We start from the raw sequence: 60,948 nt of genomic DNA on the forward strand, positions 1-60,948 counted from the left end.
CATAATTTAAAGCCATAAATCATCATCATTTTTTATTTTTATCCTTTCTGTTTGGTAATATGGCTATTTGGCTTGCTTGTAGCCATAAATCCACATATAGACTGTGTCAAAGAAGATCAAGCTCTCTGTGCTAAAGCATAAAGTCAGAGTAAAAGCTCCACAACAGATGGCCTTTTCTTTCCATTTCATGGACACCAGTTCTCACTGGGCAATTCATTATTTTCTACAGTTGAAGCAGCTGTGGATTACTGTAATTATAGATTTAATATATCTCTGACAATCCAGTGTGAATACTAATTTGAACTTTATACATCTCCTTGGGATCAGGTTAATTTTCTCATGATTATATAGCTTCTGATTAACTAAAGATGTTTGTGAGGCTAATATTTTTCCTGCTACGGAAATAAGCTGTGCATGGCTTGCAAAATAATAGTGGTGTTTTCAGTGTTCAGTCTTGCTGAAAGTCCTAGGAGAGGATTTCTGAGTTCCCCAAACGTTTTCAGATATCATGCTTTTGCTAATAACCTTGTTTTAAATTGTGAGTTTGGCTTTCCTAGGATACATATTGACCAATAGTAAATTATTTACTTGAATATTTATTATGGAGAAAAAAGACACTTTTTAATAGAAATAATAGGCTAAGTGTACCAAAAGTTTGTATTACAGGAAAACTCTACTAACGGGTTTCTTTTGGTATGTTTGTTCTTTAAATAGTACCTTGCTTTAGAGGGCAAAATGTTTGTCTTGGTGCCATTTGTAGATCTCGTATTATCCTCTTGAGAGCAGATTATGTTTTGCTATCATATGTTTTCCTTTTGAATAACTATTCATAGCTTCATGTCCTTATTCCAAGAGGTTTGCCTCAGCAAAATCCGACTGACTTCAGTGGAGTTATTCGTGGTCCATGCTGATGAAGGAGAGGCATCCGATCCTAAATGCTGAGTGTGAGACGCAAGAGTCAGGGCTGATGTACATATATTTCTCTGAAATCAGGTGAAGTGGCACATGTGGGCCTGGAGGCAGAATTTTTGTATCTCTTTCAATCAACACCAGCCTTTCCTGCATTGCAGTGTGAATAGGTTGAGAAGGTGGTTTGTCTGCAGTAAGTTTAGCTCTCAGGGAGGCAGGAACCCAAAGAATATTCTTTAACCATTTCCTCCCTATAGTAAGCACCCAACAAAGCATCAGGATGCCGAGAAACAACTCTTAAAGTTTTACGACTGATTTGTGAATACAGTAAAATGGGAAGAAATACTCCATACGCTGCCCCGCTTTTGAAAACAGCATGACTGGGCAGGGGGAATGTGCTCATAAAGTTGTCGTGGTTCGCCCCTGGGAGCAGGGCAATCTATACCAGAATGAAGTGGGTCAGGGGGAGATTGACTTTCAGGTCTTTTAATCTGATTTCTTTAACGTAATAGTCTGATTTTATATGTATATATGTAAATACATATATATTTGTAGTGTACTTTTTTGAAATAAATGGGAAAGCCTTATAGCATTGCTACAAAAAAATCACTAACGGACTCTCTGGAATACATTACTTGTCCAGAACCTTATTATGCCATGGTTTTTACCGTCCTGTTGGGAGGTAGCTAGTAAGTTAAGTGCACTGTTCCTAGAATAATGAATTGTGTGGGTGTTTGGGGTTTTCTTAAAAGATGTGAGTCCAGAAACCTGTATATAAAAGTATTTTTGCTAGCAGTGCTAGTCTGAAATGTGGAATGTGAAATTCTGCATGGGATCATTATATAGTTCAAATAGCACCTCTAGATGAAATCTTTTCCGTGAGCGTTGAACCGATTGAGCTGCGAATGAAGGTTGGATGGTGGCAGTGCCAGGCTCCCACACCCCGCGTCCGCTCCCCGGGAGCACCAAACACACGTGTTGGGTCCAAGGGGACTCTGCAGATGCATCTTAATCCTGGAAGATTCTCCGAAATGCTTAATCTGCATGGGATTCAGCATTCTAATTTACATGGAAAGCTATTTCTCTGGGATCCCCTAAGGCTTAAGAGAATAGCTTGAAAGATTTGTCTGTGCTGATGATGTGATCAGCGGTACTAAGAGTTTTAAGCACGGGCATGTTTGCTGGAATGAGCAAGGGAGCATTTGCTCCCTACACTGCCGTTGATGGGAACAGAATGAGCAGGTCTCCTTACACCCTGAGAGAACCGCTTTGCTCTCTGCGCCTTACAAATCTTGGTGCTTTCATGTGCATAGAAATCATTTGATCTCTTATCCCATTTTTTAGGCATCAAAGTTAAACTGACTAGTCTGTAATTCTGTTTCTCTCCCTTTATACTATTTTAAAAGTAGCCCCAACATTTGTGCTTTCCAAATAGCGTCCCGCCATCCTCTGTGAATTTTCAAAGGCAGAGGTCGTTAAAGAGATTGTTTCAGCCCACTACCTATGTATACCTGAATGAATTTCATCTGGCCCAGCCAGCTGGAAAATATCTAGCCTTTATAAGCACTTTCCAACATGTTCTTTCTCTATTCTGTCTTGAGATTTTGGTTATTTGCCTCTGATATTAGCTGCCAGTTGAATACAGCAAGGTAAAGATAGTGAGTACTGTAGCAAAAAGAGATATTAAATACTTCAGCTTTTATGGCATCATCTGTCAATAGCTTTTCTACTCTGCTGAGCAGTAGAGCAACATTTTGCCTGGTTTTTTTCTTATTACAAATGGACTTGTAGAACCTTTTCTTGCTACCTTTGCTAGCTCCAAGTCATTTTTTTCTTTAGTCTCCATTTGTTTCTCAGTGTTTGTTATTCTTTTGTACTCACATGGTACTCTGCGTATATGTGTCCTGCTTGAGTTTGAGATCACTGAGCAGCTTATGACTTAGCCAGGTTAATTCCTAGGTTTTTTCTGCATTGGGATAGTTTTCACTCACATAATTTTTCTAAGGAAATGTTTCCTCCCCATACCTTCTTTTCTCCTTTGACTTGCAGCTGTTGGTCCTTTTGTACTGTCAAGCCTCAGAGATCTTTAAGTGTCCTTCCTTTAAAGTCCTTCATCTTTATTATGTTGTTTTCTCCCTGAAGAATTAATCATAACCTTCATGCAAGTTGTCTTTTGCCTTCCTTATCTTAGGGGGCTTCTCAGTGCTGGAACATACCGCACCCACACTGTGGTCTTTGCTACTATCACCAACACACTCCAAGGCTGCTGGACAACCTGTGCTCCGAAATGTATTTCCTATAACATATCTGAGTAGTTGCAGTACTTCATTACATCTTGTGCTTTGGTTGGTTATTCCAGTTCCTGGTTAAAAAATCCCAACCTCTCTGTTTTTCATTAGGGCGTCTGGTGGACCTGTGCTGTGGTAGTGTCCTCTGCTTCTCTTTTTACGTGATGACTTTTGGCAGGTCTGTCTCCCTTTTACAGACTGGACCTAGAAGAGCAAATACTCTCTTGATGTGCAGGGCACTTCTTTATTTCCACAGCCCCCTTTCTCAGTAAATTATATCATCTATATTAACAATCTAGTCTTGTGAATTTTTTACTGAGCTTCTCTTATTGCCCAATTATATTATAGTTTTGATACTGTACTAATTCCCTTCCAGCTCCTTTTGTGTATTCTCCGTGATTCTTATAGAGATCTCTAATAGGGTCCACAGATCAGTCCCACTTTACTCTTCATTATGTTTCCTTCCCATGAGATTATCATGGCCAACACTCTCTTCCACAGGCTTTACACCCATGTTCATTTGTTGTACCCACCTCAGACTTTTATTTGTCAAACTTACTCGATCCTACTTAAAAAATTATTTCCCTGAGGTAAACCAGGAGGTGAACAAAGTTGAAATTCCTCTATTTCATAAGGTGAACTCCGTTCTTGCCCAGCAGTTCATGGTGTATCATCTCTGAAGAAGGAAACTTGTTGTAGTGACCCACGGGTCTTTGAAGGGGAGGGAAGCGTGTGAAAACGAGAGGCAGCAAGATGCGATAGAGGAATCTTAATAGTTTTTTTAATTCTTCAGTGGTGTACGTGCTACGCCAGCAATACCACGCTCTAAAATGGATCCTGTATTTTCTCATAGTCTCTGGATGTTTGCAGTAGCCGGGCAGGCAGAATGAATTGTCTCAGGAATATTAAGATCATAAATTCATAGTTTCCCTCCTCTCCCTGTAAATCATGGGAGTCGGTGTGGAGTGCGGGTCTGAGGCAATAACGTCTCAATCTTCCATTTTTTAAATTGGAAATCTGTGTTTATAAATAATGGCTGTCCCAGCTAATTAGATCCTTCAGTTGCTTGATGTGCCAGTGTGCTGATCTTGCCATAGCTCTTGTTTGCAGTCCTTGTTTTTCACAGGGTCGTGGAGCTGCTTAACACTTGCCATCTTAATTAACACATTTTGTCATAGAGTACTCGGGTCACTTCTTGCATGTTTACACGTGTGCCCATGGAGGTGTATCTTCTCTGTGGGCAAGCGTTTGCATGGAGAGCCGCGTAATTCAGGAGCTGGCCAGGATGCTCGGCCATCCCGCTCCTCCTACTGAACCCTGCTGCAGGGCAGACGGCAAGCAGGTTCCCAGGGCATCACCCCTTGGAGAGGGTTTGCCAGTGCCCGGTGTTCATCCAATGATAACACAATTTAGTGAGACCTGCTTGAGTGTTTCAAGTGCCAGAAATATGCAAGATCACTATGTTTGCTTTGGTGAAAACCTGAATTTTAAAGGTCAAGTGGGTTGGTAAAGGCAGGCTATGGGACGCGTTGAGCTGTAGCAGCCTGCAGAACATGATGAGGATGAGCAGGGACGCAACTGTCCCTTACGTGTGTGGTGGCCTTCCACACGCCCAATACTCTGTGTGTTCAAAGCCTTTCCAAAATCACCCAATATAACCCTGTAAGGAGACTGCTTTATCAAGCCGCCACTTGGCTTTTGAAGTAGCTTCATAACGAAGCCTTTAATTAACCATTTTAGACCATTACTTCCCCACGTACAAGGGAGCTCCCAGAAGGATACACTTCAGAAAAGCAGAGCAAATTTTAGCAGGCAGTTAGCATAATTTATAAAAAGGAAATTTACTTTGGATATGTGTTTCTCATCAATTAAAAGGTGTGGGCAAATTTGGTAGTTACAGAAGGGTGCTGGCTGCATTTGAGGTTCAGGTTACCACACACTTGAGGGATTTCAGCATTTCCTGATGTGATTTTTATGTAGGGTTTTTTTTAGTGAATAGAGAAAAATGTGATTTTTTGTGAATAAGCTCTGCACGTATATTTCATTGTATGTAGATATTCTAAAATTTGTTCTATATATATGAAATATTAGTTTTCCATGGTGGGATGAAATACTCTAAAGTCAATTAAGGTATTAAAGTCAATCCTTTATTTAGTTTGGAGAAGGATGCTTCAGACTGAAAGCAGATTCAGGGGGGATGCTGCAGTTTCAATTTTATAAAAGAAATGCATAAATTCCTGCCAGAAAATAGGAGGTTATTGTGACCGAGAGAGGTAACAGTTCAGCAATGGGCATTTCTGTTAGGTGGTTGCTTTGAGGCAGTGATCTGTGGGAGGGTGCCTGCACGAGCAGGACCACCCTTTCTTTGCATCTCTCACTGCTGCAGTGTGTACGGCTCCAAGTTACTTTCTCATCGGGGTGCTGGTGAGGAAGACTGACCAGCAAATGTTGTGCAGTTCGTTGTACCTATAACTCATGGCTGAGGTCAGGCATTTTCCAGGATCATAGAATCATAGAATGCTTTGGGATGGAAGGGACCTTTAGAGGCCATCTAGTCCAACCCCCCTGCAATGGGCAGGGACACCTGCAACCAGATCAGGTTGCTCAGAGCCCTGTCCAGCCTGGCCTTGAATGTTTCCAAAGATGGGGCATCTACCACCTCTCTGGGCAACCCGTTCCAGTGTTTCACCACCCTCATCGTGAAAAATTCCTTCCTTTTATCTAGTCTGAATCTACCCTCTTTTAGTTTAAAACCATTGCCCCTTATCCTATTCCAACAGACCCTGCTAAAACGTCTGTCCCCATCTTTCTTATAAGCCCCCTTTAAGTATTAAAAGGCCGCAATACGGTCTCCCCGCAGCTTTCTCTTCTCCAGGCTGAACAACCCCAGCTTTCAGCCTTTTCTCACAGCAGAGGTGCTCCATCCCTCTGATCATTTTTGTGGCCTCCTCTGAACCCTCTTCAACAGGTCCATGTCCTTCCCGTGCTGGAGCAGCTAGGTTTGTAACTCCTTCCTGCAGGAGTAAGAGGGACTGTACAGAGGAAAAGAGGATAAAGCTACTTTGAAGCCTCAAAGTAGTGAAATGGGTTTTTTCCCCCTAACTTCTGCCTGTGATGCAAATACATACATTAATGACAATAGATTTCATGAGAGCTCGGGGGGACCCCAGCACCGGCTGGAGGAAGAGCGGCCGAACTGGCAGCGGGCTGGCTGGCGTGGTGGGACGCTCTGCCAGCAGGATGCCATTGAGCGGCATCCCAGCAAACGGGTCTCTGGGCTGCAGTCTGCACCAGAATCCGTAACGGGTGCAGGGAGAGTTTCTGATTTACTCAGAAGTTGAATACTGTGGTCTGTGCAATGAGAATTGAGGTAAGATGGAAGAGCATGGAAATGGTGGAAGTCTTTCTTTTTAATTTTTTTTTTTTCATTTTTATTCACCCAGTAGCCTCTTGGTTTCTTTAATACCAAGCACGTGCATAAACACATGCACTCACACCCTCACACTTTTTCTTTTTGAATATTCCACGTACTAGAAGTGACTTACTAAAACCAAGATAAAATTACTTTTGTAGTGAATAGAATATAGTACTGTGTCTCATTGCTGCAGTGCAGCTAGGGATGTAATTACTTAGATGTGGCTGATCACTTTTCTTGCTAGAAAAGGAAAGGAGTTTGTATCAGTTCCATCATTGCTTTATGGTTTAAATCTTTAATGACATCTAGACGTAATGTGAAAGGCAGTGAACTAAGCAAGACTGTTGGGTTTTGCTTCTCACCAAGGGGAAAAAAAACCCACCTGTGAGATCGCACTTGAAATCGGTGTAATCCTCGGCCTCGATGCCTGTGGAAAAACGTGGTGACTGGGCTGCACGTGGCTCGCACCAGCTGTCCGTCACGCTGGCCGCGGCCGATGGTCCCGACGGTCTTCCCATCTGCTTGTAACCATCTGTCTCTTGACTTCTACTTGGGCTGCAAGATCTTTGGGACAGGATGGGTATTTTTCCTTATGTGTTTACAGCCGGTAGTATAGAAATATTCACTCGGCTGGCACAAGACGTATTTCAGAAAATGAATATGTATATTCTTTTGTTTTCTGCTCTTTAGAATTGCTGCGCTAGGGAGAGCACAAAAATACTCCCCCGCAGAGTAAAACTTCTTCTCAAAGGAAACATTAAGCACAAACGCCTGAATTTGAACTAAAATAATTAGTATACAGTGTATCTTTTGGCCTTCCCTTGGAAGAAAATCACTATTAAAATGTAACATTAAATATGCTGTACTCATGTGGAGAGTTCATGTAGTTTTCCTAGAATAATTTCATTCGTCTCACATGGCTTAGCTTGCAGAAAAATTTAACCCAACTTCAGTGATATTTTAAGGTTGCAATTTAATCAGCAATTGACTTTGGAAAACTAAATATAAACCCAGGAACAGCGTGTGGCTGAGTAAAGGTAACTTCTGGTCAGTTCCAGGCCTGAAATAATACAACCTTGTCATCATTTATTTTTCTCTTTTGTCTTGAGGTTGGCAGGGAAGCTGGAGCACTGAGCAGCAGCCTCTGCTACATCTTCCTTTTCCAGTTACATTTGTATCAGAGATGGAAAGCAAAAAAAAAACCCCAAACCCATGCCAGAAGGAGGGATTTTCTGTTCCCTCTTATAGTGGGAGTGTAATACTCGCTGGAGAGGGATGCTAATGCTTAAAAACCAGCAAGCTGGTTTGTGTTTGGATCTCACCAAGGTGTCTGAGCCCCAGCGCTGAGGGAGAGAGCTGTTCCAGTGGCAGCAGGGATCTTGGGGGGACCAACACCTCTCCAGAGGCAGATGCTCTCATTATTTACTACCATTTACGTTTTTGCACAAGGCTCCATAACATCGGTACAACCATGCCACCTTGTGTTAATTTCTGTTTCCTTATGGCCTCGAGCAGTCAGATAAAAAATTTAAAAGAATATTCTGTGTGTGGATGCGTGTGTGTGTATATATATATCTGTCATTTTTTAATGCTGTTAAATGTTCACTTCTGTCTCCCTGTCCAAGCCTGGTTGTGTATCAATAGCAGGTGAAATGATTCCACTCTGTCACTTTGTACTTTAGAATAAAGATGTTCTATTTCATAGTTGTAGTTTCAAAATATGTTAACGATGAAGAAGTTGAGCTATTGTGGTATGTATGTGTCTAGTCCAGCATGGGTAACGCTTTCTGGACTGCCATAAACTCCCTGCTGAAGTGTGGGTTATGCCTCAGCTCAGGGGAATTTGGTCTGTTATATCCCCGACTCCCTGGAAGTTTTGGGCAGACGGGGTCATTTTGGCAGAGAAATGACCTGTGGATTTTGCACCATGGAGCAGCATCAAGACTGTTTTATTGTGAGGAGTTACATTTGAGAATGCTTTAAATAAAAAAAAAACCCTATGGATATGTATAATGCTTTTCAAAAGAAAATGTATTAATTAAACCTTTGCCTCTTTTCTGCATAGTCGGCAGCAGAATATGTGAAGTCCCGCCTGCCTGAAGTCCTAAAACAACATCTTCAAGACTATGAGAAGGACAAGGAGAACAGTGTGCTGTCTTACCAAACCATCCTGGAACAGCAGATTTTATCAATTGATCGAGAAATGCTGGAAAAATTGACTGTATCCTATGATGAAGCAGGTATATTTGTGTTTCTTTCTAAGTTACATTTTACTAAAAAAAAAAACCTGCTCACTTTCAGTCTTTCTTCTGAACACTAGTGTGTGTGCTGGCAAATTGAACTTTGTCCTCAAAGGTATGAGGTAACCCAGTGAAACATTTCTTTCTCCTAAAATCGAGTTGAGATAGAAAATTTTCCACTTCAGTGATTGAATACTAACTAGCTGAAAGGACAGTTATTTTTTTTATCAGGGCTTTGTCCTTTGTAATGCACTGATGTTGATTGATCTAGCTGTGCCTCTTTATTGTCTCTGCAAGTGATGCGACCTGGTTTCTACTGGTTTCTCCTTCACTGCTAACTTATTTTTGGGGCTCGCTTAGCTAAGAGTGTACTGGGTAGTCACAGAATCTGATTTTAAAATGTGACATGATGCATGTGGATAGCCAAAACCAGGTAATGTGTAGAGTGTTGGAGTCATTTATAACAGTGCAGTTACAAGGGTTTTCAGTTTTGATATGTACATCTTAATAATTTGGAGGTTTTCTTAGTTACAGCTAATACTTTCTACTAGCATTTTGTTTTAAAGTAGTTAGAGATGTCTTCCAGCTTTTGGATCCTTCACAGAGTTGTCCTGATGCATGGTCTTATTTACAGTTACAGAGAAAAAAAGAGATGCTGTTGATGTTTTTTGCTGATCTTCCAAAATAGCCACCCATATATGCTATATGCCCACTCCCCTCAATCTCACCAAGTTTCTTGGTGTTTAGATACCTTGCAAAGAAAGAATCAAACAAAAAGAACAGTTCATTATTTTACTGCTGAATTAGTGTTCATGGCAGCGAGTGGACTGGCAGTGTGTACAGATGTCTTTACAGACATGTCTTTCCACCCAGGTGTGTGCACACCTGGCTCACTGCGCTCCCAATAGCGCATCTCTCGACATCCTTCATTTCTTAGCTTTACCTGAAAGACGCTGCTCTCTGTTTCTCCACTGTAACCACTCGTGGCTGAGAGCTGCAACACACCATCTCCTTTCATCCGCAGCCCTACAAACCGGCCTCGGGCAGCCCTGTAGTGCAAATAGAGAGTTTATACTTAGTACGTCCTCATTTTTGGGTTTTTCTTAATCCTTGGTGGCACTTTCTTTTTCTGTTATCCCCCTGACCGTACCTGGCACTGTGGTGCCCTTGGGGAACCATGCTGAGCTCAGCTCCAGGTTTTCCTTCCAGCTGTTTTAGGCAGAAGCCCAGACCTCATAACTGGGGTTTTCATCCCCTTTAGAGGGTGTTTGCCAGACACCATTCCGAGTGGATCACTGTTTTGGTTGGACCTGGTTAGATGGCACTCTGCTAAAATCACTGTCTTCTGAGTTTCTCGTCACTAGCCCAGCATCTCTAAAACCAAGCACTGACAGGCTTGTGTTATTTTGTCCTATTACTTTGTACTCACGCTGCAGTGCCCTGAAGTACTTAAAATGCTCAAACTACTTATCAACTTTGTTCAGACTCCTACTCAGACTCCCACTCACTAGCAGTACGATTCTCTTAAGCTACTTTGATCTCGAAGACGCTCAAGCAACTTAAAATGCCATTTGCAGACTGCACGTTTTGGGTACTTACAGGGCTGTGAGCTTTAGTAACTTCAAGTAATTACAGTGTTCTATTACTTTATCAATTATATTCATGCACTCACCCAATAAATAAGCCTGATTCTCTTAAACTGCTTTGATCTCGAATGCTCTTGAGCCCCATATGGCGCTACTTGCAGACTACACATGTCACGTACTTAAGGAGTCGCATCAGTTCTCAAAAGACAGCAGAGTTAAAATGAGGGCATGGGATATTTGTTTAATCACATATGGCCTGTTTTTAATGATGCGTAAAAAATAAGCTTCGAAAATTGTTGCTTTCTGTTGCTTCTGTTTATGTTTTTTAACGCAGAATTTACCAGTCCAATGAATCATGTAAATCTTTTTTCCTGGTTTGGTCACTTCATCTCTCCAGTTATTTTGATTGATAGAAGTTTGTTAGGAAGGAAAAAATGCAGTGGAGGAAATTACTGACTCCCGTCAGAAGAAAAAGCACACATTTTCCTTTATTGAAAACTGCATGTTTGTACAGAGAAAATAAAGATTAAAACTGTTTGAAACACACATTTGGGGATTTATATCATGCAATAAAACAATCCTGTGGAAATGAGAAGCTACATAAATAACTAGTTTAGAAAAGTCCCAGCGTATACACAGATTCAGAACGGAGAGAGAGCGCAGCTTGCTGTAAATAAAAAGCCAGAATTTCAGCCTCCCAGTCAGGTAGAGACAACTCTAGAGATTAAAACACGGAGATGGAGCCTGCTCATCAGTCTAATCATGTCACTTGTTTACTACAAAAGCAGAAATGGTGCTACCTGCTCTTGAAGTAAGTTCTGATTGTGAGCAAAGCACGGAAAATGGGCAGTTAAATATAATTGCAGCAGCTGTTTCTGATCCCGAGCGCTCCAGCTATTCAGCGCTCCAGCAGTTGTGTTGCTGACATTTTTCTTTTATTAGTGTTTGTCTATACCAAAGTCAATTTAATGAGAGGATCAAGCTGCCGGTGGTACATACAAAATGAAGAAAGAAATCTTTAAAAATCAAAATAGTGAAAATGAAAGTGATTGTGATGTAAGGGGAAAATACAACTTTGTCTGGCAGGGGCCTGCCTGAGACATGAACAAAACCCATCCCGGAGAGCACTGTCAAGGGTTTAATTTCTGTAATCATGAGCAGTTGGGAGTTCTGCTACGTGTCAGCCAGCGAAACTAGAAAGTTAAATGTTTAAGGTACGTGATACAAGGGGTCAGTAGCCGACTGTAGCAGGGTGCTGCATGTAGGGGAGCACTTCCACAGTGTCGTGGTTTAACCCCAGCCAGCAACTAAGCACCACACAGCCGCTCGCTCACTCCCCCCCGGTGGGATGGGGGAGAGAATCGGAAGAGTAAAAGTGAGAAAACTCATGGGTTGAGATAAAGACAGTTTAATAGGTAAAGCAAAAGCCACACGCACAAGCAAAGCAAAGCAAGGAATTCATTCACTACTTCCCAGCGGCAGGCAGGTGTTCAGCCATCTCCAGGAAAGCAGGGCTCCATCACGCGTAACGGTTACTTGGGAAGACAAACGCCATCACACCCAATGTCCCCCCCTTCCTTCTTCTTCCCCCAGCTTATATACTGAGCATGATGTCATATGGTATGGCATAGCCCTTTGGCCAGTCTGGGTCAGCTGTCCTAGCTATGCTCCCTCCCAGCTTCTTATGCACCTGGCAGAGCACAAGAAGCTAAAAAGTCCTTGACTAGTGTAAACTCTACTCAGCAAGAACCAAAACATCAGTGTCTTGTCAACATTATTCTCATCCTAAATCCAAAACACAGCACTCTACCAGCTACTAAGAAGAAAATTAACTCTATCCCAGCTGAAACCAGGACACACAGCAAGGCAGCAGGCCTTTTCCATCCAGGAAACCTTTCCCGTCCCGCTTGGAAGGGCCGTTTTCCGAGAGTTCACAGAGTGCTCACCCCCAGCTAACTCCCCTCGCCCCGGGAATGTCTCCCAAAGTGGGTAGAATTCAGCTGCATCCATTTGCCAGAATAAAACAGAACTGCACTAAAATGGCTTGGGCTTTTGGTACAATTTTGCATGTTAATTTGGCCTTTCTAGCAGCATGCAATATTAATAACGTGCAGCTTCAATGGACTCGACATCCTAATGCCTCTTTTTGTAAATCTTTCCCTTTAGGAAAAAGTATATCAGAGCTACCAAATAAAGTGAGTTCATCTAAAAATACTCAAATGTTGACAAGATTTTTACTTAAGTTTGACTAAGGAAGCTTTATAAAATGAAAGCAGGCCAAAAGTGACAGATGGGTACAAATCCTCACGTAATCTTTAAACGCCTTAGTTTAAAAAGTGGCATTCTTGACTAGCTAAGGCTGGGTTAATTTTGTGCCAGAATATTTTTTCCCGCTGAAGCTTTATTGGATGTTAATCCTATTCCTTTGATTTATAGCATCTCTAAACACCTAGGCTGGTCAGTGACTACTCTGTAGAAATACAAGTTTAGGATACTTAAAGGCACTTTGGCATTTAACGCTGGTGTGCCAGGTACCTAAAGCCTGCTGGGAGATTCTGGTGGTGTTTTTGTACTGTAGTCAATAGGTTTTGCTTTAATGGATGGCCCGTCTCCCCCCAGAGTCCTGTAGAAATTGAGTTTCGTTATTGTGCGACAAAAAAGATTAATTTCATTTTTCCCTGCTGTGAAGCAGTCATGAAATATATTGATATTTAGGCACTGCATCCAGAGCCAGATGTCAGTCCAAAACATGTTTTCTTAGCTAATATTTGCCAGGCTGCCCTGTGTTTCCTGGAGCCCCCTGCAAGGGAAGCGGGTGGCTGCTCCTCCACGTGTCCTTCCCGGGGGGACCAAAAGCTCATGCCTGGCTGGACCCTGCACGCCTCTCCCTATGGGTGCCGTTTGCGTTAGATTGCATTTGAAAACTTTTAGATACAGTCGATGTGCACCATTGCTTGAGATGCTTGCAGTCAGTACCATAGCGTTTCTTAAAGCGAGTTTTTATGCTAGCAGTCCATGTCCCCAGTTGCATGAATACTCAGATTTTAGCAACAAAATTTATTTTCTGCTGAGAAAAAATGTGGCCATTAGCACCACAACATATTGCACTTTGTCTCTGGATGAGATTGGGGTTTGTACTCTGCCTTCCCCAACCATGCCCAGGTGCTGTGCTCTCCCTGGGCATCCCATGGTCCTTCAAAGCTGGTGATGCATCATCCTCCGCTCCTCACTCCTGGCATGATTTAGGATATAATGAATGGGTAAGGAATTAAATCAATTCCTTGTGTTCAGCCTGTATTTCTGTGCCTTGCAGAAAACTGGGTCTGGTTTCTCTAGTAGCTGCAGCGGTGAAAATCGGCTCCAAGCGTAAATCCAAGGCTCAGACCTTCATTCTGACTGCAGGACTGCAACCCGGCGTAGATCCAGTCCCGTGAGCATTTGCTGTTTCTGGCAAAAGCACAGAAAAGCAAAAATATCCAAGATTAAACTTTAGCCCAAGAGGTTGGCAAATCCATCTGCTTCACGCAAACGTCCATGCCAGTGTGGTCATGCTGGGAAAAGGTTAACTTTAATCATCGAGGGGCCGATACTGCCCCTTTTTCAATTACAGTGCTCCCTTTCGGGCAGCGCAGACAGGTCTTTTCCCCCAGAGAAAGTGACTACAAGGAGAAAATGAGAAAATTAAAGCAGTAAAATTGCACCAGAAATATATCCTATAATTTGTGATAATAAATGCCTTGCTGGGGAAGTTCCTTTTTTCCCACTGCAAAGAGCTTTACCGGCTAAAGTCATCATTATGTTACATTGCAGTGAAGATAAAGTAAGTTATCTTTGCTGTGACGTTAATCTCAAGGTGGCTTGTGCACAGCAATAACCCATTAAAAATGCAGGAAGAGATCCGTTTGGTTTGGTATGTCCACCTTCTTTAAAATAAAAAAAAAAGTATTGTCGTATAATGCACACTCATGCTTGGACCATGCTTTTGGTATGTGTTTGACTGGTCCTTTTCACAGAGGGCTCGGTCTTTGGGGAAATACGGGAACACCCTTTCAATAGTGGTGACTTGTCAGGTGTTTAAATCCTTGTCCTGAAAAGGAGCCTCAAGAATATTTCTCTTCCAGTCTCGGCTACAGCCATTACCAGTAAGGCAGGGTATGGGCATGCTCTGCTGACAGCATTGGGAAGAGCAGACATCTGCAATCTCACAATTATACAGTGATAATGGTCCTGCAAGAACATGTAACACTGCCAAATATGAAATGACCTGAGCCTAAAAAATGGTTGGAAAGCTTTATGTAAGTTTTTAGGAGGGATTTAAAGAGCAGAAAGAAGGTCATGCACTAAACACGATAAAAACAGTTGCAAAGGCAGTGAGTTGCACAGAATATGCAAGAACAAAAACAGAAGAGCCGTAAAGAAGCTGCAAGGAAGAGAAGAGCCAGAAACAATGTCTTTTTCTGAAGAAAAAGCGTGTACAGGCAAAGGACAGTCATAGTAAACAATGTGTTTCTAGTATCTCAAGGGATGTTGCTCAGTAGACTTTCTGTGTGCTGTGGTGAGCATCCCTTGACAGGGGTGTAGCAATCCAGTAAATTTATTTTCTCTTGTGTTGCAAACACGTCGACACAGCAGATGTGTAACTAACAGCGCTCAAATGTGTCGGGGCGGCATTTATTGCTGTGCCGGAGGCTTTCTTCTGACAAGAAGAAAACCAGAGTGGCCTGCAGGCCACCGGGGGTGGTGGCTGTCTCTCCAGCTCAGGTTTGGTTTTTAAATGATTTTTAGGTACTCGATCTCAAGAACATGATCTAAAACATCTCCCTTCTTTGGGTCTTCGGTTGCTGCAGTGAGAACTTGGCACTGTGCTTTTTCCAGATAATACAGTAGGAAGTTTTACTCTTCATAGCCAGATGATTACTACTGAATTTATTTAATCTCTGCCTTCCAGCCAACACTTTCTTTGGCATATTCAATTTCTTTTATACATTAAAGCTACTTGTTAAACTTGGTCACCGCAAACCAGTGCTCTGATTTTCTGCAGAGGACCAGTACCTACAGCAGACATCACAGGGCAGTCACCAAGGATACAATTTGTCTCTTCCCTTTCAATATCTGCATTATAGGTATCCGATTCTGGACAACTTTTCTAGAGCTTTTCAATAGTCATTAGAAAGAAACGAGCATTTCTAGTGTGATTCATGGGTTTATTTTAAGCATCTGCTTTAGTATGTGAAGAGTCGTATCCTAAACGTGCCCGCTCTTTTCCGTTGGCTGTGAATTACCTTTTGCTCGCGGGTAAAATACAGATAGACAGCTCTAGTTGGGAGCTGAACGCCAGCCTAAGGGTGCCCGTAGGTGTACACATAAAACCATTTAAATTACATTTCAGGGTGTAGCTTCAGTGCAAAGCATGCGACTTTCTGATTTCCTATGTTGTGGTCTTCCAGCTTTCTAGAATATTGGCAACCTTTGTAAACAACGGACATGTATTTAAGCCAGCCCAAGCATGCTGTATTCTTTTGCTCCATTAAAATAAATTTTTATTATTCATATAATTACGACCTTTCAGCAGAAGCTCGGAGCAGAAATAGCACTTTGACAGGTGCCTACTTGGCTGTGAAATATTCTCCGTTTCCTCATCAAATTTTGAAGTAGGTATTTAGCTATTTAAATTTGTCAGCTAGCAGTCGATTTTTCAGAACCGACATAAACGCTAACAATATTTGGTTCAGGGTATTTGGTAAATTTATTTATATATTTGGTAAAACCAAAAAAATATATTTTTATATATTTGGTGAAACCTCAGTGCAGTGTAGGTGCAACGATGACTCTACAGGGCTGTGTCAGTAAGTTAGGAATTTTTTTTATTAATCACATGAAGTGTTCTGTTCGTACTCAAGCACAGGTAACTATTTTCAATCTTACTGTATAAATGCCATGTACTCTTCACTTTGGTATTTACACATTTGTAACAATTCCAAAAAATAATTTAAAAAATCTACTATTACCAAAGTCCCGCAGAAAGGGAAGAAACCAACGCAGCCCTTGCAGAGTACTGACATTCAGAAGTGTAAAAGAAAATGTTTTTTAAACCATTTAATGGTTTTAATACTAATTATTACTAGCTGACCATTTCCTTTCTGTGTACTTATCAACTAAGTCTGGAAAGCGTCTTAAATGCACAAACTTATTTTTAGGTGGTTACTTAATTCAGTCAGAAAGTGTGGTAGAGTCAGTTCAGGTTTGTGCCCAGGGGAGGGGTGGTCTGATGTCTCCTGCATTTGGGAAAGGTTGCTCCTCTGCGTTGCAGGGCTGCTTTTAAAGGGGTTTTGTAGTGATGCTGCATTATCGCCACTTGATTGCCGTCTTTCCTGGGTTTTGTATCTTTGGCCTCATGAAAGACTTAAAAAGTATGTAAGCTCTAGAGAATTAAAACCACTGTTTGAGGTTTATTTTGCATAAGTTTTTGTTAGATTTCATTTGAAAACCTTTAGATTCAGTTGATATGCACCATCACTTGAGATGGTTGCTGTCAGTACCGTAGTGTTCTTCCTCAATTTCAGATGCACGTGTTGCATGAGTACACAGACATGAGCATGGATTTATCTTATTTTTTTATTATTTATTAAAAAGATATCAGACAGAGATAGCATTTGAAGACACAGCTTGCTGGAAATTCAGTGTAGGCAGCGAGAACATCTGTTCCCAGCCTCTGGAAGAAAGCCATCCGTCTCGGCAGATGTTTGTCACCTGCTGATGGACGCAGGGATAAATGCCTGAAGGGTCTCGTGAGTAGCAGTGAAGGCAGCAAAGTTTGTTCTGCCCACAAACCTGACAGACCATTTGGAGATCCTTATTATATTTTCCTGCATCGTGACCCAGACAAGCATAAACAGCATTGCCATAGCAGGGTGGAGCGGCACAAAATCATCACCAGGTACTCCTTTGCAAAGCTGTCCATTACACCCGCAATTGCTAAATTTCAGTATTGAAATTTCAGTCTCACTGCTCCTAGCTTTGCCATATCATGTATGAAAAGCTAATATTTGGGTTCTTCTAAAAACAGTTTAAGAGGAGAATCATTGAGAAGAAAATATATTGTAATAACGTCAAGAACAGGCACATGCACAGGGATTTATGATCTAAGGGCGTTGCTGTGTTTCTGGAGATCGCTTGCGCTCTTGCACACATCTCTGTGTCATCTGTCCTTGCGCTCTCCCCATGTGCAGCAGCGTTCAGCTCGTGCTAAGCCCTGCTTTGCATGCGCAACTGCATTGCACACCACAATCAATCACTGTTAGCCTTTTCCATTATTTCCCGGTGTTTGAATTATACATGGGGAGATGTAGGAGGAAAAAGGAGCAGGAACAAAAGGAGGCTTTCTGTTCTCAAGTGAAGCTTTCTTAAAAACCCTATCCATAATGTGTAACAACCCATTAAGGTAAAGAACTTGGTCATAAACAAGCAACAACTGGCTCTTCCTCGTGCTATAATGCCTTTCTAACAGTGGCAGTTGCTGAGTTTTAGCCATAACAGTGCTTTTTCCTTCCTCCGTGTGCATCTTTTCCAGGCAGCTCTGGGATCATGGGCTGCAGCTGCTGTCTGCCAGTGGCTTGGGCGTATCTTTAGAAAGGTGTTCGCCTGGGCTCCGTCTGCCAGTTGAATTTGCTGATCTCATACAAAAGTTCCCCCCAAAACTGTGCTGTTTTCACTCAGCCACATGCCGGGAGGATGATTTCTGAGGTGACAGCTCTGCTGCCAAAAAATGGATGTTTGGCAGATGTGGAGGTTTTGCATTTGCAAATGGGTAAAGTAGGGAAAATACAGAAGGAAAAAAGTATGGTCTGAGGTGACTTTTGGCTGGGCATCGGAAGATAATTAGCCCCAGAGTCTGATTAACCCGAAGAGGGGAAAAGTCATCAGCTTGATTTAAGCTGCCACCCTTTCTCAGGCCAGCCAGCCTCAATTTACAGCTCAATAAAATCCGCATCAGTGAATTTTGTGTGTTTGATAGCAGAGGGGATGGGGACAGAGTGAGGATCTTGAATTAAATCACAAACTTCATTAATTGTGTGTAATTCTGGTGCGTTATCACTCCTCATCCCTTTTTTCCTCCTCCTCTTGCTCACACTCTTCTGCCAGCACAGGAGATAGATACAAAGTAAGATATTGATCCCTTTGGACGGGGTACATGTTTGTATTTGTAATTTGGCGATACACCTTGGGCACTGAGTAAATAACTCTTTAAATACCGCCTTGCTGTACAGCTCTGCCTGTATACTAATAAGTTCCTTATTTGTTCAGGAGTTAAGGTGAGTGATCCGTCACGCGAGTGCCTCAGGGCCAGCTGGAGAGCGCGGCAGATATTTACAGTGGTCCTCCATGAAATTAGCTGCAGTCTGATAGATGGTCCTGCCGCCGATGGCTGTTAGTCCTTCGTGAAACCCAACCCCAGGAGCCGAGGGATAATGCAGTCATAGTAAAAACCATTTGTCGGATACAATTGCCAGCCGCAACGGAAATTTTTGAACAGCCCCGTTAAGGCTGAGTGATGCAGAGATGTGCGCAGCATCTATAAGCTAGCTGTTAGTTACACTGTTTGTGAAGGGCTTGCTAATTATATGTCTTGAATTCAGTTTAGTGCCTACCCGCTGACACCTTATTTATAGCTGCTGCTTTAAGTCTGGTACTATGGCTCAGGCACCTCCGGAAAGTGCAGGTCAATTCCTGGGGCTCAAATGAAATTTTGCAGCCTTGACCCTTTAGGCAGGACTAGGATAAAGCCAGAGATGTCACAGGACTCGGCACAAATTGGATGCTTTTAATTATTTTTGTGTTTTTTTTTTTCCAACGGGGATTTTCATTTTGCTCCTACTTTTTCCCTGTGATTTCAGGCCTCGTTACAGTTGAATGTCGCTAATAAAACCCTGTTGAGCATCTAGCATAACATTTTCTAACTAGATAAGGTCAGTCATGCTCTTACGCAGCTTCGTGGGGCGGCATGTGGAGTAGCGGCATTGCTGACCTTATTGCTGACACTTAAAATCACCGAGCATCGGCTGTCCCTGTGCCACCACCGGCAAACTTCTGCTTGGCTTAAAATGTGGGGTGGATCCTGCAGCAGGTCGGTACCAAACTGACTCGCTCAAAGTCAGTTAGTGTCATAAGCATAACATCTTTAATACCTTTGACACTGTGATTGTGGAGGGGTTTATTTGTCTGAAACTGCTAGGAGGATGGAATCCCTTTTTTTTTCTTTGATCAGTTCTGCAGACTGTGTTTTACATTGAAATTTGATATATTTTCATAATGGGAAATGCAAAGCTGTAGAAGATTTCTAATGGATCCATAGAAGATCTGTCTTACAGATCACAGAATTTGGGACAAATCTTAACAAAGCAGACTATGCATATCTCACTGTAAAACTTTCGGTAGCTTTTATTTGTTCTTAAACTTTTATCCAGCTTTTCCTTTGAGAAGTTAATGTATCGTTATTTTGAGGGAATACTGTTATCTTTCCCAATGGAAAATGTCCAACTTCTTCCTGCACACCCTAGGTTCATGCGAGCAGCTTTTGTTAACAGAGGCAGGTATTTTGCTGGGCTTGGAAGGCTCGTGATATCCTCCAGCTCCTCTTCTGCTGGCCGTTTGACCCGATAGAAATCCCACCGCTTTGTTCTGAGATCGCTCAGCACAGTTGCCGAGCTAAGCGAAACCAAGCTAGTGACTGCCTGGGGTCAGAGTTACTCAGATCTCCTAGGGATGCCTCCAGTTCAAAGAATAAATTACATGAAATTGCCTTTAAATTTTAGTTCTGCTGTAGAAGTCTAGGAACTGGGGAAAACATGTTCAACAACAGATTGGGGGGAAAAAAAAATTAGGTGTAATTTCTGTTTGAAAGCAATAACTTTTGGTTTTCAGTTTATACCATCTGTGCTTTTCAGCAACGGAGTGTTGCATGCTCGCCGTTCTTTGAGTCGGGGGCTGCGCTTCGTCTGCTCTGCCTGACATCTCTAAACCTCACGCTAAGCTAGGCCCTTCGCTCTTGTTGCTTGGCTTACGTAGCAGCTGGTTAGAGCTATTGTAGGAGTATGGTTTGAAATAGCAGTAGCAGGATCCCTATCTGCGTATACACTACATTGCATGATCACCTACAGTCATTGTAGTTTCTAGCGCTTCAGGAGCTCTGACAATCGGAATTCAGACTTTGCAGCTTGTGTGCAAATCCTAGTGTTGCACTGACCACACAGACTGTGTTTCAGCCCGTGGGTACTGAAGGCTCGCAGGGAAGTGTCAGCAAGAGATTTCTTTCCCTCTCATGTACAGACCTTAGCGTAGGCATTTTTTCTTGTCTTATCGCTGCAAGGCTGCACAGGAGGTTTAACTGCTGCAGAACGCCCGAGCCCGTCCACAAAGGAGATAGCATGTGTGGTTTTCTGCACTTTAATTAGCCTGGTGACATACAGAAATTTCTAACCAGAAAAAAATAAACCGTTTTCAACATATTTCTACTTGTAGCGTACTAAACGGCTGAGTGGGATGTTCAAGCGAAACTAAATATGGGAGCATTGCCAAGAAATCGGCTTTTGAACTGAAATGGAGAGCCCCTTTGTATTAAGAGTATTTTTTGTGAGGACAAGAAATTAATCATGCGGCACTGGGATAGCGTGAAGGTGGGAGCGCTCCCCCTTTCTGCTGCAGTATTGATGAGGCAATGTCAGAGCAGTCTGGAAGATGGAGAGGCTGCCCAAAAGAGTTTCCATTTTTTGGTAATTAATTTTTGTTACCTGATGCACAAAACTTCCTTCCAGCTCTTGTTTTCCTACCTGGAAAACACTTTTAGGTATTTTTTACATAGCCGAGTCAGAACATCTACATGAATCTGCTAGTCTGTAAGTATGTCCCAAATATGATGAATATAATATGACTTATAGTAAACAGGATTGAGTTATATATACATACTCATTGATTAGACAGGAAAATAGGGTCTATCTAAAGAGAAATACAATATGGTTCTCTGTTTCACATATAAAATCTTAAAATAGTACTGCATATAGCCAGGTAGGAATTGTTTCGAGGTGGACATTAAGCTACAATCCTAGAAAGGTTTTAAGTCATTTCTATGTATTTCTAAGAATCCGGTGTTTCTTTTAAGCTATTTTAAAAGAAGGAGTTATTTTAATTTTAGGGGGAAAAAACCATTATGTTGAGATGATTAAGGAATTATGAGACCTTGAATTTTCAGAATGGTTATTTTTAGGTTCGTGCTTTACAGAACTGACTTTTGCCGAAGAATTTTATTAACTGAAAGAAAAGGCAGGTGCAGCTCATTTGTAGGAGACACCAGCACTGAGGGACTCAGGGACGAATGCCTGTATGATGTGTAGGCTCGTCAGTCCCGTATGCCTTGCAAGACATTTGAGGAAAAGGAGGTGGGTACTTTAAAAATGCACATATATTTTTGAAAGGTATTGTGAGTGATCAGCAGTTTATTTCATTCGCAGGCGGTTAGCCCAGTAATCTGCCGAAATTGTATATTTTGGAGATTATAATAGCATTTTCTCTAATCTGCATAGCTTCTGCTAAAGAAATTGTGTGGCTTTTTAAACATTTCAATAACCTGTAAAGGAGTAAAGGATGAAGAAGTGCTAATGAGCACAATTAGCTCGGCCTTTCACAAAGTCTTTGATGAAGGTTGGATGTCATTAGAGAAGCCAAAAATGCACATGAGAAACGGTGCCTCGGATTAGAAACCAGCCAAGGAGGAGGCGCGCAGACCACTGGGATCCAGCAAAAGGTCCATCCCAGCAAAAGGTTTTACAGTGATCCCACCCCAATTACCGGTTGTTGGGATCATTTTTCTTTGGAGAACTGTTGTTTTCAGTCCCTGGTTTGGCCCTCCCTTTCCGTGCAGACACGGTGAGGGGCATCAGAGCAAGGAAAGGGCTTCGACCCCTGCAGTTCCCGCAGTTCCTCTCACTGCTGTAGGACGAATGAAACGTGAATGTCTGCTTCTTGGTTTTATTGTTGCTTATCTTATAGATAAGCAGTGGATAATTTGATTTATTTTTATGGCTTTGGATTAGAATTGGTAGGTCACTTGGAAGGCAGATGGAGGCGGCGTTTTGTGATCTTGATGGTCTCACACCGCTTTTTATCCATATTCCTGGTGGCTGGGAAGCAAGAGACTCCCTTACCCTCCCTCATATACTTACGGCTTTTTTCTCAGTCTTGCCTATTCCACAGGCTATAATCAAAGTTTTATTTGCATTGCCTTATGGGTATGTGCAGAGCATGTAAAACAGAAATTCAGGAGACCCACGGTTGGTCTCGACGGGAGGAGCTGAGGCAGATGGGCACAGAGAACAGCTATATTAATGATAAAAACGTCACATATCTGCCCTGAAAACTACTGGAGTCTTATTGTTTAGGATTTAAAGTCCCTGTAAGGCAAGTGGAAATGCATGGTCTATAAATGAGAACGAAGCTGCATGCAGTGGGAGTTGCTAGTAGAGAGTAAATATAAATCTATATTTCTGTTTATCCTGCTTTTTGCACTGTTCTCAGTAATTCTCTTTCCTTCTGGAGATTATTGAAGCTCGAAAATATTAGCTCTTGCTTAATTATTTTGTGAATTCAAGCTTGAGCACTGTTGAAAAAAGATGGGAAGGGTTTTTTTGAGTTGTTTTTGTTTGTTTTTTAATCAATCCAGCCAAGTAAGTACCAAATTTCTTGACCTGAATTGCTCTGAATGCATTTTTGCTCAAAGCGTGTGGTAGACCTCTACTCTCCGGCAGTCAGGCATCACAGGAGTGCTGTTGTACACCATCAGTTTGTGAAAGGGGATGCAGACTTACCAAAAAATGGTTATGTGGGTTGATTTAATGTACCTCCCATCCGACTTGGAGTCACCGATAAGGCAGGACTGGCCGGAGCTGTTATTCCAGTGTCAGTTCAATACCCGGATAAAGGATCCGGCTGCTTCAAACCTGCTGCTATTTTCAAAGCTACTGTCAGTGCAGGGCTCACGCTGTTTACACAGAAATTTTTCCCAGCTCTATGTTTGACCCTACAAAACACAGACTGCGAAAGCTGTGTCCGTCTGAGCATGGTGCAGGTCCAGGCACCCGGGATATTCCCTTTCTAATAAAGGTTACTGGGGATCTTTTTCCCTGCAGCTTCACGGTGGTCCCAGCTGGTGCAGCCCACCTCCTCCTTCTGCAGACCATCTCAAAGGCTGCGCATCCTTCACCTGTGAAGCTTTGTACACTTCCAGTCACTGCCTTGTCATTTTCGGCTCTCTTTGCACACCTCTCAGTCTCTCTCTAAAAATTAATATTGATTACGTTTGCGTTTTTTCTCTTGTCACTTTGCTTTGTTTCCAGAGATGAGATTAGACTGATTTCCTATTGCACAGACTTCTGTTTAATACGGACGAGCTGTCATAAACCCTACCTGTGCGGGAATTAATGTAGCTTTTAGCCCTCTGGGGTTTAATGCTTTTAGTTAAGAGGACAGTGTTGGTCTCTCCAAAGATAATGATGATGGTCTCTGGTTTTGAGGTCATCATTCTGCCCGTTTTCTTCTTTTTCCCTACGGAGTGAAGCTGAGTGAAACTCCACATTGGACGTGTTAGAAAGCTGAGCCGAGGCAGCAAAGCGATCTCCTTCTGCCGTGGTGGTACCACAAGGGGCCTGATAGGGCTTTTCATGCCGCCTCACCAACTTGAGGTTTGAGGGCAGCATCATGGGATGTTGGAGTGGGAAAAGATGCCCGGGAAGCTCATGGGAGACAGCCCGTGGCACTGGCCACCCCATCCAAACCGAGCTGCAGAAGATGAGCAGTGAAATGTTGGGATAGATATCTGCAAGAAAACAGGCTGACCCTTTAGCTGAGAGAAGAGACCGCTCTGGGGTGGAGAAGCAGGTGTGGAGGTCTGTATGGCAACACTGGTGATGTACGTGTTTGCAGATGGGGCTATGCAGAAGCAAGCCTACAGAGGGGAGTGGGGGCTGGTCAGAGACTGGACTTGAGAGAGGAGAGGAGAGGGATGAAGGGGTCTTCAGAGGTGCTTGTGGTTAGAGAAGCAAAGGGGGAAACTAGGAAAGAAGAGTGTCTCATCAGCTGAGAAGAAGCGCTGAGCTGGCTGGGCTGGAGGCAGGTAAGAGGGATGAGAAAAGCTCGCTGGCTGCACTGCGGCTGGAGAACCATGTTATGGTCTCCGCAGAAGCCATTTTGATGGTGAGCCTGGGGCAGAGGCTGCGTTGGAGGAGGCGTAGCGTGGAGCTGGAGTGACTGCAAATGGCGTCTTGAATGAGCTCACAGGTGAGACAGGAAAGCAGTGGTAGCTGTAAAAATCAGCAAGGGTAATGATGGTTTTTTAGAGAGGGGGATTAAAAAGATGCACTACAAAAGAAAAGAGCCAGAGATGCATAGGGATGAGGCGATAACAAATAAAAAATGTTAAAATCAAGTCACAAGATGGGTCGATGGGAGGCAGCACATGAGCAACCTCAGCACGTGTTGTGCCAATGGGGAAGCAATGGTTAAAACGTAGGAGGGGGAAATCTCATTCCTCAGTTTTGTCTGAGGAGGAGACTGTGAAGAGCCACAGAAGAGGTGGGGGAGGACTGGGAAAGGCAGTGAGAAGGCACCTGTGGGAAGGACAGTTGTTGAGGAAGGGGAGCCTTGGCCAGGGACTTTCGCCTTCCAAAAGCCTGAGATAAGGACAGGGCAGAGGTGTGATTTCTATGAAGGAGGGATGGGCAGAAGTTCAGGGTTGAAGAGAGCGATGAGGGGGAAGAGGTTACATGTGCTGATGGCCTGAAACCTGTGGGGCATGGGAGACTTGGGAAAACAGAAGGAAAACTTGGCCAAGAGGGAGAAAAGAAGCGACGTGGTGAGCACCTGGTGAGATTAACTGCAGTTTTGCTAATGGGTTAGGGTGAAATGAGGGCACTGGGGGAATTTCAAACAACTTGGGCCACCCAGAGCCCAAGAGCTCTGGTCCTCCTTGCGAGCCGCCCCACCAGCAGGGATTTGGAGCCCGGCATCAGCAGGATTCTTTGACGCCACATGCGAAGCACAAGATCTCCAGCGGCTGCAGGGTGAGCTGGATCATGCCTGGGCTCTCTAATGCCTTTTAATGTGGTTAAGCAGGTCTTGTTTGCACTCTGGTGACTTTTCCTCCTTTTGATAAAGTGGTTTTCTAAAAACTGGTAGAGCCAGTGCAGCCTTGATTTTTACAAGGTGCCTTGTCTGATACTAAAATACAACACCAATAATCTTACCTGACTTTAAAAAAAAAAAAAAAAGCTATCTCTGCAGCCAGTATAGTAAAGGTTTTAAATTTTCTGGTGATTTTCTTTGTAAAATGTTCAGCAGGGTATTATTCAGGCAGCTGCATCGAGGGACTAATATAACATGTGTTCTCAATTTTGGACCCTTTATGTTGGGAATTTTCCGTTGTGCAACTGCATTAAATCTGAGGCAGCTGACAAGAGCACGATGTTTTCTAACTCTACACAAGGTTAAATGACTGAAATAAAAATAGATGGAAAAGAAAACAAAGTAAAATAAGTTTGCTTTCTCATGTAATGGCAGGCAGTAGCGTGAGGTCAGGGACTTAACGATAGCCCAGCCATCAGTCAGGGACCGTGAAACAACTGATCCTTCCTAAATCACTTTGGAAATTATCTTCTCTTTCAGACGCTCGTTCTCTTTCATTCACACAGACCATATAACCAAGAAGACTGTGTTCAACGTTATCATTTTTATATAAATTGTGGTAATAATGACTGTATTTGTGAAGCATTTTACTTTCCAAACACCAGGGCTCTCGGATGTTATTTGCAGTATTTTCCTTACTAGGAAACATATGATTTTTACTACTGCCTGTAGGAAAAATACACGCTGGGCTGGTGTCACGGGAAGGGGGAAGGCAATCTGCGGAGCAGTATGGTGGTCTTGCACCCAGGAGAGTCGATGAATTTACAAATGCAAATGTCAGGCCAAGACGGCAGCTGGAGGTAAAGCAGGAGCTCTGAGCTTCAGAAGGAAGCATCGGTTGGGTGGTGGATCACACAGCCTTGCAGCCTCGTGTGTGGCACGTGGGTCTCTCTCCTGCAGCACGCCGGGATCCTTCTGGAGTTGGCTTTGGTTCTATGTTCCCATCCAACAGGGCTTTCACTTTTGCCCCCGTTTTACCTCTCGCGGGTTTTGTTTTCGACCCATGTTGCAAAGACTCTTTTGCTCTCTGAAGTTTAGACAAAATGTCAGACCAGCTTCAGCAGGTACCAGCCCTCTCGTCTCTTGCAGATTTTCAGCACGATGCTGCTTGAATGTTTGTTAAGGAAAGTTTCATAAATAAAAGCAAGGGAGGGTGCCATTTATTGCTATAATTTCCTTATTGAAGCAGAGCTTTATGCATTTGCAGAGTTACTAGCTTTTGTTCAGGTAGAGAATGAGGTGACCTCAAATGCTAAACCCCATTTTGTTCTGCTTAAATGACCAGCTACACCCCCCTGCAGTAGTTTGTACCCTCATTATTATTTTGTTGTCTTTGTGTTTCGGATACTGGTATTTTAACTACCAAGTCCTCTGGCGTTAGAGCGGGTCTGTTCACCAGGGTACTAAGGCCGGCCACCTGCATCCGAACGGGGTGGGCATCCAGCTGGCAGGTGCCCCTTTCAGCACAGCCTTCTTCACGCCCTTTGGTGCAATCTCGTTTCGTCTTCAGAGGAGGTATTTCTCGAGCAGGCAGCTCATGTTGCTGGGTTCCTCAGGTGATCCTGGTGGACAGGTTCCTCTGCGTGTCCTGCTGTTAGGTGAGCCATTAAGTTGTCCAGTTAGCAGGGGGTTTTAGCAACAAATGGGAAACTATATCCATTTAGGTCTGCGATATGTCAGTCAATTGCAAAAAATAATATCTATGTTTATATATGCCTGTCTTGTGAAAAAATAGCCCTCGTTTAGAGCTGTGCAAGACAGACCATTAAGTTAAAAATAAATCTTCAGAACACAGTGCATCTAAACACAACTTGTTTATTACCGGCTATTTTATTTATACCAGTCATGGGATATTCCACTACTGACATGGGAACAGCAAAACATAGTTTTTAATTCTGGGTTTGGACAGCGACGCAACAAGCGGCAGCTATGAGAATTTAGCTTTACGGCCACAGAGCATAGACTTAAACCCTAATATAGCTCCCCTGGAGCAAAACCAGGGGTCAGGACGCCACTGGTGGTAGGCAGTGCTGCAATGCCCCGTTGCCAGCATTTTCATTAAAACTGCGTCTTTGTCTGATTAAAACGTATAAGCAGAGCCGCGTTGCTCTGTAACGCTGCTGTTGGTTGAGTTTCATCGCTGGGGCCCATCATCAGGCATGCTGGCCCCGAGTGCTTCTTCCAGAGCACCCCAGCTGGGGATGCGCCTTTTTTGTTAATGAATAATCAGATGTAAATTAACAGCAGAGGTGAAAACTCAACCTTGTGCTTCTCTGTCCTACTTAAAAGGAAAAGAAAGCAGCCATTAGGTTAATTTTATTTACTGTTGAAGGATACTAGAGTACCTTTTGTAAAAATTTTAGCAGCACCATGTAATCTAAACTGAGCGCCAGGCACATTGCCTTTTAATGTTTGTTAGTGTATATCTAAAAACTTACTTGCCATCTTTCTATTGAAAAATATTAATGAAATTGTGACATCTGGTCCAAAGCCCGCACGAGGAATATTTGTAATAGCTGGAGTTTTTATGAATACAGTTTGCACTAGCTAGAAGGGGAAAATATAGAAGAGGCATGGTCTTAATGGGCTCTGCTTTGCTCAGCATTCATTCCACTTAAATAAGAGAAATAAAAACTATAGTGTTCTCACTTGAAAAACATCCAATTTTTCCAATATTTTCCTGCCACCTTAGCCAACAAATACTATGCCTGTTGGATACGGTGGTCAATGACTAATTACATTTTCTGTGTATTTAAAGGTTAAAGTAATTAAAAATGTCAAATCTTTTCCTCTTTTTGATAAGAAAAGAAAAAAGCTGACCTCAGTTCTGAGGCGATGAGGGGAGAGGGCTCTGTTTTACCCATGGACAGTCCAGGGCAGTAGTTTCAGTTCACAGAAGCTGCGAGTGGACTCTGGGGCTGATTTGTACTTTCATTACTTTCCTTGGCCATTAGGAAAAGCCGGCTCTCAGATGGAGACTGGAATACACTCCTCCTGCTTCAGCCCCTCTCTGCCATTATTAATAGGAAGAACATTCTCCTGCTAATCATTTTAATATATATATATACACACACACACACACACACTCCATATATTTGTTTTGCTTCCTATTCCCTTCTATTTTTTCCAGGTACAACTTGTTTGATCGCGCTGTTGTCAGATAAAGAGCTCACAGTGGCCAACGTTGGTGATTCGCGAGGAGTCTTGTGTGACAAGGATGGGAATGCTATCCCCTTGTCACACGATCACAAGCCCTACCAACTGAAAGAGAGGAAGAGGATTAAAAGAGCTGGTGAGTTGTAATGTTTTTCCTTTGGATTGAAGGTTCACCTTTTTTCTTCTCTATTCTGTTAATAATATAAACTTCTCCCCTGAGAGAGACTGAAAAGTACCAGACTGAGGCATCAGCAGATGAAATCTTCCATTATTAATACAGCACTTTTCAGTGGGATTTCATGGTGCAGACAGAGAAGTGGAAGCAGATTGGCCTATCCCTTAATAAGCCAGTGTCGGAGTAAGAAGAGCAGCCTTCATCTTCAACAACCAGTTGACCGTCCCGGCCAGTTCCCTTGTGATCTCTGCAGGGAGCAAATTAATAAACGGGAGCAGGAGCATTACAGGCTTCTTCACACCAAACCGTATCAGCAGCCTTTATGTGAGAGGCTGGGTCTGAAGCTGAGTGAGATTTAGTTCCTAAAATAAGCAGAGCATGAATCTAATTCATCAAAGCTATTTTTTGTTCCCGTATAGTGACTGCTAATGAGCACAAACATGTAAATTGTAGCAGGAGTATAGGGAAAGAATACAAGAAACAGCAACTTCTCCGCAATAAATCTTTCTTGCTTTCATCACTTGTCAGTTTAGTGACCTCCTGGGCTAGAAGTTACAGTTGGATCATCAAGTTTAATAGCCAATTCTCCATCAATTTGTCGAAGTCTCTTTTGAACCCGTTTCTGGTTTGGCTCCCACAGCAGCCTGCAGCAGCAAATTATTTGATGAAGAAAAAAAAGTTCCTCTTGTTTGTGTTAAACCTACCGATGAGCATTGCCTCCAGAGATGCATTGCCTCTCTGCCTCCACGTCTTCATCTGTAAAGTGGAAATAACAAGTTTTTCCCTGAGTTATAAAACATTTTTAAAACCTACAGGTTATCAATATGCTCACGCCAGCATAAATGCCTGTACACGTGCAACGTGCGCTTTCCTCTCAGTTTGCTTTTATCGCCGAGGAGGTGTAAGAGCAGTGGGGATCCTTCCTGCTGTTAGACAGAGAGCCGAGGTCAGGTATCTTCCCCAAAGGGGAAGAAAAAGTATACAGATCCTAAGAAGGAATAGGAAAATCTTGGTCTCACTTTGCTTCAACTCTGTACTTGCGGGATGTATCATTAAAATCCGGAGATTTTTCTATAAAATTGCTTCTCTCTTAGCCAAGTCCAGGGCCTCTAAGCAATTGTTCACTTAGAGAAGGCCTTCAATTAGGGGAAAAAAAATAATTTCAGTATTTCTTTTGTGTAGAAGTGAGGCTTTATAACACAACAACATGAAAAATTAACCTGGATTTTTGCAGGAATTTCCAGCTTTGGAAGAAATTATTTTAATAGACAGGTAAATGTTATATCTGCAGCTAAACAAGAAATATTCTATCTAGCCTAGTGACTGAATGAATTCATTTCTCTGTTTCCTATTGCCCCATTGTATTATCATGATTGATATGGCCTCATAGTGCTGTTAAAAACATACAATCCAGTTTATACTACTGCCAGATACTTTTACATTTTGGAACATCCCTTCTTTACATACAGTAAGTGTAAAATTGAAGCAAAGTGCCCAAACTGAATTATCAAGCGTACATGGGTAAAAGTACTTGACTTTTTTCCACCATCTCGATACTTTCTTGTCATGTAGAACTGAAGAAAGCGGCAATAACCACATCATTATGTTACATTTCGGTTTTCCAACTTTACATTACACCATGAAGCTGTCCAGTGCCCTATAGGTAGTTACAAAATGACTGCATGTTTGTGTTAGTAGGATTAGATTTCATTTAAAAGTGAAATCCATATAGCCACGGTTGAGAAAATATCCTTCAAACCACAGTCTGATATAAATCAATTTGAGGCAGCCTGAAACAGCAGCTCAAAGAAAAGCATGACTTGCCCTGTGCATTTCAGCAGGGCGTTAACGTTGGGATGACAAGTCTAAACTAATCTGTCATTTTTTGCTGCCGTGGTGGATGTTAAGGAGGGTCGCTGCTTGCTGCTGTCAGCGGTCGGTGGCTGGGGAATGAATTCAGTCCCTCTCTTTTCCCCACTCCCAGCCACTGCGTACAAAGTCTTAGTCAACCCACAACCTGAAAAAAAATTTCCATTTCTCAGTCCGACGTGACTCGAGCAGCTCTCGCGCTGAAGCCCCAGAAGCCAACGCTCAGCTTGCTTGTGGGAGTTCCTGCAGTGCAGTGGGAGGTCGCTGGTACCCAAGCCTGCAGCCCAATGCCAAAAGGAAAGACAGCAGCTAAGAGAACAGGGCAGGGCCCTCGGTTTTGAGCTGAGGTGCCACATCCTGTGGGATTACCTGCTCCACAGCGTGGCTCTGCAGTTAACAGCACCCATCACAGGGTTTTTGTCAAGACCGACTGTTATTTTCACAAGAGGCTGGCTGATGCACGCCCAAAAGTGCTGCGGTGCCGCTTGTCTCGCAGCTGAATGAGATCGGGGTCCCACCAGTCTGACTCGTTCCTGTGGGACAGAGGAATGCATGTCCTGCGACACAAGGATGCTGGTTTCCCCAGAAAACACAAGGAATCTCCTTCCGACCGGGACTTGAGCGATGTGTATAGTATCAGCGTTAGACAGTGGCCTTGAAACAACTGTGGTTTTGGCTTGTGAAGAAACACTCAGTTGCAGAGCCACAAGGTGACTGTCACTGATAGAAGTTTAAGTCATTCACCTTGAATATAATCCTCTGAGCTCAGCTCTCGCTAACATGCAAAATGTTTGTGCGGTTGCCAAAAAGCTTCTCTTTCTTTAATGCCTTTTCTTCTCCGGTGACAGCCAGCGCTGCAGAACGTTTGCTTTTCCGTGAGCATTTTTATGTATTCTGTATGGATGGCTTTACAAAAGAAAACATTAGAAGTGCCAACAGACACTTCAGCAAACCACAGGAATTCAACTTGTGCCGTCGGCAGTTCCAGGTGCCACATGAGAATGGCACCGAAAAGTCACTTTGTATGCGTAAGCACAACCTGCAAAGGCTGGAGTAAGCACGCTGCAGCGAGTCAGCAGCATCAGCTATCTCCTCTGCAAGTACAGGAACGGGCGCAGGCATTGCTGTCCTCTAATTGCGTGTAAAATGTCAACTTAAAACTGCTTGTTCTTAATTGCGGTTTGCTCCCCCTGTCATTCCAGTACGTTCACATGATTACACTCCAGTTCCTATAGTCCTAATCACTTGTGAAAACACCCCCTGTGCTGGGGAGTAGGTGGCTGGGTGACATTCAACCGAGGCACCCTCAAAACCTGCAGCAGCAGCTGGACGAGGTTTGTCTGACTGCACATCTAGGGAGGAGTTGCGGTCGGCTCACCAGTCCTTCCTTTTTTTGACTATGGAAGGAAACATCGTCATAATGAAGACTCCATAGAAGTATTCATGAAAACACCCCGCTAAAAAAGTTTTCTTTCTGCCGGTTTTAACACAAATCAAGTTTCAAGCTTTAAACAACAATGAATCGTTAAATGAAATGTAGTTTCACCTGAAAGCAGAAGGAATTTACAGATTAGATCAGCCAACCAGGAATGGAAATGCTATCGCCAGATTTAGGTGACTAGGTGACTGACAAATAACGCATAGGCTGAAGCGCAGAGCTGAAAACATTCTGATAACTACAAAGAACAAAGGCATTTATAAGAACACCAAAGCAGACAGCTTGCAGATATAAAAGACAACAGTTCACCTCATTTTGTCATACACTTCCATGTTCCACGTTTGCAAATTATTTGTCCTCAAGTGGCTTTTCATTCACGTTAAGATGACAGGAATATTGCTGTGAAGCAGTGCAGACAGTGGCACGCAGATGCATGCACAGGAACTGAAGGTGCCTAAATTTTACACTTGAACCTTGAGCACTGTATGGTTCCCTCCCTGGCACAGTCAGACTGTCTAACAGCCAGGTGCTGGATGCATCAGTCATCGATTTCAGTGCAAAATGTATCTATCTCACTATAAGCAACCCCTAAATAAAATACATCTTTTCAACTAGAAGTAGCCTTAATCCTGGTGATGGTAAAATCAATCAGTCAGATCCCACATTGCATTTGTCTGACTTGAAGTAAATTTCATGATGGGTTTGTTCACCACGGTTTTTTGGTCCTTTTTGACACAGCTCATTCAAGGCAGTTTGATAGAAGAGCCTATAAATCTTTTTGCACTTGCTTCTTTGCTTTATGCCTTAAAAGTGAGATGTGGGTCCTACTACAAGGTGTTTTCAATGTTGCTTCCTTCATAGATCTTCTGAAATGGGGAAAACGTGAACTACACAGAAAAAGGAGGGGTTTACTAACACAAGAATATCAAGATTTGCTTTCGGTTTTTTTGTCCTAGCATTGCCATAAGGCTTTCTGAACAGTAAGTTGTGTAGTACGGGAATACCTGTGTTCAGTAAGTTGTCGGTCTCACTGGGGGAATCGAGAGGATGAAGCTGCTTCATTGGAAAGCAGAGCCATTCCTGACTGCTCTGCTTCAGCTGTTTCAGCAGCACTGGCAGCCGCAGTCCAGCTCTTCCCTGCAGCGCTCTGAGATTCACTTAAGGCATCTCCAGCTTTTTGAGATATCTAACATCTGTATACCTCGGGATACTGCAGGATGAATTTTTGGATGGGTCTGGCAGGAAGCCAGAGAAATGCTTTAACTTTAAAAAGAACTGCTTTAAGTGTTGGTGTTTCTCTCCAGGTGGTTTTATCAGCTTTAATGGCTCCTGGCGCGTTCAGGGGATCCTGGCCATGTCCCGCTCGTTAGGAGATTACCCTCTGAAGAACCTGAATGTTGTCATTCCTGACCCCGATATTCTTACCTTTGACCTGGACAAACTGCAGCCAGAGTTCATGATCTTGGCGTCGGATGGTCTGTGGGATGCTTTCAGCAACGAGGAAGCCGTCCGATTCATCAAGGAACGCTTGGATGAACCACACTTCGGTGCAAAGAGTATAGTTCTACAGTCCTTTTACAGAGGATGTCCTGATAATATAACAGTGATGGTGGTGAAGTTCAGGAATAGCAGCAAAACAGAAGAACAGTAATTACCAGTGGTTCTCTGCCTCACTCTGAACTTAAAACAAACTCTTACATTTTAAACATAGTAGAAAGCTCTAGTGAATACCGTTAAGATTCTACACAAAAGGAACAGATCCCTCTGGTCTTTGTTCTTTGCTTAACAAAAGGAGCAATACAGCAAATACATTCTGAGTGATTGTAAGAATTAAGTTTGTTCACATGTACCTGTCTCCTGTGACCTTGCTGCTCCTTAGAAACTAACTGTAATCTTCCATTTCAGAATATTCTTTACAAATCCTGTGTAGACTTTTCATTTGATTCCTTACCTCTCATTTCCAATAGTCAAAGGTTCATTGGATGCACAGCAGGGTCAGGGCAGCGCTGCCACTCAATAGCAAGCGATAGGAGTGATGCTGCTTGTCACTCGTAGGTGTGACTCTTCAGAATGATGCTCTCATGTTTCTCATCTCTTTTTCTTTTTTTAATCTGCAGTGATAAGGTTGTAAAGGAAAAGGTTTGCAATTATTGGCCTGTTACTGATATGAAGGAGGAAGAGGAGCCAGCTGTTAGCCTGCTACCACAGAACTGGCTCTCTCGCTTTGTTTAACCTCCCCCCTGCCCTTAAATAAATCAAGCATGTGATTAGGTATAGGTACTGAATTACCTGAAGCCACATGTTCATTCAGTCAGTGCATTACTCAAATAACATTGCTTCCATGCCATATTGTATTCAAACCAACTGATGTTAAACTCCAGCAAAATACTCCAAGGTCCGACACCTTCTGTATCAAAAAATAGCTCTGTTGTGATAGAAAAACGTCTGTCATTCACCGAGACTCACCCTTACATTAGTTTTTTGGCGTGGACTTTTCATAGGCATGTAAAGAAGGTAATGCAAGATAAAATTAATTTCGTCAGTGACTGTTTGGAAAACTAATCAAAACGGGGCGTTCCTTAGAGCCACCTAGATGGAAGTCAAGCCTATTAGACTTCCTTGTACCACTGCAGATTAATTTGTGGTGTTAATCCGGGGGAAGACCACTTCAGAACTGTTTTTTGGTATAATGTATAAATGCCAGGCAGCGTCATTGCACTGTAGAGATGAAAGCTTGTGTTAAATCTAGATAAAAATATGTTCAGATCTAACTTTCAGTATTTAATTGTATTTTGGAATCTGTGACTACTGTAAGTTTAAATGATGACAGTGTGAGTTTGCTCTACATCTGGTAACTTTGCTGGCTGCTTCGTGATTGAGAGGCAGCCGTGGCAGAGTGACAGAGCAATGCGTGTTAGAGGAACGGAGCCAGGGCCCGAGTTGGAGGGTAGCATTTTGGATGGCTTGCTCACCCGTATCGCGTCTTATAACAATCCTTGGGATTCCCTCCCCGCAAAACGTGGTCCTGGGCGATCTGCTGAAGTCTCTTGTCTTTGAGGTGATGGAGGTTGTCAGTATTTGGGTCCTGAGGTGAATCAGGGACATAATGCATTAACTAACTTTGTCTGTTTCTTGGGTAAAGATACAATATTACTTAGTTTAAAAGCTGCCTGTTTCTCGTCACCCACCTATAGCAGTTTTGGGCAAGTGGCTTGCTGGTCCCTAAAATAGTGTGATGTGTCATGGCTGTGCTAAGCGGGTGTGATGCTCTCAAGACAGAAATGAGAGAGCACAAATTCAGCTCTCTTCTCAAGAAGGAATTCCCATCTCAGTCTTTTCATCTTTGTTCCTAGGTTATCTCTTCCACAACAAACTTCCCTCCTTTAGTTTGTTTGGAGGTAATCACAGCTCCTAATTGGATCTGTTGCTATTACCAGTGCTATTCAAACTGTATACATATCCTTTAGCAGCCTCCTCTCGTCCCAGAGCCCCTTGACTCTGAGGAACAGACATTGAAAAGCAGAAGGATGAAAGCGTCCTGCATCCTCTGAAACCAGCAGGCACCCAGCCTGCACGGGTCCTTCCCCGAAGGATGGAAAGTTTTGAACTTTTTAAATCTCTTGAACGGTGCATTCAGTGAATTTTGAATGCAACTTTGCAGTTAAACTGAGCAGCTAACAGGAAATGTTAATAATTGCAGAGCGCTTCAGTTATTTTATTTTGAAAAGGTATTTGAAGTCAGAACGCTGTGAAATGAAAACCTTGCGTGATATTTTCATGGGAGTGCTTAATCATGTACTCATAATGCTACAGCAGCAGTATCGAAACTGTGCTCCAGGCAGAGCTCACAGCGCACGTAGCGTTTGCCTTTCCTTTCTCCTTCACAGATGATGTTTCCGTTGTACTGGCTTTTCCTTGTAGGACACTGCCTGGATGTTTGTCAAAACAGCTGCCCAGAGAAAAGAAGGATTAGACCCAGCAGCCTACAGAACTCCAAAGCAGCGGGACGCTTGCATAGCAGAGACATCACTACTAAACCTTCACAGGCATTTGAGAAACGGTCAGCTCCAAAAAAACCATTGTAGACTAATGCCACTTGAGCGAAAAGCTCACGGCTGCCACTAAGCCTCCTGCAGCTCACGTTCTGGAGGTTAGCGAGTGTTGCTGAGGGGTGCCCGACCTTCTGAGCGCAGCTCGCTTGCTGGTTGCTCCGGCACTCGAGATAGATAGACAGGAAAATGAGGTGGCAGGAATCGTACGCGTTCACAGCCTCCCGAAGCAGCCGAGAGGAAGCAGTGGGAGGGTGGCTCGCTCTGGAAGTAAGCCCTGCTCACAGGATTTAGGAAAACACATAGTGCAATGCAATACAGAACTGTTTTGCAGGCTTGTCTGGATATTTATGGCAGGATTCATTTTCTCTGTCACTCATGGGCCCACCCAGCCTGTTACCGAATCAGCCCTATTTCGACCTTCGCGTCTCTGCAGTTACAACAGTAGCTGTTCGAGCACCTCCAGTTTTCTCTGCAACACTCCCGCCTTTGTGGTGGCTCTTTCCTGGCCAAAGGCATTTATGCCAATGATCGCTGGTTGTTGACTTTTGTTTTTATTACTTTAAAAAACTAGTTACAGCTACTTTAGGTTTAAAAATGAAGGACTAATGGAGATGACAGGCTTTGTGCAGTCTTCCACAAAGGTGTGCAGTGCCTACCTATGCTTCCTGCTAGAAGTCTTCTGAGAAGTTTTTAATCCCATCCTAGACATCTGTAACTTTCCAGTTGTGCTGATTTGTGCCAAATTCTGTCGTGATGCATACAGCTGTTGGATGACAAGGTTAAGTAATGTACATATCACTTATGCAACCTAAATGATCCAGGGTCTGAGCCTCCACTGCCTTAATAATATATCCTGCATCGGGAAGGGGTTGTCAGACACCGTGGCCAGAAATACCCCCACGTGTGCTCGAGCAGCGTGGCAGAACACGCTACAGCATCGGAGAGGCAGTCCTTCCAGCCCGCCAGCCTCAGTCCTGCTTTCCTGCCTGGGCACTTCTCCAAGAAAAGGGAGATGCACCTTGGTTAAAGTGGCCCGCACGCACCTGAGAGCTCCCTCTTGCCGAACACGTTCACAGAAGTTTTTTGTTGCTTCAGCCCGAGTAGCTCCGCTGGTGACAGCTGTTCATCAGGTAAGAAAGAGCTTCACATGGCAGAAAACTGATATATTAAGTTGCTGCCACAGAGCGTCTTTCGTATGGCCCATTATGAAAAAATGTACCTTCTAGTTAGCCATCTGGTCCGGTCCTTGAAAGAATTTGGGCTCTTCCCAGTGGTGTTGCAAGCTACCAGTTTAACTCACGTAGTACATTTTAAAGATACTACCATTTAGCTTTTCATCCTGATTATAGACTACCATTTAGTTGACAATTCTGATCATATACTGCTGAGGTTTCAGAAAGGCTGTTCGTTCGTGTAACAGAGGGGCTGCAGCCTTCCCCTTTGCGGCTGCGGGTGCAGTCCCAGGGATCCCCGGTCTAGGCACCAGCCTAGTTAGGCGTGGCCAGAGCTCCGTCTAGTGGCTGGCCTAACCACGTTAACCAAGCAGTGTTCGGTAAAGTGAACAGTTGCTCTCTTAGCCCGGGTGAAAAATGTGTGTGCTTAAAACTCCCCTTGCCCCTGTGCCGAGGTTGGCTGTGAGGCTAAGGCAGACCTGCTCTCCCAGGCTGAAGTTTGCAGCAGCGCTGGAGCAGCTCCTCGGCTGCCAAAACCCCGCGTGAAAGTTTGGCCCGCGGCAGCCCTGCCCTGCGTCCCTGCCAGCTCGCCCCTCCGCCTGGGCGTCTTCGCAACTTCGGTGAATGCATTTGAAACGCTTGTTTGGGGGGATCCAGAGGTTTGGCGGCGGTGCGGCTTACGCTGACCGCAGCGACCCAGCGCAGGAGACCCCGGAATTCATCGCTAGTCTCAGGGGCGGCAGGAGACGCTGTTTTATTTCCTAGAAAATGTACAGCGCTTCTTTTCTTGCGACATCCAGCACTATTGGTCTGGGCCTGTAGATCCTGCCTCATGGTGGAGGGACGACATTGCGAGGACTGCGCCAGCGCTGGAGTCCTGACATTTCTAAAAATAGGAAATTTGAAATGAATGAGCCTGTTCTACTGAACAGAATGTCTGGATAAATTTAAATAAAGTAAATGCCACCTCACATCATGAAGTATTGTCTACTGACTTGTGAACAGGTCAGTACCAAAACTACAGCTAATGTTATTACAGTAGTATACAATTTACATAAGGTAAAATTAAAAAAAAAAAGCTGTGAAGTTTTTAGAACACAGAAGTTAGTACTAAAGCACTGCAACAGTTTTAAGCGTTTGCTACATAAACACTAACGCTGCATCTTGAAAATTAGGGAGTTTTGTTGTTCAGATGCCTCGGAATACATGACATCCTTGCTTTAAATACTATTAATATATTGCTAATCTGTCTAATCCTCATTTTACACAGAGAAACATTTAGTAAGTGACTATACTAAAGAAAAAACCCCCACCAGCCTTTCATTTCCCAAAGTAGGTTTTTAGGCCTCCATCCTGAAATCTGGCTGTACAAAATTGCAAGGTTAAAATTCAGAGCGCTCTGCTGAAGTTTGGCAGCCGTACAGACCGGAGCTGCTGCCCCCCAGTGCTGGCAACATAGTTATAAATTATTTTTCGAAACCTGAGGACTCGTCTCTAAAAAGATATATACAATTAAGCAAATATCGATTTGAATTTTAAATCACTTTTATTTATATAGTGCTGACCGTAGAAGGCTTAGGTAAGCAGCTGTTTTACATATAGCATTCCCTCAGATAGCTTAAAGTTCTAGGTATCGGTGTCTCTAGTTATAGATGATAGTCTAGATGCTCTCTTAAGCAAAACGCTTGCAGTCGAAGCAGTTGAAGCCTATCTAAAACCATAAATAGCATAAAAAAAAAAAAAAGGCAAAAGCAATTCTTGAGTGAAGGTTTGCAATCCACTTTTAGGAGCAGGTCAGCACCTATGTCTGGCCTGCTGAGTCCTAAAGAAGAACTCTGAATGAGTTGAGCAGTAGGGAAATAAAGCACTTTTTCTGCATTTAAAAGACCAACCCTATACTCCTTTAAGCCGGTGGAGACGCATCAGAACTTCTAGGGACGCAGATGCTCAGAAATCTACTTCAGCCTGTATTCCGCCAAGTTAATTAAATGAATAGGGTAACATTTTAGAAATCTAAATGCGGGCCTGTCAAACATTGCTCTCCGGGAACTCCTACGCTGTATTCAGGGGTGCAAGAGCAATGCAGAGGAAACTGTACTTTACCGCACTTGCTTTAATCTTGGCAATAGCAAGAGCCGGGCAGCCGAGCCGTGCGGGCCGGCAGCGCGGTGCCTGCGCGGCACCCGCTGCCTCACGCCGGTGCCCCTGCCCCGGGAAGGCACGCTGGCGGCTCCTCCGCCTCCCCAGCTGCACGCCGTCGCCTCCAGCTGCCCTGGATGGCAGGAGACGCACGCCAGAACTGCCAAAGTCCATCCGTGAGCTGTAAATTTTCTCCTTCTGGTAAGAAAAGCTTAGTTACGTTAAAAAACATGATTCATTTGGACAAAAGTTCTTTGGAGGTGGGTCCGTTCTGTGCTGAATCTCTGCACCGCTCCTTGGTAAACCACTCCTATAGGCATAAGCTCGGTGCAAAATATAAGCAGTAGCTAGCAATGCTGGTTTTACAAATGAAATGCGTTTTTATAAATTCCAAACCCATCTGCCTTTAACACTCGTGTAACCGTTAACTACAAAGTTAGGAGCAGCATCTGGAAAAACAACCTTAAACCCCCCACTGTGTGAATATTACGCAGAGCGACCGTAAAACCACTTCTACCCCGTGCATTTGGGAACGCTCTCTAAGAAACGATCAAGACAGACTCACCGTGAAAATGAATGACACGTGCAGAACTCTGCGAGGGCAGGTCGGAGCTTTATTAACGAAAATCCTACACAACACACAAGATAACAAACCCGCAATGTTAAAGCGATCCGTCTCGGTTTGAGACAGCTTCCATTTAGTACAACGCGGCTGTGCTATCGTAGATAAGAGCCACTGCAGGCTTTTGCCTGTACCATTTTTTCACTCGGCGGCAGAAGTGTTAAGATGTTATCTTTATTGTGAGCCGGGGAGAGGCTGCACTGCGCTCCCGGGCGGAGGACCCCGCCGGCAAAGCGCTGCGGCCAGGCGCGGCCAGGGCATCGGGCTGGGCCCCGGCCCGGCCGGGATGGACGCGACGCCTACGCGCCGTCGCCTCTCGCACCGTAAAAAACCAAACTCGTTCAGGTCATTGGGATTGACGTGGCCTGGAAAATTAACGTGCTGCGCAGCAACTGTCAAAGAGAGCTCAGACACTTAAACCATCTCAAAGAGAGGTCGCTTGGGGTAAACTTTGTAGTTTTAAGTCCTTATTTTACAGGAGGAAAACTCAGTCCCAAAGTCCCGTAACTGCAGGTGAGGCGAGCTGTACTACACCACGGGCGGCAATTCCTCACGCACGTCGCAGGCCGGCGCTGCCTTTAGCCAACAGTCACGTTAACAGCAGCATCTCGGAGGCTCGGCTTCCTTCAGTCCTGTGAAAGAGAGGGGCTTTGGGGTTTTTAGAAACCCAATATATAAATAGAGGGGGGTGGGGTTTGTTTTGTTCTACAATTTTAGGTTTCCTTAAAATGTGGACTCAACTAGATATATAAAAAAAAAAAATAAACCCAACCATCTGCTTAGCTTCATTTTAACTTTGTTTTCTTTCCTTCCTCCATGGAGTACTTGCATTTGGCTGCGGTTTACAGCTTCAGATGCGATACGCAGTAACTGCATTAAAACCTGGCGAGCTGAATTGCACAGAGCCTGCAGAAAGCTTGACACCTCATTCCCTACCACCTCTCTCTTAAGCGAACTGCAGAGTAGTTAAGAAATGACCAGAATGGTCCACGCTAGACACAGAAACATGGGGACGAATGAAAATTTGAAACATAGGGAGCAAAGCTCTGCCTCCCGGACTCCTTCAACACACCGAACCTGACCGACAGACACCTCCCAGGAACTTGGCGTCCCGTTGTTGGGTTAACCTTCCATCAGTTTCTAGTTTAAATTTGAAAGAGATATGATAAAATGCCATTATTTATTGTGCATCCAGGCATTCGTGAGTTACAAGGACCTTGAAATGCTTTAGCAGTAACTAGACAACGTAAGAGAAAACTTCGGAAAATATTCCAAACCCTCTACGTCCCGTTAATACTGATCACAGAGTAACGCCCCGAAGGCTGCAGCACGTAGCACTTCACCGTTTATTTTGAACTCGTTTGTTCTCCAATGCACACAGAACATTTAAGCATTTTGACTTTTTTAACTCTTCTGAAATAGTATCCAGGCTTGAAACTTCACATTGTAAACCCCGTCGGCGATCCACCCCGCAGCAGTTCGCAGACACCCTTGGCCAGTGGATTATAATTGGGCTTTTCCAGTCAGAAAGCCCCACAATTTTTGTAGCAAAATCGCAAGTGCTTGGAGTTCTGATTTAATACGGCTTTGCCCGCATGAGAGAAAGGGTCTTGGCATTTGGGAAAAGCTTAGCCTGTGGTTTCAGCTTCGTTTTTAGTACAATATTGTAGGCAGACGCGATCAAATTTGGGCCCACCGCTGACTTTAATGCTTACATTAGTTCACAGTTGTAAGCGTTTTTACCTCTTACATGGCTGCTCACGCTAGAAACTTTCCTGATACTTGCTTTAAGCAGAAACGTTAGCTTAGTTAGGGATTTTTATGGTCTTTTAAGCAAGAATAAGGTCAGGCTCAAATACAAACCAGATTTGGAAATGCGTTTTTTAAAAAAGCAGGAGCAGGCCTAATTTCCAATGTAGATTTCTCGCAGAACTGATCTCTCTTTAGATGACGATTTCAGGTGGCATAAACAGATCACGGTGTATAAACCTACATTTGTGAAAGCAAAAGCCCTGTAATCGAGGATCGGTGTTATCGTTCTGGGGCACAAATAGAAAAAGCACCTTGCTTGGCGACAGTTGCATTTTTTTGCGGTCCCGCACAGCCACTTCTCCGCGACAGGCGTCTCTTACTCTCCCAACAGGAGCTTTATCTATCCAGTTTCCAAAGACTGCATCATCTTTCATAACCACATTTTTTTGAGAAAGCAATACAAACTGTGCTGTAGTATCAGTGTTCTTGTGACAAATAATTTATTTCGAAACATTTAACATGGCAGGCTTATAAAAAAAATGGAGGGTTTTTTTTTTTTTTAAGCTGTATAAACAATCAAAGAACAAGTTAAACATTCCCCACAGAGCCCTTGGGATCTGACCACGGTACTACAACAATCAAATCACAGATCCTAAATCCATAGGAACAGCTGTAGTTTCACCTCTGTTTCTAGAAATACAATAGCATTCTTCTCTCAGTTATGCAATATCGTATCTTTAGCTATTTAGTTTAACAAAAAAAAAAAAATCTATTTTTGAAAAGCTTTGACCTTCTTAACATACATTCTTAGAACACTGACATCTGGAATACTTGTCTAGAGAGTATTCTCCCCAAGACCTCATTTTTATATCTAAAAAAATAACACGTCCTATAATTCCATCAGAAATCCATGTGCAGTTGTTGAAAAGATAGCAAAATTCAATACTGACCATCATCACAAGGTAACAGAAAACCCGGTGAAAGCTCAAACTTGGTACTAGAGGTTTCTGCACCTCTTCTAATTTGTCTCTAAGAGACTATCTGAAAGACAGCCAAATGTAAATACGTCATACCATCTTAGCTGTAGTACAGAGACGGTGGCAGTGCTCTGTCATTCTAGATGTACAGGATGTAACGATAGTGTCTTCGCTGTGTAGTGGATGTGTCAAGAATAATTATGTTAATGCAACTGCAAATTCTGTATTGTTGTCTATTAGAAGTGTAAACTACTGAAAACTTGGCCTTGCTGATATGAATAAAAAGTGATTAAAATACCCATCTTTCCAGATACGGTAGTTTGTCTTCTTGAAGAAATAAGACTCTTAGAATTTCTTACTTTTTTCATTTTAAAATTTGAAGAAAGAAAACTATTTTGGAAACAAAGTCACAATATAAATGCATCTGTTTTCGTCTTCCCTGCGTGGTTCCAAAACTCTGGGGATGCATCAGTACGCACGTGCGTGTGTATAAACGGAGGTTTGACTACCCCGATGTACGAGAGGTGTCTAGTAACGAAACTGCACAGGAGCTCTGCTGCATCTGGCCCTGCGGTGCTCTGTGAACATCATCAGAGACACCAAAGCCATTCTGTTCTGCACACACATCAATGCACCTCGACAGACACGCGCACAGTGCATCACGTCCAGAATCTCCCATCGGCTTCTGCAGACCCAAGATCCACAGGCTTGTAACACGCTCAGAAGGATTACGGAGGCGACATGGTTAAATAAGAAGGTGTAACACTCTCGGAAGGATTACGGAGGCGGTAGAGTGAAGGAAGACGGTCATCCTTAGTTTCATGCTGGGCAGAGAAAACTTGAGGGTTGCAAGGGATGATGCAGTCGCAAAAACAACTTAAAAAATCCGGTGGGAATTTGGGAAGCATCTTCAAAGCTAGTTTCTTGGTGTAAACGTTATTCCTCGGTGACATTTCGTACATTCCAGAAGACTCGGGTGGAAATCCCGTGGTTACAGCCGACCACATGGAGAAGCATCGGAGGACGACAGTATTCCAAAGCATCCTGCATGCGTAGGATGCATACAGGGAAAAGCGCTCTGCGAATGCATCATGGGTTTCTTTAAGAACATGAGAACGTCCCAGGGAAGCGCTGCCACCGCAGTTGTGCCCCGGCAGCACGGCCCTCCTTCAGTCCCAGTCCTCGCTGCAGCTGGGGTTTTGGTTTGTGTTGCCCTGGACTTTCAATGTTTTTACACCAAATAGGTTTAAGTTTATACATTAATGCAGAATCAAAGGCAAGTAACTGAAGTGTTTGATGACAAATCCTGCCAAAACCGGATTATTTCACTTGGTGTAATGCCATGTACTGCAATCAAATGTCTATACTTACAGACATCAAAATTAATTTTATAAAGAAAGAATTGTTTATCTTCTGGAATACTGATGTTCACTTTAAGTATATTTAAGCAAATTCCAACATAAACATCCTCGAATTTAATAGGTTTGATATGACTCATCAGTTCATAAATCCTCAGAGCCAGTTTGCCGTCCAGTATATAACCCATCCCACTGCAATACGGAGGATACAACTTGAACGGATATTCGTCGTAAGAGATGTACGCTTTTTTGTAAAAGCCTCTGTAGGCTAAGTTGTCTATAAGAGGATAACCAGTGAAAACATTTTCCGAGGAATTTAGCTTCAGAAGAAATTTTACCAAGTTAGCAGTATTGATGAAGACATCGGCATCAGTCTTCATGAGGAATCTGGTATTCGAACAGAACTCCGTGACCCACCTGAACGCCATGATCGTTTTCAAGGTGAGATTGTCGTAAGTGTCCATAAAATCTTGGCGAATGATGTCACCGTAGAGGATGCTTTCATCTTCTACCGACAGTGCTGCAGCATTGTCTTCTCTTTGAGTGTCCTGACCTAGTAAGAACAGGGTTACAATTCGATGTCCCCACCAGACGGTCCGAGATCCCCACGTTATCCTGATGGCCTGCCTTGACTTCACATCCTTAGGACTTGAAGACACCAAGATGACTAGGAACGGATTGATGTCTCGGCATTTCAAGTGCTCCCGCAACGTGAAGAGGTAGTGCTGCTTGTAAATCGGTTCATATTCATAGAAATACATGAGGTTTGTATGCTCAATCACAGCGTTGGAAGAAAAAGTTACGTACCACATTGTTACGAGAGAAAATAAAAGGAGAAACAAAAAAATCCATTTTAATGTTCGTACATACATGACATCAACTGGAACTGGGCAATAACTACTTCGCACAAGTGCGTCAGTGACCTTCACAAATCTGTACCACAAATTCTGAAGCATGTTTCTTTCTGAAAAAGAAATGAAAAAGGGGTATGCAGAATGCTATTACTCAAGTATTATCTTCTTCTTGTCTAAAGCGTCAGTTGAAAGCATGCTATAACATAATGAAGACAAAACCAAGACTCATTGGTGCAGCTGTTGCACTCCATGGTCCAGCGTCCTGTACACCACGAACCAACGCTGTCTCCCAGAAACAAGCGCGAGCAGAACACTGGGCCGGTACTGGGCGCGGTACGGACTGAAGCCTCATAGCTCTCACCTTGGGAACTTCCCCTACATAAACCCGCTCACTGCAAAAGATCGCCCGTCAAGCACTGTGATCCCAGAGATCTCAGCACAACGCCTGCCACTCAAATCCCACGGAAGGAACACCGTGCAAAAAAAAACGTAATGGCTACAAAGTGCTCAGCAAACTGATGTTCAGAGGCTTCAAAACTTTGTAATTTATTTCAAAGAAAGGAAGTCCTACTAGTTTTTATAAGCTGGAGCAAATCAGCCAAGAAAGCAGGTAAGAAGAGAAGCACAAGCAAACATTTCACCCCTCATTTAAGGGTTGAGCAGCTCCTCCTTCTGAGCTGACTGAATAGGTGACGGGGGGAGAAGGAGAAAATCGGCTTCCTCACGAGCTGCAGCCATGCAAACACAAACGCGTCTTGACAGAGAGACTGGGCTCTTCCACTGCCCAAAGAAAGGGCTGCTCCCACAACACACAACATTACACAGCAATCGTTTATTTTCTACTATGTACTAATTAAATCAAGTGATTTAATAAAGGGGCATTGCAACCAATTTTGTCATAGCAGCTTTACAGTTGACCTAACGGGAGCAGCAGAGAATCCCCTGCAGCAGATGAGCTTCAAATCTTAAAGAAATTTTGCAAATTCTTCTAGTATGTTCCATTTAAACAAACGAGACGCTACAAAATCCTCCTGCTACCTCCATCTATTTAAGTTTTAAAGAAGAAAGGATCCCATCTGCATGATTGATTGTCACGAAACGTCTACAAAAACGCAACAGATTGGCTCAGCTCCATGGGGCATGCCACACAAACCGACGCGGCAGTCAGCACCAGAGATGGAGGCAAACCAAAGCCATTTTTCTGCTGGAGACACGCATCCGGGGCCGGAGCCCAATCTACACGGACGGGTGCTTACAAACCCCCGCGGAGTCCGTGCTGAAGACAGTACAACAGCGTCGGGGCTAGATATTCAAATCAACACATCTGTCCCAAGCTGAATTTAGAAAAACAGCATCTCGGTCCTCTACCCTCCATTTAGCAGTGCTTGCCTTTACCGTGTTTCTTTAAAACTACACACGCTGTGAACGTACACTGGATACCTTTAAGCCAAAATAATTACAATGTCTTACTGTGGGAGCCCGGAATGATTTCTCATGTCTGCAGTAATAATATTTACCCTGCACAGTAAGGTATCCGCAAAGGCAGAATAAGGACAACGGAAGGTTCAGTTTCACAGTCCAATTAATTACTATTTAACGTATCTTCGAAGTAATCACCGCAGGGCTTGTATATGTTTTATATAAAAAAAAAAAAAAATCCAAACCCCAACACGGCATGCTAGAATTTAGGCGAACTTGATTTGCCAGAGCCCACCTGCTTTGTGTTTCTGTGTACGATCTGCCTTCAATTTGACGATCCTTTAAAGGAAGCATTTGGAGCCCATTTCACCAACAATGCATAGTGCATCACTTAAAATGTATTAAAGCAGCTTTATGCAAACAGCTATTTAAACAGAAGAATTTCAGACTGATCCCTCTCAAAGCTGCGTTACTCCAGAAGTACTGCGTGGCTAACGGGGGTCACTCCTTCGTTAAAGGTACCCCACATCCCCGCAGGTGAACAAGGGAGTTTTATGAAGAACTTCCTAACATCACCAATGTCCTAGCTTATAAAAACATGGAACCTCAGCAGCTTTATGTTGAGTCACTTCTTTTTCTCCACAAGGATTAAACATACGCAGGTATTTCAGAATAGAAGTTTGGCGAGTGCAGAGGAAACTCCCATCGCAACTGTTCAAACTGCACTTAGGGAAGTGATTATAACCATAAAAAACTCGCATTTGCCAATCTGTTATTTACCTCCCAGCTTTGGGGGGAATAATAAAAATGCTCAGTTCTTCTCTATGTACACCAACACGACTTTCCGTGAACAGTATGAAAAATACATACTGGAAGAAAATACCCTAAGTTACATGTCAGTGCTTTTGTATTTGATTTTATATAAATAACATTTCTCAGGGTTTGATGATCAATTTAAAGTAAAAGCGTATCAAAGTTTGAGCACTTCTTGACTACCTAATGGAAAAAAAAAATCTGATTATAAGGATTTTGATTCTTTACGGACCGAAAAGCCTGATTTTCATGACATTTTGAACAACAGAACTGGAGACCAATGCCTGATCTGCTACATAACGAAAAATCTGGGAAAATAAATAATCAATTCAGGCCCTTTGCCCACGCTATGCAAATCAAAATCTTAAAGCTACCATATCCTTATGAAAAGCCTGCACCACAAGGCATCCAGGACAAGCACTGTAAAATGCTGTTTCGCTGCATGAATCCCGAGGAGCTAGGAAGTCCTGTCCCCACAAAACCTGCTGTTCTCTTCCCGAAGGTCACATTCCTCCAGTCACATGCTGAACTGTTTGCAAGCTAGCATAGGATCACCAAAACACATTTTTTATGATGGTCATGGGGTAGGAACTACACTCCCCAGAACACGAGACGGCTATTTCTGCAGCACCGAGAATTCAAAAGACAGGCAGTCATCCTCCAACATCATTAAGCACAGACCTCTGGCTTCAAACACACAGAGAAAGGAATAAAAGGGGAAATTAAACCCTAACCACAGCCCTCAATAGGAAAATCCCCTCCTCTTCCTATTTTGGATGCTTAAACCAAAGTAATGGGGTTGAAGAAGTGATGCCTGAAAGCCGAGCTGGCACTTCTGCTTGCAGGTGGTGCAGCTGCAGACCCTCCAGCTACGCGCAGGACAGCTTCTCCACCGCTTCCAGACTGGATCTGCCTGCAGCTTTTGCCTTCCAGTTGTACGGCGGCAGCACGGGATATGCAGCAGGGAGCACCACCAGGTCAACAACTCCTTTCTGGGAAATACTTACGTTTGCTTCCAAGCTCACAGCTTGCTGCCACGACTCAATGGAGGCTGAGATTATGCTGACGGATAGAACTGATCAGCTTGAAAACAAATGTGAGAAAACAGGTAGTGAGCATGCTCTGTAGTAATTTTAGATAGATTTCTCATGCTAACCAATAATAATAATAACCAATGAATAGTCCAATTTAAAGATTAAAAAAATTACCATATTTATAATGTTAGCTGTATAGAAAAATAAATCCTTTTTTTTTTTTTTTTTAAAGCTACCAGCAGAAATAGTTTGGAAATAGATTACTGTTCCTGGCTCCTTGTTTTCTTCATATGGCTTCCTACCAACAGAACCGAGAGGAATTTTTGCAAGATCCTGGGCTACGATGACCTTGCATAACAATACTTTAAAAATTATTTTCAGTAACCTTTTAACAAAGCCTTGCTCTCACTTCAAATTGCCCAAGCAATCTTAATTCTCCGTTCTAGGCAACTTTTCACAACGCACAGATTGATTAAGAGGTGACAGCCCAAAAGGCAGAATTCACGAAGAGGAAATCTCGTCCCCCTGCTGAAACCGTACCAAAACGCAAGCCATTTGACGGGTTTCTATTAAGAAAAAAAAAAAAAAAGGAAAATGCGGTGACAAAGGAGTATTTTGTATCCATACAGGGTCTTTCCAGGGCTTTCTTTCGCCCGCAGCCCCGCCAAGCGCTGCGCCCGGGCGGGTGCCCCGCTCCGGCCCTCCCGGCCCCGCCGCCCCGGGGGAGCCCGCGGGCGGCCCTCGCCCCCGGCCCCCGCCACGGCCTTAAATGGCGGCGCCGGCGTGGGGCCGCCCGCCCCCTCCCCTCAGGCGGGTCGCGCCCCGCCGCGGGCAGCCGCTCTCCCCTCCCTCCCTCCCGCCCGGACCCCGCCGCCCGGTGCCGTGTGCCCGGTGCCGTGTGCCCGGTGCCGTGTGCCCGGTGCCGTGTGCCCGGTGCCGTGTGCCCCGTACCGTGTGCCCGGTGCCGTGTGCCCGGTGCCGTGTGCCCCGTACCGTGTGCCCGGTGCCGTGTGCCCGGTGCCGCCCGCCGCCCGGTGCCGCCGCCAGCCGGGCGGGGCAGGGCGTCGCGACTCCCGCCTCCCGCGCGTAGCGGCCGCCTCTCCTGACAGGAGCGGCCGCGGGCCCGGCGCGGAAGGGGCGGCGGGGGCGGCGGCCCGCGGGGAATGGCCGCCTCCGCCGCCGCGTCCGGGCCGGGGGCCGGGGCGCGGGAGGGCCCCCGCGCCGGCCTGAGGCGGGCCGCAGCCAAGGGCGCCCCGGGCCTTCCCCGCAGCAGGGCCCGGCGCCGCTGCCGCCTTTTAAACATCACAGCGTAGCTGTTAGGGGTGAGATTAAGGCTTATGGATTCCAGGGCAGGAGAGAGAGGTGTTTTCAAATCTTGCTCCAGCTACTAGACTTGATGGATTGCGGTGAGGATTCACCCCCAAGCCTCCCGAAATTATTAATTACGTTTTGTAGCATTACAAAAGCACGCAGCAGTTGTGGAACGTCCTGCTGGGGCAAGCTGGGAACCTACATAGTTTACGTAAACCTGCATAGTCTACGAAAGGTGTATCGTGCAAAGTTTGAGTTCAGGTTAATTGGTGGTAAATCGGCTGTCCCCGTTTCGGTTTATGACTCTGGGATTTTTAAACTGAACACATAGGCAAACCCTACACAAACAAGATAGCCTCCCCCCGGCAAAGCAAATACACCTTGGGACAAATGAAAGGCAGATTTCTCATTCTTCCAGATGCTCGCCTGTCGGTGTAAATGCAGATGCAGAGCCTGCGAGCGGGAGGCTGCATCGCGCCGTGTCTCCTGCAGCTGACTCCGGCTCTGGTTTGATCTCGTGCTGGCATACCAACGCCAAAGCGACGCGGGAAATCATCGCTGGAAGCGGCTCTGCATCGCAAAATTTTGCGCTGAACCAAACTCACGTTTGACTCGGGTACAGTTAAACACTGTCAAACCACGGAGTCTTCAGAAGCTAGCTGTTCCGTCCTGGAAATAAAGTTAATTAGCTTGTAAAAAGTCAGACATTGCTTAATTGCTTCTTCAAAGTGATAGCCTGATGTAATAAAATAACAGTTGAGACCATAAATATCGAATACAGTTGGAGCAAACATACAGAGCAGAGAACCGCGAGCAATCTTTAGGTCACAGCACGGCCCAGGGACACGGAGCATCCCTCCGCCGTCGCTGCTCGCGCAGACGGGAGGTTTTGCCCTCGATCACATGGCCGTATTTCAAGGAAATGGGACGCTATTTTGCAGGGAATTATGATTCATTTGATGGTGTTAACAATGTGTTTTGCATAGTTTCCTGTCCCCCCATCTTCTGACTCGTTCATATATGTTATTTATAAAGAAATGCAAACACTTTCTTCCCTGGTTTAATACATCATGACCTGGTCCTGAAAAAAATCTCACCATGATCTATACATGTTATTAAATATGAAAAATGCACAACAGTGAGTATGTCACTGTCATCTTTTGTTGCCCCCAATTAGCTCCGGTATAACCCTTTTGGCTTCAAGAGAAACCAGATTATAACTTGTCCTTCAAGACTGACGCAACGCGTGTAATATCTGAGCAACCGATGTCGTAATTATCAAAATGATTACCCTATCAGTCAGCAGCTCGTTTGGCCAGAAGACCTTCACGTCTTTTTGCTGATTTTGTACTTTCTGAAGCAAGGACAAATGGTAATAACTAATACTAGTGCATCTGGGTATAAGGGCAAATCGGTACTGCAATACTCGGTGTGCATTGGAGCAGCCCAGCGTCGGTCTGCTAACTGTCAAAAAAAATGGAGACTCAGTAGGAATTAAATAATATTGGACTAAATTTTCTATATCTCCTCTTTTTTTTATTCATAGAATCATAAAATTGTTTAGGTTGGAAAAGACCCTTAAGATCATTGAGTCCAACCGTTAACCCAGCACTGCCAAGCCCACCACTAAACCATGTCCTCGAGCACCACGTCTACCCATCTTTTAAATACCTCCAGGGATGGAGACTCAACCACTTCCCTGGGCAGCCTGTGCCAGGGCCTGACTGCCCTTTCGGTGAAGAAGTTTTTCCTAATATCCACCCTAAACCTCCCCTGGCGCAGCTTGAGGCCGTTTCCTCTCATCCTATCACTTGTTACTTGGGAGAAGAGACTGACCCCCACCTCGCTACAGCCTCCTTTCAGGCAGTTGTAGAGAGCGATAAGGTCTCCCCTCAGCCTCCTCTTCTCCAGGCTAAACAACCCCAGCTCCCTCAGCTGCTCCTCACCAGCCTTGTGCTCCAGACCCTTATTCTCCTCGTTAGAATGATCTTTTGATCAAGACTCCGTTATTTCCCCCCTTCTTGTTCCTTTCTTGAAGGAAATCTTCATCGTAGATCAGTGGGCAACAACATAATAGAGCACAACGAAGCTAACAGAAATTTTTAATTTCAGGTAGCTGAATCTCAGTAATGACCAGATCGCAAGATCTATATTTAGTCTCCACCATGCAGAGTGCAGTTAAACTTGCTCATACAAACGTAACTCACCAAGTTTACAAATCAGACAGGTGATGGAAGCAGGCAGCTTCATGCATGAGTGGGCAGGAGGAGGAGCTGACGGAGTCCGGGGCCGCCAGCGAGAGCAGAGCCCGTTTTTAAGCGGAATTCTCTTCTGGTTTGACGTGCCCGTGCAATACCACGTTAGCAGCCTCTTGAGATTCATCTGCTGCTGGGAGATGAGATGCACCGATGAACCAGGTACCTTGTCATTTTGTGGATTGATAAGTGTGGACAAACCTTAAGATTTCCCCTCCTCACTGGCTGTGTTTATATTTCGTTTCTTTTCCAAAACGGATGCGGACGCAGTAATAAAGGGGTTTATCTCCGGGCGCACGCTGAACAGGGCAGACAGCTAGCGGTTCCCTGGCCCACGGGATCGGGCAGTATAAGCAGGCTGCCGCTGATTCGGTAAATACAATTTTACAACGTAAAGAGTCCTCAAATGGTCGTGTAAGTGCGGTGCGTCGTTCAAACACGTTCGGAGACTGTAACCTTTGCGCTTGTGACCAATTGGTACGTTACTCATCGTTGTTCCACCCACAGGCTTGGCACTGAACATTACACCTTCATAAATACTGCTTGTGCATTATCAGGTTGATAGAAGCCAGCATGTATTTGCACAGAGCTTGTACTTACTTTTCATAGCGCAAAGCTGCTTCTTCCCCTTCCTCTTCCTTAGTCTTTGTGCTTCATCTCGCGGAGGAAGACAGACAGCTTACGGACAGACATCGGCTTCACGGACGACGGTGAATTCCAGCTTTAAAGGCTTGCTAGAGAGCAGCACGGCACAGATGGGCCTCCAGAACACCAAACACTCCAAAGTCAAGCAAGCCAACATACTGATGTTAGGGCTCGATTCTGCGGGAAAATCTACGCTGTTGTACAAGTTCAAGTATAACGAGGTCTTCCTAACAATTCCAACAATTGGCTTTAATGTTGATATGATTGAAACCGGGAAAGATTTTACATTGACGTTTTGGGATGTTGGAGGACAACAGAAAATGAGAGAGGTTTGGTGCGATTTCCTGGAGAACACAGACGGACTGCTCTATGTTGTGGACAGCTCTGATAAGCGACGTCTGGAAGAATCAAAGAGAGAATTTGAACTCATTTTAAACAATGAATTTTTAAAAAGCGTACCAGTCGTCATGCTAGCGAACAAGCAGGATTTGCCTGGAGCTTTGAACGCTGAGGAAATAACCAGGAGATTCAAAATGAAGAAGTACTGCAGTGACAGAAATTGGTATGTACAACCCTGTTGTGCTATCACAGGGGAAGGCTTGTCAGAAGCCCTCCAAAGACTGACCACATTTGCAAAACACTACAGCAGATCAAAGGAGACTTCTACGATCTTTAAGGAAATTGAAACACTTTAAGAATTTCTATCATCAAATTCTGGTGAACTTTAATCAACGTGTTTTGTTGGACAGACTGAATCTGAAAATACTGGATTCTGGAGACCTCTTATAAGTAAATATTTATAAAGAACGTCGACAATGTTAAATTATACTGTTACACCTGCAGATCCTTCTGAGATACTACTCTGCAGCATTTTATTAGTGCTCGTATACTCGGGGTTATTCAGCTCAGACGTGTGGCCGTTGAACGATGAAACAGGAGGAGTTGAGCTTCTGAATTTTAGCAAGTGGAAACAAAATAGGTGAGCAGTGCTTAAAATGCTTAAATCAAGTTATTTCGTCAAGACGTAAAATACCCGAGTCTTTTGTTCAGCAAGAAAAGCAAGAGATAAAATGTTGTTTTGTAATAAATGCTCCGTGGATCTATTTCTCATGTAAAAATATAGTCGTTTTGGAGGTTAAACTCTTGGTTATGTACAAGAGAACCTATGAATCTGAAATACTCGTTGGATATTGTGGCATTCTAGAACCAATTACTCCAAACGGATTTTAACAAACAGGATCTGCTCCTCATCGAGCCACAGCCAAAGCCGTGACCCAGTGCTGTGTCTGAGGTGCCGGGCTGATGCCCCTTTGCTATAGATTTCCCCGTACCAATGTCTTTGTTTCTGCACTGGGGGATTGCTGTGGGCTTAGCCAAGAGCAGAGCGATGGAAGCCAGCATGGGATCAGTCCAGCGAAGCACTGATCCCCGTTGGTTTTGGGGTGGGGGATAAAGGGGGGAGGAATGGGGGGATTGGCTCCTTGGTCGTTTTTTTTAATAGATCTTGATGGATCCTGTCCTGCCTGTACTGAAGCCACCTGAAATTCTGTTACCGGTAAATTTAGCTTTGATTAACTTTGACGTAAGTGGCACAAAATTGCTAATCCTATTGCTACAGTTTGTAGAAAAAATTCCAAATGAAATTTCTGTTCAGATTTCCTGATTGATGAAGGAGTGAATTAGTACTCTGAATGCCATTAAAGCAACAAAGGATTGATACTAGAAGACTAATTGAACTGTATCAACCATGAGAACAGTTTAAACACCAAGACTGAAAAGTTAATAGAGCCTGCTCTTTTAAAGGCAAGAGAAAAGAGACCATCTAATTACTGGTTATACAGTCCCAGAAAATCCTGCCCAATTATTTCTGCCTTCTTGAGCAATGTCTGCAGAGGTAGGATGCTCCAGTGGTCAGGATGCTTGCTTAGATAGCTGGATTTATTTTGCCCTACATCTACCACAATCTTTGACCGCGGGCAAGTCATTTAATCGCTCTGTGCCTCAACAGTCCCTTGGCAAAATGAACTTCCCAGTTACGCGCTCTGAAAAAGTTGTGGCAAGGGTCCGCTCGTGAGCCTTTCTCCTGCCACAAAATGCTTATGCCAAGTAATTCACGTCAGAAATTTACATTTCGTTCTTACTAATAAACAGGCAGGAATTTCAAGTTATAGAAGGGTGAAGCAGCAAGAAAAGCACCCAGACGTACCCTGTTGTCTCATGCATATATTATTCAAAAACAAAAAATCATCAGGTGAATTTGCTGAAATAGTAAACAAAGGAAGGTTTCTCAACAGAAGCTGTTATTAATACTGACAGTAATCACCACGGGGTAAATCTTGAGTCATGTTGAGACTGCATTTCTAAAAGGAGAGCAAGTCTTTAGACTTCTCATTGCCTGGCTCAGCATTGATTCAGGCTCAATATAAAATATCATCTGCTGTCCCAAAAAAGATTTTTAAAAGGCTACACCAAAGGGAATATTATTTTTCTAAACCCAACAATTCAATGTTAAAAAATGTAGTATTTCAGATCAATGCATTTATAAGCATTTGTATGCGTATGTTACATACTGAATTCTCCCACGAGTTTAATCTAATCATGTGCCTATTACAAATCTGAATCTAGTCCACTGGCCTCCGGACTTCCTCAGGGAATATTACTCCTTGAGAGATTTAATGAGAGCGCACCAGGGTCTCTAATTAGGCAAGAAGCAGGTTCTGAAGGGAGAAGTAAAGTAGTGTAATAGACCAGCTCATATAGCTAAAAAAGAGAATTAAGCTTTCAGGCACACAGTCCCTTCTCCAGGTTATCAAATTAGATGAAATAATACTCACACCGACTTGAAGAAAATCTTTTACATTAGGCTTCAAAGGAAAGAAATAAACTCTATTCCGTTCACTTTACAGGATATCAAGTATTTAAAAATGGATTTTTCTAAGAGCTTGGTTTCCTAAAGAAGTGAAGCCGTGCCCATTTTCTCTGCCCATGGAGACGCCTACCTTTCTGAATCATTTTTAAGCCGTAAAACAAATATCAATCAGGCTGGATAGAGAAGCAGGTTCTCAAAGGAACCATATGCCTGCAAGTTTAATTAAAAAAATCAGTGAGACAGAGAAAAGTGACCATACTGGTGGCCCCAGTGAAGGCAAGGCGGATAAGGTACAAAAGACTAACCCCCGAGGAGATAAATGTTCTGTTTTAGCCGCAAGAGAGCCTGCAAGAGGACATAAATCCACAGAGCCCAGACTTAATTAGCTCCTCTGCTCCTGGGCTAGTTGGTCTTTTCCTATAGTGCATGAGTAAATAGTGTACCTGGGGGCTTCCTTAGGATGAGGAGATAAAGGATATATATATCCACTGCTTAAAATTTCCTTTCTACACCCGGGAGTAAAGGATCTCCCCGACGGCTCACCATGTTTTGGGCAGGACCCCTGCAAAGGCACGTTACGTGGGCAGGAAGGCGCAGGGGAAGCGGAGCTTCTGGCTCCGGTCTGCAAGAGCGCAGAGCGGAGCACCGCGCCACCCGCTCTGCAGCCGCTGCGGCTCGCATCCCCAGCCAGCCCGCAGACCGGGCTCGGTTCTGAAGGAGGCTCAGTGGCCAGAGGCAGGAGGGAGCAGGGCCCCCCGCGCCCCTCACCGCAGCATCTGCGCCGTCCGCCCTCATGCACGTGCTCACCCCAGGGCACTGCCTGGTCCCTGTTGGAAGCCTGGACGTTGTCTGATGTCCCATCCCAGCGTGTGTCACGTGGGGAAATCAATAGCAAGGAAGTTACAGAGGCATTTTACAGCTTCATCCTGTTATGGAGAGTTTTAGATCTTTTGACGGCTTGGCTGAACAATATAATGAGCAGAATTGTCTTTGTGTTTCAGAGCACAGCAAAGTGGAATTCTACATGTGCTAAAAATACAATCCATAGTATCGTAGGTGTAATTTATTCCTGCACAAGTTTTGGTTTATTCTATTATTTAGAATTTATAGAGGTTACTCACTAAAAACAATTCTAGGATTTTTGAAGGGTTGAGGGTGCTTTGAGAAGGTAAAAAATCAGAACACGAAGCGTGCTGCCCCCCTGGGCAGTGAAACCAAAGCCTATGAGTTGAAAAGTTTGCATGGGATGAAAGGCCTTAAAGAGTCTGGGCTCCCCCTCAGCTGTTTATATTGCTTCAGGTTTTGGATCTTCTTTCATTCTTCTTTCATCAGCCTTCCTAATCAATCACACCCTGATCACCCTGGTGTTTCTCGACGCATAGTGGCAGTCTCGTGCAACTGCAATGAAGTGGTAGAAGCACTACAACTATACTGTGGCTGAAGTGTACAAGTCCTCCAGTGTCTGCTAATATTTCTTACACGAGGTTTGCTGTACCCGTTCATTTCTGCTGACGGAACAGTCGTCCCTGAAGAAATAAATGGTACATGTCTGAGATTGTGAAACACAGAGGGTCGGATCTGGGAAAGCTGAGGCATGCTGTATCCTGTGGCCTCTCCAGGAGATTATCCACTGGGACGTGTTTGGATGTGGCAATTCAAAAGCTGACAAATCCGGAGTACGGGGAACTGTCCTGTTGGCCATTCATTGATAAGATTACTGTGGTATAAAATCATGATGAGCGTTTTGAGTTTTTAAATGGCTGTGGTGGAGCTCATTGAACGTAGTTCCAGTGGGATGAAATGCTATTTTAAGGGAAGGTGTGGAGCGGCATAAAAAACCATTGCCAATTCGGATGGTGACGCTCCCTCCTTCTTTGCCTGGGAGACAACTCTCCCAGTAATTGAATGCTCTGCGGAATCAACGGGAAGCGTAGTGTCTAAGGAACGCCGGACAAGGCTTTTTCAGTATCAGGTAACGCAGAGCTGGGCGAGTTACTCAAAATGTCTCTGTTGCCATCTCCTCCTCATTTCTGACAACTTAACTGAAACAACCAAAGGAAAGACTTGCATGTATCAAACAAGTTCTAAGCCTCCTGCATAGGAAGACAATACTTTGAAGCACTGTATGCCTATAAAACTGCTTAAAGCAGGTTTTCTTGCCAAAGTAAATAACCCATGCTGGGTTCTGTGCTGCTACAATTAGACTTCTTCCACTCATAGTTAGCTCAAATATTCCTGTTCAGCACAGGCATAAGGATTCTGGACATACATCTCATCAGATCACACAGGCTGGGTTATACACGTCTCTAATTTGGGATGTAAACTCTTGAGGGTGGAGGCCTTACTTACAAAGCACCACCATGCTGCAGGTACAATTTGCAAATATGAATTCATAAAACGGCAACAAGTCCAAACACATCTTATTTTGAATGCCTGTAATTTTACCAAATTGTACCCTAGCTTATGTTTCAGTTTCTACAATATTCTGTTCCTTAGCTGTGATAAACATTCTTGTACCACGCCCGCTCACCCACGACGTGTTCGCAGTGTAACGCTACCTCATCTAGCGCTAAGTTGGGCTGCCATCAAGAGACATCTCCCCTCACCCTCCATCACCTCTGCCTCCCCCTCCCCAGCTATGTATTTACACCTGCAGGTCTCTGCCCAACGGAGCTTTCTCACTCGCCTTGTCCTTCACCAGTTATCCAAATGGTGATGCCAGGTTTCGTGCTCTTTTTATTAGATTTTCATTGAGTGTTTTTGTGCTTGCTCTCAGGCTGCTCCTTATACTTGGAATTACTGACACACACATACAAAATAACCCAATTGTTTTGTTTTAGATCCTTCCTTAAAGCACTCCTTTCCCACAATGTATGCAAAAATCCTGACAATAGCTGTTAGGGTTTTATGAGGAGGCCCTGGCCCATATCTTTTGATGAGTATTCTTTTATTATTTCCTGGTTCTCCCTGTATTTATTCATGTGTTCCCTTTTAGCCTTAGAACGTGTTTTCTTTGGTGCAAAGATCATCTTTTTGTTCTGTGTTTCATACACTGCCTGAGCGATGAGAAGAGTTTCTAGACCTTATATTACTGCTATAAGTAGCCCACATCTCGTGGAATACCTGCTAGAATAAGTAATTTTGTGAGCTTAAATAAATCATCTAGCTCTGAAACCTGAGCCACATGTATTTTTTCTTTTTGGCAAATATAGTTGGGAACTGCAGCCACAACTTCATTGATCCAAACAAAGGCTAATCTCCCTTACAATTGTGCTTGGCTGTTAAAGGATAACCGTGCCTTAATCAATAGTTTTCAGTTACTTTATCTAAAACATACACATTAATCACTACAGAATGCTAGCCTTAACCTTTTCTTAACCGATTCATAATTCTGAAAAGTGCTCTTTTAGTTTAGGACCGTCACAGATTGATGTGAAAATCCCTCGTATCATTTGGATGCAAAACAAAATGTAAAGGCGTTCTGAGAACAGCTTAACTACTATACGATAGCTGAATGTCGGTCGGTCTCCTCATCGGCTGGGTCTCACGCCCAGACCTCCGCTGCTGGCTGCTGTCATTTCATGTACTCACAACACAATGCAATGGCTTTTGACTGAATGCGCATGTTTTTTCCTTTGTTGAGGAGTTACTATGTAAGGTTCAATATACATAAAATGTCCATAGCTGTTGACAGTGTGAATGCCGACGCACTCATCAGTTATTTACACGTTGCAGACCAACCTGAGTGCATACAAATCCAGCTTGAATTACTCTGTTTTATCTATAAAGGTAAAACAAAATAAGAAATAGTATGCTACAGAAAAAGCATCTAAGGAGTTGGCAGGAGGGGAAGCGAGAGAAAATAAGCTAAAGAAATACAATGGAAAAGGATAGAGAAAAGAAAAATAGGTGAGAAAAGTTCTCAGGGCAAACATAGGACTAAGTGCACGCAGATACACAAAGCAATAGAAAGCAATAAAAAAAAAATAAATCATGTTCCAGACATCAGCTCTTGAATGCTTTTTGCATTCCCCTCTTGTGATAATAGTGTGTTAAGAAGCCTCCTCTTACTCTAAAATAAACATTTAATGTAGGCAAGCGTTCCTGCTTGTGCTCACATATGTAACTTCATGCGTATTCTCTCTGAATATGTATTACATAATAAAGGCAATGATTTCATAGATTTTAGTAACATTAGGCCCCAAAGATAATGTAGCCTTAGAGAAAATATTATGCAAACAACTGGCTCCTTATAGTAACTCTAAACAATATTAATCCTGAATACGAATAATTAAAAATATGTAACATCTTATTACAATCAAATGTTGTGGAAATTAAATAGAGTAATTTCAAATAGCTCTTCCATTGAACCTACCGAGGAAGACATTCATACGTCTCAGCTATCACCTGCTTACTAAGGGCTATACACTGAGCTTTTCCATTTTGAAGATTAAGATTTTCCAATGAGTCATTTGGTTCATTGACCGTTTAAAATAAGAATTTCTTGCCTACGCTAACGGGTAAATTTGTAGACACTTTCCTTTGTCATGTGCTACTAAAAAGCCCCTGTCAAGTCTTAAGTAAAACCCAAGCCAACTACTAGAAAATCTATATCTAAATTGAGTAATATTACAGAAACACTTGTATAAAGTTTAGGATTTCCGCACTGAGACATCTTGTGGTGTGTAAGACATACTGCAGTTAATAAAACCGAAACTATCTGGTTGAAAATTCAAATGGTGACATGAGCTTGAGAACTCTCCGTTCTGAGAGGTTTAAACCACACAGCTAGAAATCTTGCACATCACGTTTTCAAACAAACACTGGCTAATTACAGCATTGATGGGGCTTATTTTCAGATATTAAGTATTTATAAACCTGAGAGTAACAATCTGTTAAATGAAAATTTCTGTACTTCAGGTAATATCCACATTTGTTTTATTCCACATTAAGATGAATGTTTCAAAAGCACAGCATTTTGTGGAACATAAATTTCATAACAGTGAGTGACGTCCAAAGTGCTGTTTCTTCAAAGTGTGTCAAAACAAAGAAATGCATTTACTTTAATATTGCATTTACCTGATCAAAAGAATGCTGGCTTGAGTCACTTAAAAAGTAAATGTTCCAATTCAACTTGAACTGCTATGAAAGTAAATATTTTTTAAAAATTATCAGAATATTTCTCTGAAGATAAATTATTTGAAAAAATTATTTGACAGATTTCTCTGATGAAAATTTAATTCCTATTATTCTGCTCATTTGTGCTTCAGTCTTTGATTTAAAAAGAAGACAAACATTTTCTAGATGACCGATAGTTAAATGAGTACCTGTAGCTCCTCTGCTACAATTGTTTAGCTAATAAATGCAAACAG

General features: G+C 43.5%; 3 protein-coding genes across 3 annotated transcripts; 2 read left to right on the forward strand and 1 right to left on the reverse strand.

The window, feature by feature from the left end:
- The first annotated feature begins 8,684 nt into the window (after positions 1 to 8,684).
- On the forward strand, positions 8,685 to 43,313 carry PPM1L (protein phosphatase, Mg2+/Mn2+ dependent 1L). Its single transcript, XM_082319610.1, has 3 exons — positions 8,685 to 8,852; positions 28,797 to 28,958; positions 33,609 to 43,313. Exons 1-3 carry the CDS (start codon positions 8,816 to 8,818, stop codon positions 33,953 to 33,955), a joined length of 546 nt encoding a protein of 181 aa, XP_082175736.1. The 5' UTR covers positions 8,685 to 8,815; the 3' UTR covers positions 33,956 to 43,313.
- Positions 43,314 to 44,288: 975 nt separating this feature from the next.
- On the reverse strand, positions 44,289 to 48,538 carry B3GALNT1 (beta-1,3-N-acetylgalactosaminyltransferase 1 (Globoside blood group); the record flags this gene model as incomplete). Its single annotated transcript, XM_082319606.1, has 2 exons — positions 48,470 to 48,538; positions 44,289 to 45,340 (listed from the first exon to the last, which is right to left on the reverse strand). Exon 2 carries the CDS (start codon positions 45,330 to 45,332, stop codon positions 44,289 to 44,291), a length of 1,044 nt encoding a protein of 347 aa, XP_082175732.1. The 5' UTR covers positions 45,333 to 45,340; positions 48,470 to 48,538.
- Positions 48,539 to 52,817: 4,279 nt separating this feature from the next.
- Positions 52,818 to 53,402, forward strand: ARL14 (ARF like GTPase 14; the record flags this gene model as incomplete). Its single annotated transcript, XM_082319192.1, has 1 exon — positions 52,818 to 53,402. One exon carries the CDS (start codon positions 52,818 to 52,820, stop codon positions 53,400 to 53,402), a length of 585 nt encoding a protein of 194 aa, XP_082175318.1.
- Between the last annotated feature and the right edge of the window lie 7,546 nt (positions 53,403 to 60,948).

Source organism: Platalea leucorodia (assembly GCF_965183815.1).
Source record: "Platalea leucorodia genome assembly, chromosome: 8".
Taxonomy (NCBI): Eukaryota; Metazoa; Chordata; class Aves; order Pelecaniformes; family Threskiornithidae; genus Platalea; species Platalea leucorodia.

Excerpts from the sequence above, each read along its gene's own strand:
- PPM1L (XM_082319610.1), top strand. The coding sequence starts at position 8,816 with ATGCTGGAAAAATTGACTGTATCCTATGATGAAGCAG. Across the intron at positions 8,853-28,796 it reads TGTATCCTATGATGAAGCAG|GTACAACTTGTTTGATCGCG; the intron begins GTATATTTGTGT and ends TATTTTTTCCAG. Across the intron at positions 28,959-33,608 it reads GAAGAGGATTAAAAGAGCTG|GTGGTTTTATCAGCTTTAAT; the intron begins GTGAGTTGTAAT and ends GTTTCTCTCCAG.